This window comes from Heterodontus francisci, chromosome 14, assembly GCF_036365525.1.
Source record: "Heterodontus francisci isolate sHetFra1 chromosome 14, sHetFra1.hap1, whole genome shotgun sequence".
Lineage (NCBI taxonomy): Eukaryota > Metazoa > Chordata > Chondrichthyes > Heterodontiformes > Heterodontidae > Heterodontus > Heterodontus francisci.
In genome coordinates this window covers 46122497-46183444 of record NC_090384.1, presented here as the reverse complement: position 1 = coordinate 46183444, position 60948 = coordinate 46122497, and the positions used below count along the sequence as shown (strand labels likewise).

General features: G+C 42.7%; 2 protein-coding genes across 2 annotated transcripts in view; both read right to left on the bottom strand.

Moving 5' to 3' along the window:
* Positions 1–6392: 6392 nt before the first annotated feature.
* On the bottom strand, positions 6393–36390 carry LOC137377292 (fascin-like). The gene is made up of 6 exons (XM_068046850.1): positions 35865–36390; positions 31165–31446; positions 21422–21540; positions 12384–12544; positions 9459–9628; positions 6393–6606 (listed from the first exon to the last, which is right to left on the bottom strand). Exons 1-6 carry the CDS (start codon positions 36388–36390, stop codon positions 6401–6403), a joined length of 1464 nt encoding a protein of 487 aa, XP_067902951.1. The 3' UTR covers positions 6393–6400.
* Positions 36391–48823: 12433 nt separating this feature from the next.
* The window catches only part of LOC137377014 (cleavage and polyadenylation specificity factor subunit 6-like), a 129049-nt gene continuing 116924 nt past the window's right edge, over positions 48824–60948 (bottom strand). The window contains exons 6-9 of the mRNA XM_068046137.1: positions 58606–58721; positions 56120–56273; positions 53157–53347; positions 48824–51439 (exon numbers count right to left, since the gene is read on the bottom strand). Of these exons, the coding sequence (XP_067902238.1) occupies positions 53158–53347; positions 56120–56273; positions 58606–58721 (460 nt within the window). The 3' untranslated portion in view covers positions 48824–51439; position 53157. The remainder of the gene's footprint in view (positions 51440–53156; positions 53348–56119; positions 56274–58605; positions 58722–60948) is intronic.

Here is a 60948-nt window from a genome sequence, read left to right as displayed (position 1 = left end):
CCAACTCCAGCTCCTCGAGAATCGCGTTAGGGAACTGGAGCTGGAGCTGGATGGATGAACTTCGGATCATTCGGGAGGCGGAGGGGGTTATTGAGAGGAGTTATGGGGAGGTAGTCACACCTCAGGTAAAAGAGGTAGGTAGATGGGTTACCGTCAGGGGAAGGAGAGGGAACCAGCAGGCAGTGCAGGGATCCCCTGTGGCCATTTCCCTCAACAACAGGTATACCGTTTTGGATACGGTTGCGGGGGACGACTTACCAGGGGTAAGCAATGGGGTACAGGTCTCTGGCACAGAGTCTGTCCCTGTTGCTCAGAAGGGAAGGGGGAAGAGGAGCAGAACATTAGTCATTGGGGACTCCATAGTTAGGGGAACAGATAGGAGGTTCTGTGGGAACGAGAGAGACTCACGGTTGGTGTGTTGCCTCCCAGGTGCCAGGGTTCGTGATGTCTCGGATCGTGTTTTTGGGATCCTTAAGGGGGAGGGGGGAGCAGCCCCAAGTCGTGGTCCACATAGGCACCAACGCGGTCAGAAGAGAGATGGGGATTTAAGGCAGAAATTCAGGGAGCTAGGATGGAAGCTTAGAGCGAGAACAAACAGAGTTGTTATCTCTGGGTTGTTGCCCGTGCCACGTGATAGCGAAGCGAGGAATAGGGAGAGAGAGGAGTTGAACACGTGGCTGCAGGGATGGTGTAGGAGGGAGGGTTTTGGTTTCCTGGATAATTGGGGCTCTTTCTGGGGTAGGTGGGACCTCTACAAACAGGATGGTCTTCACCTGAACCAGAGGGGTACCAATATCCTGGGGGGGAGATTTGCTAGTGCTCTTTGGGGGGGTTTAAACTAATTCAGCAGGGGAATGGGAACCTAAATTGTAGTTCCAGTGTACAGGATGTTGAGAGTAGTGAGGTCAGGGATAAGGTTACAAGGACGCAAGAGGGCACTGGCAAGCAAGAACTTGGTTTAAAGTGTGTCTACTTCAACGCCAGGAGCATCCGGAATAAGGTGGGTGAGCTTGCAGCATGGGTTGGTACCTGGGATCTCGATGTAGTGGCCATTTCGGAGACATGGGTAGAGCAGGGGCAGGAATGGATGTTGCAGGTTCCAGGATTTAGATGTTTCAGTAAGAACAGAGAAGATGGTAAAAGGAGGGGGGGGGGGGTGGCATTGTTAATCAAGGAGAGTATTACGGCGGCAGAAAGGACGTTTGAGGACTCGTCTACTGAGGTAGTATGGGCCGAGGTTAGAAACAGGAGAGGAGAGGTCACCCTGTTGGGAGTTTTCTATAGACCTCCGAATAGTTCCAGAGATGTAGAGGAAAGGATAGCGAAGATGATTCTCGACAGGGGCGAGAGTAACAGGGTAGTTGTTATGGGGGACTTTAACTTTCCAAATATTGACTGGAAATACTATAGTTCGAGTACTTTAGATGGGTCAGTTTTTGTCCAGTGTGTGCAGGAGGGTTTTCTGACACAGTATGTAGACAGGCCAACCAGGGGCGATGCCATATTGGATTTGGTACTGGGAAATGAACCCGGCCAGGTGTTAGATTTAGATGTAGGTGAGCACTTTGGTGATAGTGATCACAATTCAGTTAGGTTTATCTTAGCGATGGGCAGGGGCAGGTATATACCGCAGGGCAAGAATTATAGCTGGGGGAAAGGAAATTATGATGCGATTAGGCAAGATTTAGGATGCGTAGGATGGGGAAGGAAACTGCAGGGGATGGGCACAATCAAAATGTGGAGCTTATTCAAGGAGCAGCTACTGCGTGTCCTTGATAAGTATGTACCTGTCAGGCAGGGAGGAAGTTGTCGAGCCGTGGTTTACTAAAGAAGTTGAAGCTCTTGTCAAGAGGAAGAAGAAGGCTTATGTTAGGATGAGACGTGAAGGCTCAGTTAGGGCGCTTGAGAGTTACAAGCTAGCCAGGAAGGATCTAAAGGGAGAGCTAAGAAGAGCAAGGAGAGGACACGAGAAGTCATTGGCGGATAGGATCAGGGAAAACCCTAAGGCTTTCTATAGGTATATCAGGAATAAAAGAATGACTAGAGTTAGATTAGGGCCAATCAAGGATAGTAGTGGGAAGTTGTGTGTGGAATCAGAGGAGATAGGGGAAGCGTTAAATGAATATTTTTCGTCAGTATTACAGTAGAGAAAGAAAATGTTGTTGAGGAGAAACTGAGATTCAGACTACTAGGCTAGATGGGATTGAGGTTCACAAGGAGGAGGTGTTAGCAATTTTGGAAAGTGTGAAAATAGATAAGTCCCCTGGGCCAGATGGGATTTATCCTAGGATTCTCTGGGAAGCCAGGGAGGAGATTGCAGAGCCTTTGTCCTTGATCTTTATGTCGTCATTGTCGACAGGAATAGTGCCGGAAGACTGGAGGATAGCAAATGTTGTCCCCTTGTTCAAGAAGGGGAGTAGAGACAGCCCTGGTAATTATAGACCTGTGAGCCTTACTTCGGTTGTGGGTAAAATGTTGGAAAAGGTTATAAGAGACAGGATTTATAATCATCTTGAAAAGAATAAGTTCATTAGCGATAGTCAGCACGGTTTTGTGAAGGGTAGGTCGTGCCTCACAAACCTTATTGAGTTTTTTGAGAAGGTGACCAAACAGGTGGATGAGGGTAAAGCAGTGGATGTGGTGTATATGGATTTCAGTAAGGCGTTTGATAAGGTTCCCCACGGTAGGCTATTGCAGAAAATACGTAAGTATGGGGTTGAAGGTGATTTACAGCTTTGGATCAGAAATTGGCTAGCTGAAAGAAGACAGAGGGTGGTGGTTGATGGCAAATGTTCATCCTGGAGTTTAGTTACTAGTGGTGTACCGCAAGGATCTGTTTTGGGGACACTGCTGTTTGTCATTTTTATAAATGACCTGGAAGAGGGTGTAGAAGGGTGGGTTAGTAAATTTGCGGATGACACAAAGGTCGGTGGAGTTGTGGATAGTGCCGAAGGATGTTGTAGGGTACAGAGGGACATAGATAGGCTGCAGAGCTGGGCTGAGAGATGGCAAATGGAGTTTAATGCGGAAAAGTGTGAGGTGATTCACTTTGGAAGGAGTAACAGGAATGCAGAGTACTGGGCTAATGGGAAGATTCTTGGTAGTGTAGATGAACAGAGAGATCTTGGTGTCCAGGTACATAAATCCCTGAAAGTTGCTACCCAGGTTAATAGGACTGTTAAGAAGGCATATGGTGTGTTAGCTTTTATTAGTAGGGGGATCGAGTTTCGGAGCCACGAGGTCATGCTGCAGCTGTACAAAACTCTGGTGAGACCGCACCTGGAGTATTGCGTGCAGTTCTGGTCACCGCATTATAGGAAGGATGTGGAAGCTTTGGAAAGGGTGCAGAGGAGATTTACTAGGATGTTGCCTGGTATGGAGGGAAGGTCTTGCGAGGAAAGGCTGAGGGACTTGAGGTTGTTTTCGTTGGAGAGAAGGAGGAGGAGAGGTGACTTAATAAAGACATATAAGATAATCAGAGGGTTAGATAGGGTGGATAGTGAGAGTCTTTTTCCTCGGATGGTGATGGCAAACACGAGGGGACATAGCTTTAAGTTGAGGGGTGATAGATATAGGACAGATGTCAGAGGTAGTTTCTTTACTCAGAGAGTAGTAGGGGCGTGGAACGCCCTGCCTGCAACAGTAGTAGACTTGCCAACTTTAAGGGCATTTAAGTGGTCATTGGATAAACATATGGATGAAAATGGAATAGTGTAGGTCAGATGGTTTCACAGGTCGGCGCAACATCGAGGGCCGAAGGGCCTGTACTGCGCTGTAATGTTCTAATCTAATCTAATCTAAACTTGTGTGGCACAAATGTTACTTGCCACTTATCAGCCCAAGCCTGGATATTGTCCAGGTTTTGCTCCATTTCTACACGGACTGCTTCAGTATCTGAGGAGTCGCGAATGGTGCTGAACATTGTGCAATCATCAGTGAACATCCCCACTTCTGACCTTATGAGTGGAGGAAGGTCATTGATGAAGCAGCTGAAGATGGTTGGGTCGAGGAGACGACCCTGAGGAACTCATGCAGTGATGTCCAGGAGCTCAGATGACTGGCCTCCAACAACCACAACCATCTTCCTTTGAGCTAGGTATGACTCCAACCAGCGGGGAATTTTCCCCCTGATTCCCATTGACTCCAGTTTTCCTAGAGCTCCTTGGCGCCATACTCATTCAAATGCTGCCTTGATGTCAAGGGCAGTCACTCGCACCTCACCTCTTGAGGTCAGCTCTTTTGTCCATGTTTGAACCAAGGCTGTAATGAGGTCAGGAGCTGAGTGGCCCTGGCGGAACACAAACTGATGGCTGATAGGGCGGTAATTGACCGGGTTGGATTTTTCCTGCTTTTTGGTGTACAGGACATAGTTGGGCAATTTTCCACATTGCCAGGTAGATGCCAGTGTTGTAGCTGTACTGGAACAGCTTAGCTATGGGTGTGGCAAATTCTGGAGCACAGGTCTTCAGTATTATTTCCATATCTTACAAACTTGATTGAATTTTTTGAGGAAGTAACAAGGAGAATCATTGAGGGTAGTGCAGTGGATGTGGTCTACATGGATTTTAGTAAGGCATTTGACAAGGTCCCACATAGCAGACTGGTCAGAAAAATGAAAACCCAAGGGATACAGGGAAATGTGGCAAGTTGGATCCAAGATTGGCTCAGTGACAGGAAACAAAGGATAGTAATCGACTGATGTTTTTGCAAATGGAAAGCAGTTTCCAGTGGCATTCCACAGGGCTCAGTGTTGGGTCCCTTACTGTTTGTGGTATATATTAATGATTTTGAGCTAAATGTGGGAGACATGATTGGGAAATTTGCAGATGGCACAAAAAGCGGCCATGTAGTTGATAGTGAAGCGGATAGCTGTAGACTCCAGAATGATATCAATGGTTTAGTTGAGTGGGCGGGAAAGTGTCAAATGGAATTCAATCTGGAGAAGTGTGAGGTAATTTATTTGGGGAAGGCAAACAAAGCAAGGGAATACACAATAAAAGGGGTATTGAGCGGGGTTGAAGATGTGAGAGGTCTTGGAGTGCACGTCCATAGGTCCCTGAAGCTGGCAGGACAGGTCGATAGAGTGGTTAAGAAGGCATATGGAATGCTTTCCTTTATTGGCCGAGGTATAGAATACAAAAGCAGGGATGTAATGCTGGAACTGTATAAAGCGCTGGTTAGGCCACAGCTGGAGTATTGCGTACAATTCTGGTCACCACGTTACATGAAGGACATAATTGCTCTGGAGAGAGTACTGAGAAGATTTACAAGAGTGTTGCCAGGGCTTGACAGTTGCAGCTATGAAGAAAGATTGGATAGGCTGGGGTTGTTTTCCTTGGAACAGAGGAAGCTGAGGGGTGACTTAATTGAGGTGTACAAAATTATGAGGGGCCTATAAAAAGTAGACAGGAAGGACCTGTTTCCCCCAGCGGAGAGGTCAATTACCAGGGGGCACAGATTTAAGGTGATTGGTAGAAGGATTAGAGGGGACATGAGGAAAAATGTTTTCACCCAGAGGGTGGTGTGTGTCTGGAATTCACTGCCAGGAACAGTGGTGGAGGCAGAAACTCTCAACTCTTTTAAAAGGTACCTGGACATGCACCTGAAGTGCTGTAACCTGCAAGGCCACGGACCAGGTGCTGGAAAGTGGAATTAGATTGGGCGGCTAGTTTTTGTAGCCGGCGCAGACATGATGGGCTGAATGGCCTCCTTCTGTGCTGTAACATTTCTATGATTCTATGATTTATGGCTCAACTGCTCACTGGATAAGCTGTTTTGGGGAAGCCCTCTCTGTGCTCCTCTAAACAAGAACTGGGACTTCCCAAACCCATGTTCATGGTTATCTAACTCTCTCTCTAATTGGGTTGTCAGTACTACAGCTCAAGCTTTGTCCTTTCACTCTTTCTGTTGACTCTCTTCTTGCTCCAGAGCAATAACTTTCTGCACTGCCACAACCCTAATTACTGTTTTGACAATCATCGTGACTATGTTAAAATCAAGAACTTTACACTAGCTCCTATTCTAATCATGCATAGGATCTCAAAACTAAAATTCCTTACCTTCCACCATCTTTTCCTTTTACATTCTGCAAAATTTCAAACACAACCTTTGTTCATCTAATGATTATTTCATCTGCTTGCTTACTATTTCGAGCATTAGTGCATTTTGAAGAGTAGATCTTGATCTTACAGTTGGTCTCTCAATTTAAAAGTTGTGTTACTAAGCAAATGTAAATCAATTGCTTACCCATCAAAATGGCTATCACAAACCAAATGTTGACCAATAAAGAAAGGAAGACATTTAAAGCATAATATATATAATTTATTCTAGCTATTCATATAGACTTATTCAAGGTTTTAATGTGTTTGTTTTGATTCAAGTTCAGATCTTCCAAAGTTGATCAGTAAAGGAACATTGTGGCAGACTTAGCATCTTCCCCTATTGCTTTGAAGTCTCCGCTCTGTTGTGCTATCATGTATTTGCCATTGGGTGCCTTGAGGATCAGAACATTGGAACCGACCAGCTGGATAATGAAGTTGTTTGGCTGCTCTCCAGTACCGTTGATAAAGCCGTCTTTATCCATTTCCCAGTACTTGTCTGTGGACACTGAACCGGAACATACAGACAGAGATTAACCAAAGATTTACCAGAATTCAGATAAAAGAGTCATTCAAGAGGAGTTTTAATTGAGTGTTTGGAAAGAAAAGTCCATGGGACTGGTGTGACACAGGAGCGTAAAATTAAAAGGGCAAAGGTAATCTGTTGGAATTCTCAAATAACCCTCAATGTTATAAAGGGAGAACTCTGTGCATTTATTGTTGTCCATTAATCACCTCTTGTTTGAGAGTTTCATGTGGCAGTTTCACCTGCCTGAGGATTGCGGTGTTCTGCATGATTTCTGTCTGCTACCATTCCCAGTTTTAATAGGGGTGAGGGTGTTTCACCACATCTATAAATACTGCGATAGCCCAGCCTTCATTGCTGTCTCATGCCTTGTTTCACTTTCCAGCAACAGAAAACAAGACAGAACACTTGCAAATCCCAGAGAGGATGATAAATATAGAACAAGGCACACAGAAAGAGAGAAACAGAAGAGAGAGAAACAGGGATAAGAAAGAGGAGAGAAAAATACTGTGATGAAAATTAAATAATTTGATCATGGTAAATATTCTTATTTTCTTTACAGTATTTCTGTAATGAAGATAATTTCTCTTTGAAATAACTCAGTTTAGGAACAGAACATTTCATTAAACAGTAGATTCACCGCTGGAGCCAAACCAGCTCTGCTGAACAGCGTGCTGTGAGTATATTAATGGACTCATTGGTTCCTTGTTTGTACTGTTTTTAAAATAGTCAACTAAGATAATTGCTCAATAAATGAGAAAAAAATCTCAGTCTAAGTATTTCATTAGTTCCACTGGAAGGAACAAAGTCATATAATTTAAATCTGTTAGAACACAGGAAGAGTGGGCTATGGACCCCAGACAACCAATATTTTAAATTGTATGGATCTTTTGCATCTTTACACAATTGTGAAAGATATATGAAAGCAAAATACTGCAGATGCTGGAAATCTGGGATAAAAACAGCAAATGCTGGAAATACTCAGCAGGTCTGGCAGCATCTGTGGAGAGAGAAACAGATGTGAAAGATATATATTTGGTTTACTTTGTTCTTGGTTGAACTTCAGAGATGATGGAAAATATACTTTGAAAAGATTAACTGGAGTTATTCTTGTATTACTGTATTGCAGCCTTGTGGATGTGCCATGAAGATACTCCATGATGGTTACATGAAATCCCATGTATAGTTTAATGTTAAAGATGCTGGTGCAGATTTAGTATCAAGCGATTTAGCAAAGTGTTACCTGTTTTGTTATTTTATATCTGAGTAAGTGATATATTTCTTCTACAATTAAGTGAAATCTCACACTATGACCTTAAGTTACTCTTTACACTTTTCTTTTAATAAACCTGATTCATAGTTTGTAGTCTAAATCACACTGTCTGATAGTTTTTTTTATATTCGTTTCATGGCTAGGCCAGCATTTACTGCCCTTAGGAAGGTGGTGGTCTAAGAGAACACAAGAGGGCTCATTCCAAATCCAGAAAGTTAATAAAGGGGTTTCAGTTGAATTCCAGGAATGTGATATTAGCAGATATTGGGGTAATTTTCGATTTCACTGCCAGATGGCAAAACCTAGGGAATGGATCGCTTACCTATCATGGAACCCACCCAGTTTGAATCCCTTTGATTTCAATAGGATGAAAATCAGGCAGGATCTACAAGGAGTGGTCAATCCTCTCCAGTTGGTTATCACCCATAGATGAATTTGAAAATCACTTCCATTGTGTGCAAAGGTCATAGTCTGGTTGGTAACAGGTAAGAGCTCATTCGTGGGAGTGGTCTTTGTCTTGTGCATGAGAGAAATATCTGGTAGAAGCCTAAAATTTTGACCAAGTACATTAATGCCATTTTGCTAACCCCTGAAACCTACCTGAAAGATACAGTTTGGCTGTTTTAACCACATTTATGTTTTAGGAATTGAAAGGTACACAGCTTGTAAGTGAAAAATCGCGAGCGTGGGATTTGTCCAACATTAACAGTTCTACTTGCTGCCCTCCTTTACCGCAGCTGCTTTGAGGTAAGAAGGGGCAAAGTTTTTAGCTAAAATGCTTGCTCATGTGACCTCATGAATGGAGAATGTTGTCTTACAGTTCACTGTTCCCTTCTTATGATCACTGAAGCAGAACTTGAGGATTGAACAGGTGGGAGGACTGGAAGACAAAATGTCTGTTAAGCCAGAAGTTCTAAAGCCTCAAACAGTGAATCTATGGGTGACTAAATAACACCATTGGCATCTGCCTTTATGACGTATAAGAAAATGGGGCAATTCAGTAGATTGTGTCATTTAAAAGGAGTAATTTCGCTATCAAGCCCCTTTTCAAAAAGTTTCACTAGAGATTTGATAACAGGAACACTTTGAAAGGGAGAATCTAGCAATCAGGACTCTTTTTAAAATCACATGTGCAACTAATCAACCTTTTCTTTGATGCTGAATCTCCTTTAAAGCATTCTTGTATTTTCTCATCATCTTTGGTTCATTGGATTCCTCATCTCATTAGGGGAGGTGGGCATCCTGCTGTTGCACTGGGTGAGCACAGGATTGGGCTTGGTTGTGGTACCCCACACAGTTGAATTGACTGCTGACATTAATAACTAGGCCAGCACATGAAGAAAGGCTACTTGGGTGAAGTTCTGGAGGTTGGCTCACAGCCACAAAACTGTATCTCTGCAAGAATCACTTCAGGAGTAAAGAAGAGAAAACCTGAAAAAACCCGAATTGTCTCTGGTTTACAAAATAGCTCTAATTAAATCCAAGCTAAAATTATTTATCTTTGAGAGACAATTAGGGTTCTTTCAAAAGGGTTATTGCACTATATTGATGATAAACTTACCAAGTTTGAATTGGTAGTAGCCATTTTCATCCGAAGTCACCCTACTTGCTTCACACATGGGTCTATTGCCATCTAATCTTTGTGTCCCAGAACCAAACGCAACAAAGCCAAAATCACTTTGCAGAATTAGGAGAGGTCGGTTGGTGAGTTTTAGAATGAATTCTTGAGAACTATCTGTGAACCAACAGACCATGATATAACTACTGAAACTCACCGTTTAAGTCCTCCTCAAGAGGTTTCCTTTATTCAACTATTATCAGTTGAATAATTTTTAGTAGGAAGGCACAGAACCTAGGCAGACTACCATATATTTATTGAAGTATTTGGATATTTCTCCTTTTATTGCTTATACTTCTATCCCTTTTTCTTTTGTTCAGTGATCAGTAGAGTTAACATGTTCCCTGATCACAGACCACCGGCCACAGTAGCAGGTTTCCAGAATGTGCCAGGGACTAACAGATTCCTGCTTCTCTTCTGTCTAATGTTAATTTCACTTCCTTCCCCTTCTGCCCTTCCCCACACCCAAAGCTGGAAGATACTACAGCCACTGCTTGGCCCTGCCTGCTTGCTATAATAAAGATCAGGCATTGATTGGAGTGGAACTCTATAGAGATTGTCACTTCTTCACCATGACCTTTTGCTACACAATTGATAATGTTGTGCTTAATTGTCAGCTGGACATCAAGTCATGGATAAGCAAGAACTTTCTCAAGATTAATACTGGCAAGATGAAAGCCATCTTGTTCAGTAATAGGGGATTTGATGAAGGTTGATGTTGCCTACATTATTGCATTTGATAAAGTACCATAGTAGACTTATTAGCAAAATTGAAGCAAAATCACATGAGCTACATCGATACAAAATTGGCTTAGGGACAGAAAGCCTAGATTTATGGTGAATGGTTGTTTTTCAGACTGGAGGGAAGTATACAGTGGCATTCCCCAGGGATTGGTAATGGTACCAGAGATAGTTTTGACACATATTAATGACAGGGCATAATTTTAAAGTCTGCAGATGACATAAAACTTGAAAATGTAGTAAACAATGAGGAGGATAATTAAAGACTTCAGAAGAGCATAGACAGAAGGGAGAAATTGGCAGATGTGAAGTGATTAATTTTGGTAGGCAGAATGAGAAGAGGCAATATAAACTAAATGGTACAATTTTAAAGGACGTGCAGAAACAGAGACCTGGGGAGGTAAGTGCACAAGGCTTTAAAGGTGGTAGGACAATTTGAAAAGGCTGTTAAAAAAGCATATGGAATCGTTCACATAGAGTAAAATTGCAAGGGGCTTATGCTAAACCTTTATAAAACGGGGGTTAGGCCCCAGTTGAAGTATTGTGTACAATTCTGGGCACCACACTTTAGGAAGGATGTCAAGGTATTAGAGAGGGTGCAAAGGAGATGTACTAGGTATACCAGGTATGAAAGACTTGTTACATGGAGAGACTAGAGAAATTGTTTTTCTTAGAGCAGGGGTGGTTAAGGTGAGATTTGATAGAGGTGTTGAAAATCATGAGGGATTTTGCTGGAGTAAGGAAGGAAAAATTGTTTCCACTGGCAAAAATGTCAGTAACCAGAGGACACAGATTTAAAGTAATTGGCAAAAAAAAAGAGGCAACATGAGGAATACGTTTTTTATGCGGCCAGTTATTACAATCTGGAAAGGATCAGATTGAATAACTTTCAAAGGGGAATTGACCCTACTTGGAAAGGAAACATATATATATCCACCTACATACATCCCCCATTTATCCCCTTGCCATTCAAAACCTTCATCTATGTCTGTCAACTGAAGACTTGATTTCTCCCAATGCCCTTCTCACTGGCTTCCTAAATTCCAATTTACATAAACTGAAACTTATTCAGAATTCTGCTGTCTGATCCTGTCCCACATGCTTGTCTTTGTTCATTTCTGGCTCTCCCACCTTCACTGCACTGACTATGAAATTCTTGTAATAAAAACAGAAAATACTCAGCAGGTCAGGCAGCATCTGTGGAGAGAGAAACAGAGTTAACATTTCAGGCCAATGACCTTTCATCAGAACAGTCATCAACTTGAAACATTAACTCTGTTTCTCTCTCCACAGATGCTGCCTGACCTGCTGAGTATTACCGGCATTTTCTGATTTTATTTCAAATTTTCAGCATCTGCCATATTTTGCTTTCGTATGAAATTCTTGTTCTTGATTTCAGATTGCTCCATGGTCTCAGTCTGCAACCTTCTCCAGCCTTAGCACGCACCCTGTGCTTACAACTTTTATCCACGTATCGTTCCCCCCATCCCCACTGCACTATCAATGGTGTGCCCTGCTGTTGCTAAACTCTTCACCCTTTACACCTTGCCCCTCTCTCCCAACCAAAATCTACCTGTGCAATCACAGCGTGCATAGCTTCTCTCACCTCCAGCTAAATGTCTTCCAATCTCCTGTAAAACGTCCCACAAAAGGCACCATATAAGAGTACAGTGTTGTCAAATTGGAATTTGAATCCATCCTTGCTCTGTTTTACTGAGTGTTATGTGATCAATCTCCAGCCTTCCCCACAGGACACAAAAATCCTTAGAATGTACTGGGTTTCACAAAGTTAATGTTGTAGGTTTTTTTTTAAACAGGTACTTAGGGATTCTTGAAACTGGTGCTGCCAGTTTCCCAAGACTAAGACAGTGGCTGCGTCTTAATTCATATAATGGTCATCATACGTGCCCAACTGCTACCACCCAGCTGAGATCTGCCAGCACAGCGTATTGCAAACTAGGAATCAGACCAGCTACCTGCTGTGTTTATGGCTTTATATTACTTGGGCCAGTGTCTTTGCCCGCTCGGCCATCAGAGCAGCAACCTTACAGCAGCTATTAACCCAGAAGTACATGCATTTACACAGGTGAGGGTGTATGAGTGACTGAATGAAGAGTAAATTGTAACTCACCATCTGTCAAGTATCCCACCACAAGCTGACCAGTGCATTTTGTGGTGAGGAATTTTCCATCTCCTGTCTTCATAGTCACCTTAGGCCCATTGTACACAATATTAAACCAACAATCATCAGTCAGGATTGAGCTGGCCACAATGACATTTTGAGGGCCCTTGAAGGTAAAAGAGTAGAAATAGAAATTAGATGAAGGGTCCAACTGAATGCTTTCACTCCATTTTTACAAACATTTTCACATCTCCTCTCTTGAAGGTACTGACTCGCACTGGGGTATGATTTCACAGGCACTGAAAACCTTTCAGTATTTCCTTCAAGTGCCCATTCTTTGTGCGAACCTCACTAGAGTATTGGCAGATTCCTTGACATCATGAAATGACAGTGGACATCATAGCCAAGCTTAAATCTGTCCTTAACCGATATCTGCATATGGAAATCACTGGATAGCCCAGGGGTGCTGACGCAATCACAGAACTCCAACTGCCCAGGCACCCAACCTTACTGATAGCATCTCTACCAGGTCTTAGTGAGAATTCTTAACTGGCACCCCAATGAACCATCATGCACTTCCCATAATTAGCTATTCTTTTTGAGATTTTGGTGTGCAACCAATTCGTCACTGAATGCACACAGATATCTGCTGCTTCTGCATTAATGCATAGAGCCTTTAAAGAAGAGTATACAAAAAAAAGCGAAGTTATTATAGAACCGTGCCAAGGAAATACACCCAGGTTTGTCAATTCAGTAGCTAAGGTGCAAATCATAGCATGATATAGCACAGAACTAGGCCATTAAGTGCATCATGCCAGTGCCGACGCTTTGAAAGAGCCATCCAATTAGTTCCATTCTCCTGCCCTTTTCCCAAAACCCTGCATATTTTTCCCATTCAAGGACTTAGCCAATTCCCTTTTGAAACATAGTGTTGAATCTACTTCCACCAAAACTTTCAGGCATCGCATTGCAGATCATCAAAATTCACTGCATAAAAACATTTCCTCTCCTCTTGCCTCTGGTTCCTTTGCCAATTATCTTAGACCTGTTACCAAACTGTCTCACTTGAAACAATTTCTCCTTATTTACACTATCAAAACTATTCATGATTTTGAACACCTTTATCTAATCTCCCATAAACCTTCTCTGCTCTAAGGAGAAAAACTCCAGCTTCAGTAATCTCTCCACATAACTGAAGTTCCACATCCCTGGTACCATTCCAGTAAATCTCCTCTGCACCCAATCTAAAGCCTTGACAGCCTATTATTTGCCCAGAATTATACACAATACTCCATCTGAGGCCTAACCAGTATTGTATAAAAGTTTAGTATAACTTCCTTGTTTTTGTATTCTATGCCTCTGTTTAGAAAGCCAACAATCCCATACACGTTAACAGCCTTTCAGCATTTTCAAATTGTCCCAGCACCTTCAAAGACTTGTGTACTTACCACTCCTGGTATCTTTGTTTCTGTACCCCCTTTAAAATTGTACCGTTAAGTTTATATTGCCTCTTCATTCTTCTTACCAAAATGCATCACTTCCTACTCCTCTGCATTAAATTTCACCTGCTATGTACCTGCCCATTTCAACAATCTCTTAGCCGATTTCGTATCTACGCAGCCACTGCCCCTATAATCCCATGAACTTCAATTTTGCAACAAGTCAATTGTGTGGTACTTTATCAAATGCCTTTTGAAAGTCCATATACACAACATCAACTGCAATACCTTCCTCAATCCTTTCCATTACTTCATCAAAGAACTCGAGCAATTTAGTGGAACATGATTTGCCTTTAACAAATCAGTGCTGACTTTTATTTGTTAACCCATATTTTTCCAAGTGACAATCAGTTTTGTCTTAGATTATTATCTCTAAAAGTTTCCCAACCTTAGACATTGGGTTAATGAGCCTGTAGTTTCCAGGTTTATCCCTCTCACCTTTTTTGTTAAAACAGGAATGTTAACATTTGCAATCCTCCATTCCTCTGATATTGCTCCCATATCTAAAGAGAATTAGAAGATTGTGGCCAGGACCTCTGCTACCTCACCTTGACTTCCCTCAGCAACCTTGGATGCATCACATCCAGATTGCATGACCTATCTACTTTTGAGTGCTGCCAACCTTTTAATTACCTCCTTTTTATCCAATTTAATCCTATACAATTTCTCTATTATCTCCTCCTTAACGTTAACATTGGCAGCATCCACTTATTTCGTAAATACAGATGCAAAGTACTCATTTATAGTTTATAAAAGACTTTGGGGTTCCCTTTTATATTATCCACTATCCCATACAGATACATGGAGTAGGGAAAGGAAGGTATCTGCTTGGCACTGCAGGGCACTAGCCCACCTGAGAGTCATAGAGTCATAATGGTACAGAAGGAGGCCATTTGGCCTATCGAGTCCATGCCAACTCTCTGCAGAGCAATCCAATGAGTACCATTCCTCAGCTCTATCCCTCAAGTGCCCATCCAATTTCCTTTTGAAATCATTCATCATCTCCACTTCCACCATCCTCGTAGGCAGTCACTGCATTAAAAAAATTCTTCCTCACATTTCCCCTGCATCTCTTGCTCAATCTGTATCCCCTAGAGCTGTACCATCAGCTGATGGGAACAGCATTTTTTGTCTACCCTATCCAAACTTGTCAGAATCTTGTACATCTCTATCAAATCTCTCCTCAATAACCTTTGCTCCAAGGAGAACAACTACTCCAACCTAACCTTGTAACTAAAATCCCTCATCCCTGTAACCATTGTGGTAAATCTCCTCTGCACCCTCTCAAGGACCCTCACATCCTTCCTGGACACAATACTCTAGCTGTGGCCTAACCAGAGCTTTATGAAGGTTCAGCATAACTTCCCTGCTTTTGTACTCGATACCTCTATTTATGAAGCCCAAGATCCCATATGCTTTCCTAACTACTCTGTTAATAAGTCCTGCCACCTTCAAAGATCTATGCACTTGAACCCCCAGGTCCCTCTGTCCCTGTACACTCTTCACAGCTATACTATTCAGTCTATATTGCCTCTCCTTATCCCTTTTATGAAAATTCATCACCTCACATTTCTCAGTATTGAATTCCATCTGCCAACCGTTTGCCCATTTGGCTAGTCTGCCTGTGCCCTGTTGCAGTTTATTGGTATCCTCCTCACTGTCTGCTACACCTCCAAGTTTGGTATCATTGGCAAATTTTGAAATTTTATTCTGTATTCCAATATCCAAGTCATTTATGTACATCAAAAGAAACGGTGGTCTTAGTGCTGAACCTTGGGGAACACCACTGTCTACCATCCTCCAGTCTGAAAAACAACCATTTACCATGCCTCACTGTTTTCTGTCCATAAGTCAATTTTTTATCCAATTGGACACTAACCTATTCCATGGTCCTCAATTTTGATAACTAGCCTTTTATGCAGTACTTTGTCAAAAGCTTTCCTAAAATTCATATAGACCAAATCCATTGCTTTCCCTTCAACAACTTCAGTAATTTCATTAAAAAATCAATTAGATTAGTCAAGCATGATCTGCTTTTTATAAATCCCTGCTGATTTAACACAAGCCCCTCCAAGTGTCTGATGCTTTATTTTCTCTGATCATTGTTTCTAAAACCTTATCCACCACAGATTTTAAACTGACTGGCTATAGTTACTAGGAATGTCCTTAGACCCTTTCTTGAACATGTGCCATGCTCCAATCCTCTGGCACCTCCCCCATATCTACACAAGATTGGAAGATAATGGCAAACCCTTCTGCTATCTCCATTCCCACTTCCTTTAGCAACCAGGGATGCAAGCCATTTGGACCAGGCTACTTATCCGTTCTAAGTGTAGCCAGCCTTTCCAGTACATACTGCCTATCAATTTTCACCTCATCCATTACCTTTACCATCCCTGCTTCTACCGGTATTTTGTCAGTATCCTCTTCCTTAGTAAACACTGATACTAAGTACTCATTAAATATTCTAGCCTTACCCTGTGCCTCTAAGCATATATCACCCTCATTGTCCCTAATAGGCCCACCGCACCTCTTACTACCTGCTTACTATTTACATGCCAGTAGAAGATTTTTGTGTTCCTTTTTATGTTAACTGCCATTCTGTTCTCATATCCACTCTTTGCCAGTCGTATTTTCCTCTTCACTCCCCCTCTCAACTTATTGTATTTGGACTGGTTCTTGCTTGAAGAATTCACCTGACATGCATCATACACCATTTTTTTTTTGTTTCATCATAATCTCTATCTCCCTCGTCATCCAAGGAGCCCTGACTTTGCTTCCCTTACCTTTCGCCATTGTTCGAATGTACCTAGCCTGTACCTGAAACATCTCCTCCTTAAAGATCACCCATTGCTCCGTTACAGTTTTTCCTGTCAATCTTTGATTCCATTTTATCCTGGCTGGATCCCCTCTCATCCCATTGAAGTTAGCTCTCTTCCAATTTAGATTGTTCCTTACACTTCTCCATTGCTAATCTAAATCTTAGATACAATGATCACTCTTACCCAAGTGTTCCCCCACAGACACTTGGGTACATTTGGCCTACCCCATTTCCCAGTACCATATCCAGCAATTTCTTCTTCCTAGTTGAACTGAGAACATACTGGTCAAGGAGGTTCTCCTGAACACATTTCAGGAACTCCTGCTCCTCCTTCCTCTCGAGTGCTTGTGCAGAAGGTGGAACAGTGCAGAAATAGAAACAATATGCTGTGTGTCATAAGCAAATGAGTGATTGCAGCAAAAGTAACAGGAGAAGGATGTTACCAGTCTTGAGCTTGGGAATGCATATGGCTTTATCCTCCCCATTCAAATCTAAAGATGTAGGCCAAAATTTTACCTTGTGCCAGAGGCCCGCCCACTGGCAAAAAGTCCAGGGCAAGCCTGCCACCACTGGGCCTGGAAGCCATGCAGTGATTTTGTGTGGCCCAGGCCCTTATTTGGTAGAGGTCGGTCTTCAGACCCTGTGAGGCAGTAGGTCCCGCCTCCAAGAGCTGCTGGCCAATCAGCGGGCCGGCAGCTCCTCAGTCCCAGCAGCTCCACTGGGAGCAGGACTGGCAAGATGGAAGAGGCACTGGAATAGAGGTAAGCATGTGGGACCTCACCAGGGACAATCAGCTCGGCCCCAGCAAGGGGGGTAGCGGTCGCTAGAGAGGCTAGGGGGAGGTGTTGCCACAGTGGTGGCTTGTGCCACGGGGGGAGTGCTCTGGGGGGCACAGGGTGCCCAATGAGGAGGCCCCCCCCTCCCCAGCTCGCAAGAAAGCCACCACGTTTAACTAAGCAATCTCCCCAGGTGGCGAAGTGGCCGTCCGCCACTGCTAATATACTAACGGCAGCTAGAGGAAACCCTTAAGTAACAATTAATTGGCCACTTATAGGCCTTAATTGGCCAGGGGCGAGCGAGCTGTTTGCTACCTCCCCCACCACTGGTAAAATTGCAGCAGGGCCAGGTAGGCAATCGGAACAGCAGCCCCTGCTTCCCACTCAATTTTATGCCCTCCCCTCCACCTCCAGCCTGCTCCCGGGGTGGTGGGGGGATGTAAAATTCTGGCCATAGAGTCTGGCCTCTTTGGGCTTTAATTTGAGGAATGCTCCTCCCATGAGGGTATCCCCCTCCTATTTTGTGCCTTGTTCTGCAAGCAAAGTAGTAGTCTTGAAATGTTGGAAGTGTTGGGATCACATTCAATGGTGCCCAAGTGTTCATCCTATATTTCATAATTTATGTGAATTAATAAACATGGACATTCACTAGGTTTTAAAAGTAGAATTTTTTGCATGCCCATCTTTAAAAGTGTGACACGAGTGCTCGTGCAAAGTCTGCCCTGCTGTAGTATGGCCTTACATATCTATTAAGAAGCTGTAAGGTTGTCTGAGTGTTTTGCGTGGGGCAGCAGTCAATGTGTAACAGGTTATGAAGAAACACTTTATGGTATCACTATTATTTAAAGGCAAATTTTGTCTGACTAATTTGACCAAATTATTTTATGAAGGAACAAAGGGGGTTGATAAAGATAGTGCAGCGGATGCATATATATACTTTCAAAAGCATTTGATAAAATACCACATAACATATTGATTTGGAAGATAGAAACTCATGGTATTAAAGAGATGGTGGGGTTTGGAGGCAGAGAGTAATGGTGAATGGATGTTTTTCTGATTGGAGAGAAGTATGCAATGGGGTTCCACCTAGGGATTACTATTAAAACCATTGCTTGTCTTGTTATATACAAACAACCTAGACTTAGATATAGGGAGTACAAATTTGAAGTTTGCAAATGATACAAAACTTAGCAAAGTATTTAATAGTGAGCAGGATAGCAGCAGACTTCTTGAGGATGTAGGCAGCCTGGTGAAATGGGCAGAAACATGGCAGATGCCATTTAATGCAGATAGGTATCAAGCAATGCACTTTGGAAGAAACAACATGGAGAGGCAGTATAATCTAAATGGTACTATTTTGGGTTGCAAGAGCAGTGGGACCTGGGGGGTGGGTGCATATTCACATATCTTTGAAGTGGTAGAGCAAATTAATAAGGTGATTAAGAAACTATATGGGATACTTGGCTTTGTAAATAGGGACATTGAATACAAAAACAAGGAAATTATGCTGAACTTTTACAAATTACTGGTTAGGCCTCAGTTGGAACATTGTGTATAATTCTGGACAACATACTTTCGGAAGGATGTCATGGAGAAGGTGCAGAGGAGGTTTATCAGGATGATATCAAGGATGAGGGACTTCAGTTACTTGGAGAGATTGGAGAGCTGGAATTGTTTTCCTTAGAGCAGAGAAGGTTAAGGAGAGATTTGATAAAGATACTCGTAATCATTAAGGGTTTTGAAGAGAAATAGGAGAAACTATTTCCGCTGGAAAATGGGTCTGTAACCAGAGCTGAAAGATTTAAAACAATTGGTTTAAAAGACCTAGAGGGGAAACAGGGAGAGTTTTTTTCACAGTGTTGTTAAGATCTGGAACTCACTACCTGAAAGGGTGGTGGAAGCAGATTCCATAGGAACTTTCAGAAGGGAATTAGACGTGTACTTGAAGACGTACTTTGTCCTTTAGCCTTAGCTTGGCAAATTTTCTCAGGTTGACGATTGCAGATGAGAACTCCTTTCAGTGTTGGAAAGAGCATTCACTCTTTCCACCACTTCCTCTCAAGCACATCACACTGTTCTCCTGTGGGGAGGCTGCACTGGAGTGCCAAATAGGGCACCCCCCCCCACCACGCTCCCTTTCAACCACTTTCTGCAGCAGCACCTTTACTTCTGCATCTGTGAAGCAGCTTGTTCTTTGTAGGTGCTGTTTGATAAATTCACCAGAAATGATTGTTTGTCTGTCCATTACTTTGTGTTTCCAAAAGGACACTTGTTTTAAATTATTGCTGCAACCCTTTAAATAGCTGTAACAGTTCAAGAAAACCTGCCCCTACTGTGCAAGCTTCTGGTAGTGGATGGATCGAAATCCTATTGGACTCATACGTTATGACAGTGATGACACTTCAAAAGTACTTCATTGGCTGTAAACAACTTTGCGTGTCCTGAGGTTCTTGAAGGTGCTATACAAGTACAAGTCTCTTTTCCTAACTAATGATGTTGACTGCAAGCTTTGCTTATCGTATATGATGCATAGGCAAGCACATTGCCGAATGTGCACTGTTCCTGTGGCTGGCATTCTGCTAATGGAAAATCCTTTCTTATAACTCTAACAATATTAATCTAGTTCCCTTGCACTGTTGGCGCAGTAACTCTTCACTACCAGCATTCTGCATGACTGACTATCTCAACAACAACTTACATTGATAAAGCATTTTTAACCTAGTAAAATGTCCCAATGTGTTTCACATGTGTGATTATCAAACAAAATTTAAAACTCAGCCACATAAGCAGTTATTAGGGCAGGTGACCAAAAACTTGGTCAAAGAGTTTTTAAGGACTGTCATAAAGGAGGAGAGAGGGAGGTAGAGCGGTGGAGAGGTTTAGAGAGGGAATTCCAGACCTTAGGGCCTAGGTAACTGAAGGCACAGCCACTAATGGTGAGAGCAAAGACAATCATGGATGCACAAGAGGCCAGAGTTGAAGGAGCGCAGAGATCTCAAAGGGCTGTAAGGCTGGAGGAGGTTACAGAGATAGGAATGAGCGAGTCACCAAGCTGAAACGTTAACTCTGCTTCTCTTTCCACAGATGCTGCCATACCTGCTGAGTATTTCCGGCACTTTCTATTTTTATTTCAGTATCCCAGGGTGTTGGCTAGCTCCTGGACAATACATGGGAACTGAACTAACATCCAAAATCTTGCTTCCCATGTCCTAACTTGCACCAAGTCCCATTCATCCATCACCCCTGTGCTCACTGACCTACCTTTGGTCGCAGTTCAGCAATGCCATGATTTTAAAATTATTCTCAAATCTCCCAGTTTAGGCAGGTATTTCATGTTTGTGCTTTTGGCTAGGGCTGCTCATTATTCAGTCATTAACACTCTCTCTGCACTAATGCTTTGTCTTTCACTACACCATTAGCACACTCTCTTTTCCATTGCCCCATGACCAGTCAGTTAATCTCTCCAGCCCTCTGTCCTATCACACAGCTTCCCTTTGTTCTTTTTCCCCCCACCCCCGCTTTACTTGCTTAAAACCTATTACATTTCTAATCTTTGCCAGTTCTGATGAAAGGTCACTAACCTGAAACATTAACTCTGCTTCTCTGTCCATAGATGCTGCAAGACTTGCTGAGTATTTTCAACACTTCCTGTTTTTATTTCAGATTTCCAGCATCTGCAGTATTTTGCTTTTATTTTACCCAGGGATACTGATTGTCTCTGCCCTGATATCAGTTCAGCTCTCTTAAACTGTTGGGACAACCCATTGATATCTTTACCAGCTCTGTACCCATTGATATCTTTACCAGCTCTGTGAAGTTCCACAATGTATCAGATCAGATAAGTAACACTGACATCAAATTCCCCCACTTATACTCAGTATATGTGCAGAGTACTCCACTCCATTACATCAAGATTCATGAGTCAGACAGTTGAAAAGATTACTTACCACTGCAAGATAGTCCTTTGAAATACCACGGAAGCAAGCTTTCCTAGTCGTGTTATTGATGATAATCTGAAAGATCTCAGAGACTGTCACTTGCGAGTGATGTGCACAGACATCTGCACCTAACAAAGAAATACAGCAATACTCTACTTTAAATTAACAGGCTGTGATGCGTATCCGATTTTAAAATTCTGAAATTTCTTTATTTTCTCACCGGTTTTCTGTTTCCCTCCTCAGGATGTTGACTCATTCCTGGAGTATGCTTCCATGCAGTTTATCATTGAAGTGTGAGCCTTGACAATAAGTATCAACAAGCTATTTGACTGGGGCCATCACAGCCAAACCCCATTTAAAGCTTGCACGTGCACACACACACATACACTTCTTGCAGGGGTTCCTGGATCATGATCAGCAGTGTGAACTCTAGTGAATTTTCCTACCCAAGCACAAGAGTGTTGAGTCCAACTGCAGAACTGCCACTGCTGCTCTGATTGAGATCAGTTTATTTAGTGTAGACCAGGGATTAAACCAAGGATTTTTTGGTATTAGGGCTCAGCTATTCACTGTATAAATTCGGTTAGTGCTTGGACACAGATCAGAAAGGCTTTATTGTCACTGGGTCAAAATCCTGGAATTTCCGATCTAACAACATTGTAGAAGCACCACCAGTGTAAGTAGTTTAAGAATAAAGTCCACTTTCTCAGCTGGTTAAAGTTATGAAAGATTTGGGCAAATTGAATCTAAGTAATATTTTCAGCCATGTACAGAACTTAAGCACAAGGGGTCATATTTACAAATTAAAAACAGTGAAAGAAAATAAGAAATACAGAAGAAACCTTTTTACAAAAAGGGTGGTAAGCTTGTGAAACAGATTACTGGTACAGGTCGTGGAACAAGAAACCTTAGTGGGTTTCAAGAAGTAAGTAGACAGGTTCTTGTGAACAAATGGGATTCAGGATATTAGGAATGCACTAAGGGAATGCTTTAGATAGGTGGGCTAGATGGGCCAAAAGTCTTCTCATCCCTGAACACTGTTACTATGGGCTGGAATTTTACCTGGAGGTGGGGAGGAAGTGGGAGTGCTGGATTGAGGTCAGGGAACCCGGAAGAACAGGTTTCCCTCAGGCCTGCCGAACTTAACAGAGATCAAAGGCTGATGGAGAGTGGGCACAGTGGCTGGGGTTTGTGGGAGATCAGAGGCCTGAGGGATCAGAGGCTGGGAGAAGGGAGGGGTCAGAGGTCAGATGTCGAGTGTGGACGGGTGGTATTGGAGCCTGGGTGGGTGGTGGTTGGAGATCAGAGGCCTAGGAGATTGGAAGTTGGTTGGGGCAGATGTGGAAGATCGGTGGTGAAGATATGGAAGATCAGAAGCCTGGAAATTGGAGTGTGGGGCGAGTGGGGGAGGAGAATTCGGAGGCCAGGGGAAGTGATGAGAGATCAGAGGTCAGGAGTAGGGGGAGAGAGGTGGGAGGGAGTACGAGCCTGGCAGGATCAAAGGCCGGGGCCAGGGGTGTGTGGGTGGGTGCATGGGAGATCAGAGGTCTCATGGAGGAGGTCGGAATATTGGAAGTGTCGGGAAGGAGGTGCAAGGTGGTGGAGGAGGGCAGTGAGGTGGATACACACTAGATGCAGCAGGTAAAGTGGAAAGGCACTTACCTCCTGAATCAAGCAGTCCTCAGCTTCCTTTTTTTCCCAGTTTCCCAAGACCTGGGAAACCTGGCCAGCCAGAGTTCAGTTTGAAATTGTGCATCAATATGAGGCTGCCAGACTCATTATAATATTTAAATTACCAACCGATCTCTTGGGAACAGGTTGGTTGCCCGCTCCCCTCCCACCTCCGTTAAAACTGGGAGTGGGTGGATTGAAGTTAGGATTCAGATTTTCACACTTCAAGCTTCCACCTGACCCAAACATGCCCATTTTTTGGGGTTAAAATTTCCCCATGTCTCTAATGGGTTATTCAGCCAGGGAAGGACTCTAGAGTTAGGTACCCCAACAGGGAGTACACTCTACAAATGCATTTGCAGCAATAATAAGTGAGGACCCAGCTGCTCTGTCATTAACCATTGCTGGTTTGGACATAATTTTGACTACCTGGAAGCATGTAACTATAATGATGGTCATAAGGGCAGTCTTGCCAGTATCAGCCACATCCTATGAATAAATATATTGCAAAAAATACCTTGGCATAGAGTTTTGTTAAATATTTTTCTTTTGTTCTCATTAGACTCTTGCACCTCCTCCCACCACCTCAAATGATTATATGACATTAGCATTTGGTTCAAAGCAGCTGATTGATTACATAGCAGGTTGGTCAATTGGATCAGTGTAAAAACTGTTGCTTGTTAAACAGCAGGCTTTTCTTGAGAGAGAAAAGGAAAAATGAAGGGAGAGAATGAAAAGAAACCCCAGAGACAGAGAAGAAGGAAAACTGGGAGAAAGGGATAGAAATGAGGAGGAGGAAGAGAAGAGAAGTAAGAAATAATAAAGAAACAGAGCAGTAAATGGAAAAGGCCAGTGTGTGTCATGTTTTGGATCTTTTTTCATTTTTCTATGAATGCATTTGAAAAACAAAGTTATTTTAAACATTACTTTAAAGCATATTTAACTTGTGCAAGTTAAAATAGGGTTTGAGGCAATAGATTGTTAAGATGCTAATAAGCTGGTTTTGATATGTTCTCAGACTGTAAATAAGCAATTTATTAACCTGTCTTCACAATATGAAAATGCCATCCTATCCATTGTAACTGAAAGTTCCTGATCCCTTTTTGTGACAGTGAACAATGGGATAGAAACAAGAACATGGGAAAACAATGGCGTTTTTGGAATCAGAAAAGCTGCAAAGGCAGTCAAGTTTGTTAAAGGGAAAACTTATCAGAGTTTTTTGAGGATGTAATTAGTCGGGTAGATAAAGGGGAACCAGTAGATATAGTATACTTGGATTTTCAAAAGGCATTCCATAAGGTGCCACATAAAAGATTAATAGCCAAGATAAGGGCTCATGGTGTTGGGGGTATTATATTAACATGGATAGAGGATTGGTTAACGGACAGGAAGCAGAGAGTGGGCATAAATGGGGCATTTTCAAGTTGGCAGTCAGTGAATAGTGGGGTGGCGCAAGGATCAGTGCTGGGGCCTCAGCTACTAACACTATATTAATAACTTGGATGAAGAGACAGAGAGTAATGTATCTAAATTTGCTGATCATACAAAGCTCGGTGGAAAGGTAAACTACGGGGAGTATGTAGAGAGGCTGCAAAGAGATATAGACAGGTTAAGTGAGTGGGCAATAAGATGGCAAATGGAGTATAATGTAGGGAAGTGTGAAGTTGTTCACTTTGGTCATAAAAATAGAAAAGCAGAATTTTAAAAAAAGTTGTGTAACTGGTAAGTGTTGATGTTCAGAGAGATTTGGGGGTACTCGTACAAGGAACACACAAAGTTAACATGTAGGTGCAGCAGGCCATAGGAAGGCAAATGGCATGTTGGCCTTTATTGCAAGGGGAATGGAGCACAGGAATAAAGAAGTCTTACTAAACTTGTACACAGCTTTGGTGAGACTGCACCTGGAATACTGTGTGCTGTTTTGGTCTTCACATTTAAGAAAGGATATACCTGCACTGGAGGCAGTGCAGCGAAGATTTACTAAATTGGTCCTGGGATGAGGGGTTTGTCCTATGATGAGAGGCTGAGTAAATTGGGCCTATATTCTCTGGAGTTTAGAAGAATGAGTGGCGATCTAATTGAGACATACAAGATTTTGAAAGGGCTTGATAGGGTAGAAGCTGAGAGATTGTTCCCACTGGTCAGGGAATCTAGAACATGGGGACACAGTCTCAGGATAAGGGGCCAATCATTCAGGACTGAGATGAGGAGAAATTACTTCACTCAAAGGGTTGTGAATCTTTGGAATTCTCTACCCCAGAGGGTTGTGGATGCTCCATCATTGAATACATTTAAGGCTGGGATAGACAGATTTTTGATCTCGTAGGGAATCAAGGGATATGGGAGTGCGCAGGAAAGTGGAATTGAAGCTCAAGGTCAGCCATGATATTGAATGGTGGAGCAAGACCGATGGGCCATATGAGCTACTTCTACTCCTATTTCTTGTGTTCTTGTGAAAGCTGTGAGGTCTTTTATTAAGGCATAGAGATCAGAAATGCTGATGGATAGTAGTATGGAGTTTTCTTTATTTTGAATCATTACACAAGGTTAAATTGTTTGGTTTGAATTTAGTGAGTCTGAACAGGACAATTGTTTGGAATGCTCATCTTACAATGAAGTAAAGCAGGTTAATGATTTGAGTCTGGCCTTGTCTCACCAAGTGTTTGCTAGGTTAGCCTTCAGATAGTCATAGAGTCATAGAGTCGTACAGCATAGAAACAGGCCCTTTGGCCCACTGCGTCCATGCCAACCATAATGCCTATCTATACTAATCCCACCTGCCTGCATTAATTCCATATCCCTCTATGCCTTGCTCATTTAAGTACCTGTCCAGATGCCTCTTAAATGTCGCTACTGTTCCTGCCTCCACCATCTCCTCAGGCAGCTCATTCCAGATACCCACTATTCTTTGTGTGAAAAGTTTACCCCTTTGATCCCTTTAAACCTCCTCCCTCTCACCTTAAATCTATGCCCTCTAGTTTTAGTCACCCCTACCATGGGAAACAGACTCTGGCTATCTACCCTATCTATGCCTCTCATAATTTATATATACCTCTATCATGTCCCCTCTCAGCCTCCTTCGCTCCAGGGAAAACAGACCCAGCCTATCCAATCTCTCTTTATAACTCAAGCCCTCTAAACCAGGCAACATCCTTGTGAATCTTTTCTGCACCCTCTCTAGCTTAATCACATCTTTCCTATGGTGCGGCGACCAGAACTGCACACACTACTCCAAATGCGGCCTAACCAACATTATGTACAACTGTAACATGACGTCCCAACTCCTGTACTCAATGCCTCAGCCGATGAAGGCAAGCATGCCATATGCCTTCTTCACCACCCTGTCTACCTGTGTTGCCACTTTCAGGGAACTATGTACTTGCACCCCAAGGTCTCTCTGCTGAAGATCACTCCCCAGGGCTCTGCTATTCACTGTATATGTCCTGCCCTGGTTTAACTTCCCAAAATGCATCACTTCACACTTGTCTGTGTTAAATTCCATTTGCCACTCCCTTGCCCACTTTCCCAGTTGATCTGTATCCTGTTGTAACCTTAGACAACCTTCTTCACTGTCCACTATACCACCAATTTTGGTGTCATCCGCAAACTTACTAATCATGCCCTTTACATTCACATCCAAGTCATTAATATATATGACAAACAACGGAGGGCCCAGCACCGATCCCTGCAGCACACCACTGGTCACCGGCCTCCAATCTGAAAAACAACCCTCCACTACCACCCTCTGCCTCCTATCACCAAGCCAATTTTGTATCCAATTGGCTAGCTCACCCTGGATCCCATGTGATCGAACCTTCTGGACCAGCCTACCATGCGGGACCTTGTCAAAGGCCTTGCTAAAGTCCATGTAGACAACGTCCATCGCCCTGCCCTCGTCAATCCTCTTGGCCACCTCCTCGAAAAACTCAATCAAATTCGTGAGACATGATTTCCCACGCACAAAGCCATGCTGACTATCCCTAATCGGACCATACTTTTCCAGATGCATATAAATCCTGTCTCTCAGAATCCCTTCCAATAACTTTCCCACCACTGATGTAAGGCTCACCAGCCTGTAGTTCCCTGGCTTATCCCTGCTGCCCTTCTTAAATAAAGGCACAACATTAGCTATCCTCCAGTCTTCTGGTACCTCACCCGTGGCTAACGATGATACAAAAATCTCTGCCAGGGCCCCAGCAATCTCCTCCCTTGCTTCCCATAGCATCCTAGGATACACCTGGTCAGGCCCTGGGGATTTATCCACCTTAATGCGAGATTGAAGTAAATGTATGAAAGAAGTGAATATCCTGTTCAGGTCACAAAGATGTATCATTATAACATCCCTGGATTATGATTTCGTATGAGTAGATGGGGATCAAGGGTTAGGAAGGCCCAGGATGGAGAAGGGAGTTGAGATGCTTCTCATTTACAAAATGTATCTCAAATATCTTCTAATCAAATTCCTGCGGGGCTAAAGCGTGGCGAGTCGAAGAGACTTAGCAGTTGGCAGGAAAAAAGACAGAAGCACAAGGAGAGAGCCAACTGTGTAACAGCCCCAACAACCAGTTTTATCTGCAACGCCTGTGAAAGAGTCTGTCACTCTAGAAATGGCCTTTATAGCCACTCCAGGCGCTGCTTCACAAACCACTGACCACCTCCAGGCGCTTACTCATTGTCTCTCAAGACAAGGAGGCCAAAGATGAGATGAAGATGCTTTCGTACAGCCTGCTTTCATATGCCGATCCCTATTTAGAACTCTGGGCAGAGGTGTGAAGGTGAGTGTCTGGCACCTAGAAAACCATATAGCTCCAGGCAGGTCTACCTTGGTTGGCAGCCCACCTAGGAAAAGGAAAACTCTGACTTTAAATCCCCAGCTATGGGCTAAATAGTAAAATTGTCATCGGCTGACAGTGTATAAGAACATAGATAGTGCCAACGGACTGGATGGTGATGTAGAAAGGGCAGGTGAGGCTCTTCTGCTTGCTTAGCAGCTCATCCAGGAGAACAATTCCAAAATTAAAACGTGCATCCTTTTAGCTGCTGCACTTGTGGCACATGTTGTACCAGAGCAGTATGAGCTACCTTGGACAAGAGAGTGGGAGAAGTTCTGCACAAACCTCATCCATTTAAATATAATCATTGTGCAGGTGCGTTCAGCAACAAGTAACTAACAGGCCCTGTGGTGATGGGGAAGTGGTGATAGGGACAGGTAGAGAATGCTACTGGCATCTTCAGTCATAATCCTGGCATGCAGGCAGCCTCAGGGTGATGGTCAATCTCCACAGATTGGGCAGATGTGGAGTTCATATCCTCCTAAGGTGACAGAGCAGACCTTTTTCGGTACAGCGCTGCTCTCCCCAATCCAGGAAAGGAGAAGAAAAGGAATCCTAAACACATCCTACCCTCCCTGCACCTGCCAGGTGACTGCTCCTGGCTGGTCACCAATCACTATGGTAGAAACATAAAGAAAACTCAAATTCAAAGGAGATCTATCGGATGAAACTCAGTTCATGGAATGTCAGAACTCTTTTAGACAATAATACAAGACCTGAGTGTAGAACAGCCCTCATAGCCTCAACACTGGGCAAGTACAATATCGATAAAGTAAGTGAAAAGTAAGTAAATGACAGAAAGTTAGTAGAGGAGTCTCAACTTGAGGAAGTAGGCTACACATTCTATTGGATTGGCAAGTCCAAGAACCAGCATCGACAGGTGTGGGCTTTGCCATTCAATCTGAATTGACATGTATGGTCAACTCTCTTCTCAAGGGTCTCAACAACCGACTCGTGGTACTTCAAATAAGTCTCGCCAGAAACCAGTATACAACACTCATCAGTGCCAATGACACACACAGACGAGGTCCAAGAAGCATTCTATGATGATCTCAGTAGGATCATCAGAGTACCACACCATGACAAACTCATCCTCCTTGGTGATTTCAATTCCCGTGTTGGTACAGACTGAAATACATGGAGGGGAACACTGGGACAACATGGCAATGGTAGAGTAAACTCCAACGGCCAGCTTCTTCTTGTTAAGTGCAGCAAGTTTGACCTCACCATCATAAACACAATCTTCCAACAAGGTGATAAATTAAAAACAACATGAATGCAAGGATCGGTGCTAGGACCCCAGCTATTCACAATATTCATTAATGATTTAGATGAGGGAACTAAATGTAATATCTCCACATTTGCAGATGACACAAAACTGCGTGGGAGGGTGAGTTGTGAGGAGGATATAGAGAGGCTTCAGGGTGATTTGGACAAGTTGCCTTTCCTGTCACTAATGGCACCAGACAAGGCTGCGTAATAGCTCCAGTTCTGTTTTCCATCTACTTTTTGGCCATGCTCTTGTATGCACTCAGCGATCTTGACATAGAAGCACACATTCAACTCAGGACAGACGGCAACCTCTTCAATCTGCTAAAGCTCAAGGCTCGCACAAAGATCAAAGAACAGATATTAAGTGAACTCTTGTTTGCCGATGACTGTGATCACATATCACACACTCCAGAGGACATCCAGCTGCTTGTTGGCTGCTTTGCCCAAGCCTTGGAACGCTTCGGCCTTACAATAAGTCTGAAAAAGACTTATCTTGTACCATCCTGCCCCTGGCCACAAATTCCAAGACCCCATAGTCACAATCAACAGTACACCCATCAATTCAGTTCAGAAGTTCTGCTATCTTGGGAATATCCTCTCCATCAACACCATGTTGAATGATTAAATCACCCATCGCCTGGCAAAAGCAAGCTCAGCATTCAGCAGGCTCAGCCACAGACTTTGGAGAGAGCATGGAGTCTGTCTCAAAGATCAAAGTCTACCAGGCTGTGGTTCTCACATCACTTCTCTATGGCTGTGAGACCTGGACAATCTACTGGCATCATATAAGCAACTAGATGCAATCCACCTTCACTGCTTGAGATCTATCTGCAACATCAAATGGCAGGACAAAATGCCTAACATCAAAGTTCTTGCAAGGTGTCATAAACCTGGTATTGAGAGCATGCTCATCAGAGCTCGGCTTCGCTTGGTCGGCCATGTGATTCACATGGAGAACTCCCCCGTACCAAAGATAGTATTCTACAGCCATCTGAGCATGGGAACCAGCACCAAAGGACGTTCCAAACTTAGATATAAAGACATTCTGAAAGTCAGTCTCAGAGTTTGTACTTTGGCACCCACCACATGGAAATAATCAACCATGGACAGATCCAAATGGAGAAGTCGCCGTCATCAAGCAATCTCAACATTTAAGGAGAACAGAGTCATCTTCCTAAAGGACAAGTGAGCACACCACAAAGCCAATGCCTTCACCTACCCCTCCAACAGTGACTTCATAGGTAATATTTGCAGTTGGATCTGCACATCAAGATTTGATTTAACATCACATTTGAGATGACACCAACCTAGGCAGGGAACTACCAGCCTTCTTAGTGAACGTTCATCCATTGAAGTGATGGGAGTATCCATAAATAAACATAAGTAGATTTAGAACAGTGTGAGCCAATTCCCACAGCTCAGACAGCTTATGGGAATGAAGGGTGCCATTGAATCTGACCAGATGCCGAGGACAGACATGAATTTGTAACAGTGAGTGAGATTATTGAAAAGTTCAGATCAGGCAGGGAGGGACTCCAGACTTAGAGAATATATTTTAAATCCCTTAGAGAGGAAGCACTCTCTACAGATACAATGGCAATGATAGTAAGTGAGAATCTAGCTGCTCTGCCATTTATAGTTGCTGATTTAGGACATAATTTGCTCCAAGGAGGCTTGTCTGTTCACAGGAATATCAGAAATACTTTGACCCCTAGAAAGAATGGTCATGTTTGGTGCAACAATTTCCGCACCTGTAACATGAACTTGCACGAATGCTAACTAATCTGCTGAATGTTTCCAACATTTTCTGTTTTTATTTCAGATTTCCAACATTTGCAGTTTTGTTTTGTTGGGCTAATAGGAGACAGGACATTAAACTTATACTTGGTGGTAAATTCAAAATGGTTAACATTCCCGTACCTAAGCTTTTAAAGCTGTTTCCACTACTGGTGTCACTTGATGCTTTTTGCTTCTTACCTGGTCTAAGACTGACATATTTGCTATTTAATGTTGATTGAATGGTGACTTGCCCAGGGCTCGAGTCAGGAGAGAAGAGTTCATCCAGGCTGGGACTGTTAGTTTTGAAGGTTCTAATATAGTTGTCCCTTCCAGTCAGAAATCTTCCTTCATTGTCCTTTAAGCAAATCATTCCACACCTTATCTCTGGGATGTACAAGGATCTTGATGACTGATATGCCTCAAGTTTCCCATTCCAGGCAATAAGATCTCCACTACTTGTCCTTATGCTGTATTTCTTCTCTTTAAGAACAAAATAAGAGGCATTGAACTTTTTATATCACATCAAAATTTCAATGTCATAAAAGATTAACAACTCTTTGTAAGATGGAAAACTAAGAGGTTTGCTGGATCTGCTGTAGCCATTATCACAAATTTGTGTTATTGCTGTCATTACAACCCTCCTGAAAAAACCTATCCTTGACCCCTCTGCCCTTGCAAACTACTGCCCCTTCTCCAACCTCCCTTCCCTTCCAAAGTCCTTGAGCGTGACATTGTCTCCCAAATCTGTCTCATTCTTTCCCGTAGCTCCATGTTTGAACTCCTGCAATCAGGCTTCCAGCCCCACCACAGCACTAAAATAACCATTACCAAAGTCACAAATTTGATCCTATGTAGCAACAAGCATAGTGCACTATCCCTTCTCATCCCTGCTGATCTGTCTGCAGTCTTTGACACTGGTGACTACAATGTTATCTGAACACCTCTCTTCCATTGTCTGGCTGAGTGGGATTGCTCTTGCTGGTTCCCAGTCAGAGCCAGAAAATCATCTTCTCTTCCCAATTCTGCACCGTTACCTCTGGAATCCCCCAAGGATCTATTCTTGTCCCCCTCCTATTTCTATCTGCATTCTATCCATCTGATGCTGAAACTCCCATTCATACTTTTGTTATCTCCTGACTCAACTATTCCAGTGGTCTCCTGGTTGGCCTCCCATCTTTCAGTCTCCATAAATCTGACCTAAAACTCTGCTGCCTGTATCCTAACTCACACCAAGCCCTATTCATCCATCACCCCTGTTCTCGTTGGCCTACATTGGCTCCAGTGAGCTATGTATTCAAATCGCTCCATGGCCTTGCTCTTCCCTATCTCTCTCTAACCTCCTCTAACCCTCCAACTCTTTGGCCTTGTTTCCTCCGATTTCCTTTGGCCCATCATTGGCAACTGTGTCTTCAGCTGTCTAGATCCTAAGCTCTGGAATTCTCTTCTCCTCTGCACTTGCCTTCTTTTAAAACAATACTTAAAACCTACCTTTTTGACCAAGCTTTTGGTCACCTGTCCAATATATCTCATATGGCATGGTATCAAATTTTGTAACATAATGCTCCTGAGAGGTGCCTTAGAATGTTTTACTGTGTTAAAGGTGCTATATAAATGCAAGTTGTTCTTGTTCATCTCAACCATGGCAGCAGTTGGAGTGCTATAAATTACTTCACTTCCTCTGGCCTAGGATTCAAGCTTCAGTATCTCCTGGTGAAAAGCCCTTAGGTGTCAATGTCAGGCTGAGCACCCCGCATCATTGAATGGCCTTCTAACACTCATGGAGAATTGTAGAGTCATTTATGGCACAGAAGGAGGCCATTTGGATAATCAAGCCCATACCGACTCCCTGCAGAGCATTTCAGCCACTCCCACTCCCCTGCTCAATTCCCCGTCGCCCTGCAAGTTCATTTCCTTCAAGTGGCCATCCAATTTCCTTTTGAAATCATTGATTGTCTCTGCTTCAACCACCCTTGTGGGCAGCAAGTTCCAGGTCATTACCACCCACTGCATAAAAAAGTTCTTCCTCGCATTCCCCTGCATCTTTTCTTCAATCTGTGTCCCCTATCCTTGTACCATTAGCTAATGGGAACAGTTTTCCTTGTCTAACTTATTTAAGCCTCATAATCTTGTTTGTACACCTCTATCAAATCTCCCCTCAACCTCCTTTGCTCCAAAGAGAACAACCCCAACTTTTCCAACCTAACTTTGTAACTAAAATCCCTCATGCCTAGATCCATTCTGGTAAATCTCCTCTGCACCCTCTCAAGGACTCTCACACCAGAACTAGATGCAATACACCAGTTGGGGCCTAACCAGAGCTTTATAAAGGTTCAGCATAACTTCCCTGCTTTTGTACTCAATTTATTTATAAAGCTCAAGATCCCATATGCTTTGCTAATCATTCTCTCAATATGCCCTGCCATCTTCAAAGATCGATGCACATGCAGGCTCCAGGGCCCCTCCCCTCCCCCACCAGGTCCCTCTGTTCCTGCACATTCTTTGGAACTGTGCTATTAAGTATATATTGCCTCTCCCTATCCCTTCTGCCAAAATATATTACCTCACACTTGTCAGTATTAAATTCCATCTGCCATCAATCTGCCCATTCTGCTGGCCTATCTATGTCCTGTTGCAGGCGGCTCATATCATTTTTGCTGTTTGCCACACCGACAAGTTTGATGTCATTGGCAAATTTTGAAATTCTAACCTGTATTCCAAGATCCAGGTCAGTTACATATAGCAGAAAAAGCAGTGATCCTACCACTGTCTACCATCCTCCAGACTGAAAAACAACCATTTACCTCGACTTGCTGTTTTCTGTCCTTAAGCCAATTTTTTTTATCCAATTGGACACTGACCCTCCTATTCCATGAGCCTCAGTTTTGTTAGCCAGCCTTTTATATTGTACTTTATCAAATGCTTTTTTAAAATCCATATAGACAACATCCACTGCGTTCCCTTCATCAACTTTCTCTGTTACTTCATCAAAACATTCAATTAGATTCATCAAGCATGATCTCCCTTTTACAAATCTGTTCTGGCTTCCTTAATTAATTCAAACCTGTCCAAGTGTCTGCTGATTTTTTCCCCTGATTATTGTTTCATAAATCTTGCCCACCACTGATGTTAAACTAACTGGCCTGTAGTTGCTCGGACTGTCCTTACACCCTTTCTTGAATAAGGGTGTCACATTTGTCACTTTTCAATCTTCTGGCACCTCCCCCATATCCAGGGAAGACTGGAAGATTATGGTAAGCCCTTGCACTATCGCCACCCCCACTTCCTTGAGCAACCTGGGATGCAAGCCATCCGGACCAGGTGACTTATGTACCTGAAGCATACTCAGCCTTTCTAGGAGCTCCCCACTCTCAATTTTTACCCCATCCATTGCCTCTGCTCTCTCCGCTTCTACTGATATTTTGTCAGATTCCTCTTCCTTAGCATACACTGATACAAAGTACTTATTAAGTATTCTAACCTTGCCCTGCGCCTCTAGCATATATTACCCTCTTTGTCCGTAAAAGGCCCTACTCCATTCTTACTATCCGTTTATATTACATGCTGGTGGAAGATCTTTGGGTTCCCTTTTATATTGACTGCCATTCTGTTCTCATGTTCTCTCTTTGCCAGTCTTATTTTCCTGTTCATCTCTCCTCTCAATTTATTGTATATGGCCTGTTTCTCACTTGAAATATTCACCTAACATGCATCATACACCCTCTTTTTTTGTTTCGTCATAATGTCTATCTCCCTCATCATCCAAGGAGCCCTGTTTTTGGTTCCCCTACCTTTCGCCCTTGTTGGAATGTACCTAGCCTTTCTTCCTTAAAGATAACCCATTGTTCCATTACAGCTTTTCCTGTCAGTCTTTGGTTCCAATTTACCTTGGCTAGATCCCTTCGGATTGCGTTGAAATTAGCCCTCTTCCAATCTAGACCTTCAACCTTATTTCACTCATTGCTTTTCTGCATAACTAGTCTAAACCTTATGATACAATAATAATTCTTAACCAAGTGCTCCCAGACAGACACTTTGTCCACTTGACCCACCTCACTTCCTGGGAACAGATCCAGCAATGCCTCCTTTCGAGTTGGGCTGAGAACATACAGATCAAGGAAGTTCTCCTGAACACGTTTCAGAAATTCCTCCCCCTCCTTACCCTTTACTCTAACATTATCCCAATTGATATTTGGATAATTAAAGTCCCCAAATATCACCACTTTATAGTTCTTGCACATCTCTGTGATTTCCCTGCAGATTTGCTCCTCTATCTCTTTCACTATTTGGAGGTCTATAGAATACCCCCAGTAGCATGATGATACCATTTTTGCTTCTCAACTCTAATCAAATGGATTCTGTTTTTGCCCCCTCAAGAACATCCTCCCTTTCCAACACTACAATGTCTTCAGTACTGCCACCCCATCTCACCTCCCTTTTTTCCTTCTCTATCTTTTCTGAACACTTTATATCCTTGTATATTAAGCACCCAGTCCTCGCCATTTTTAAGCTCTGCTATCAACTTGCAGATTAAGAATGGCACTGGAGTGAGGTAATAGAAGACTGTTGGTGCCTGTGTAATTGTGGCCCTGCAAAAAAATTAGCAGCCATAGGAGATGAAAGGAGAAAATTAGAAGGAAAATATTTATGCTTAAACACTATTGCCTGAAATTCAACCTTCTCGCCTTCCTCAAGCAAGGTACATTGTTGGGCATATCACTGGGGATGTACAGAGGGGATGACAGAAAGAACTATCAACAGGTGATTTAACCTCTGCTTTTCTTATACACCTCCCATCAATCAGAGTTGCGGTGCAGAAGCCTGGAGGAAATTGGGGAAAATACAGAATACAGGCAGGGTACTAAGAAGTGTGTAAATTCACTTTTAAAGGTTGATTGTACCTTTGATGTTAAAGATGAGTGTCATAACACAGTCTCGACCCCAGGGTAATTCGCTGTCACATTGTACTATGTTCTCATTGGCATCATAGCGTAGGTATTTCTTCTTGCCTTGGTTGAACATGTTGATGTTGGGATGGATGGCTAGATGCAGCACCCATTTCTCACTTTCTGTGATTGCCTGGGCAAAGCAAGTGATATTGTCCTCTGCTCCTCCCAAGTACCGTTTAGTCTCCTCAGACTGAAAGGAGACTTTGCCGTCTGGATGTGTAATCATTATAAACTTATGATAAGGATTGGGCACCTCCCGATCACAGGTGATCTTTCCATTATTATCTCCAGCTAAGTACCTCCTCAGAGAGCTCCTGATGTGGACCATAGGGGAATTTTCCTTCAAAAACTCTATCGTCCAGATCTGTTTGATCTTCAAGATGGTACTGGTAGCATTCACCCTGAAATTGAAGTTCTCTGCTGTCAGGTATTTCTGGGCTGAGTTGATCAGACCAACTGGAAGCACTCTGAAAACCATCTTCCCTTGTTCACACTTTAAGCTGCAAGTGTTACCAGCAGAGTGTTACTTTTGTACCTCTGTGACATCATCAGTATACTGGAGCAGGGTAACTACAGTGACATAACATATCTTTATGACATCAGGGAAAATCACTGTGGACATAGTGAATGAAATAACGATAAAGGATGTGGCTTGGGCAGTAGTATATGACAAACTCACTGTTACTGAGCAAATATTTCCAATTTCCTTTTCCCAATTCCAAAGATAAGGATTCTGCAAATAAGAAAAGTGATTTTACGTATCCTAACTGGTTGACGTTTACCGCACACTTGGAGCAGTTTCTCCAGTAAGTTGAAATTAGTCTGCTGCTCCACAAAGATAGAAAAAAAGCACAAACTTTGCCAAAGAAAATCATATTCGGCCCCAGCGTCCAACAGAATCGTGCATTACATAAGGAAAAAAAACACATATGGCTGTCAGAAATGGGCACATGAAACAACAAAATAGCTAACAGGAGATGTCCTGCTGTACTCCAGAAGAATGAGATAATTTGATTCTAATGGAAAATTAATTTCTCAGTTATATTTCCCCATTTTCCTACCCACAAAAAGAAAGCGAATTGCCAGCTGTTCTCATACTTCAGCCACACTCTTCTGAAACTGGCTACCTACCAGAAGACACACAAGGATTGTCCAAGCTCTTCCTCTCTCCGATTCTCATTCTCAGCTTGTAGGAAATTACTGACCTCAAAGTGGTATGACAGAGATGAGAGTGTGCACACTGGGGGTCCTAGTATTGTGGCACAGCCCCTCAAGGCTTTGATGACCTGTATTCAATTCATCTAAAAATATCTCCTATTTTTAAAACTTTTGTTTGTGAATTCTGTGCTCATCATATTGAAGAATATTGGTATGAAGAGTGGAACACTTTACATTTTGAGCAGTTAATGTGAAGCAGGTCTAGTGTAACATGATTAGCACCATAGGATGGAATTTTACAGGCCCCCACACAAGCAGGCTGGCTGTGGGGGTAGGGGGGGCGGGGGGGTGGCCGTAAAATTGAGTGGGAGGTGCCATTCCCAATGGCTTCCCACCCCCGCTGCAATTTTACAAGAGGGAGGTGGCGGCAGTGAGAAACGGCCCACCTGCCCCAGGCCAATCAAGACCCTTAAGTGGCCAATTAACCACCACTTAAAGGCCTCCTCCCCCCAGAACACTGCCAGGCCTTGTTTCAGGCTGGGGGGCCCCTGCTGATCGGGCACCCTGTACCTCACCGAGGGCACCCCATGGCCCAACAGCCGCCACTGCACAGCACTATCAACCCCCCTTGCCACACTGGGGCCTGGCCGATTGTCCCTGGAGAGGCCCCAAAAACCTACCTTGATTCCGGGGTCATCGTCCCTTTAGCTTCTATTGTCTGGGGTGTAGTCCCAGCGGTGGCCGCTGCTCCTGGTGGCGCTGCTGGGACTGAGAGCTTCCGGTCCACTGATTGGCCGGCAGTTCTATTAGGCAGGACCTCCTGTCTCAGAGAGGTGGAAGTCCCGCCCAAAGCCAATTAAGGGCCTGGGGAGTGTAAAATCCCAGCATGGCTCCCCAAGCTCGGTGGAGGCGGGCTTGCTCCTGACTATTTGGCCAGTGGACGGGGCCTCCTGCCCAATGTAAAATTCCGGCCATTGTGTGGTTCTCTGCATTCTATCCTCAGCTCCAATCACAAAGGCTACTTCTTTCCACCTGTATTTCCAGACCTCACACACAGACACACCTTTCTGAGTGAGATCCTAAATTAGAGGCAGTTTTTTTTTTGCTGCGGTCCAAGATCCATTAGGGACTGGATTGAAACTGTCCAAACTTATTTCACTGCTAGCTGTAAATGTCCTAAAACTGATACTGTCATTCTATTAGTCTGGGTTGGAAAGCCTGGAAACCCACTGTACCACTGGGACTACTTTTAAAAGCTTAAGAAGAATCAGTGCATAACCCACCTGTACTTTTATAAATGACAAGAAAATGGTAAAACTGTTAGCTGTGAGATGCACCTGTGTGTAATGATACATCCATTTAAGGTCACACGATCTTATCTGCTGTATAGGCACAGCCTGAGGTCAGTTAGTGTCTAATTGCTCTCGGGTATCTCCAGAGATCAGTTTGAGGGTAACTCTGTCTACATACATTATAAAGTATTTACAGCACAGAAATAGACCATTCCAGCCATCAGATCCATGCTGATGTTTATGTTCCACACAAGCTTCCTCCCACCATCCTTCATCTAATCCCATCAATGTATCCTTCTTCCTCATGTACTTATCTAGCTCCTGCTTAAATGCATCTATACTATTCACCTGAACTAGTCCTTGTGGTAGCAAATTCCATATTCTAACCACTCACTGGGTAAAGAATTGCTCCTGAATTTTCTATCAAATTTATGAGTGGCCATCTTAAATTTATGGGAGTTCCGAAGAAGGGTCACTGACCCGAAACGTTAACTCTGCTTCTCTTTCCACAGATGCTGCCAGACCTGCTGAGTGGTTCCAGTATTTCTTGTTTTTATTTCAGATTTCCAGCATCCGCAGTATTTTGCTTTTATTAAATTTATGGCCCCTAGTTCTGGTCTTGTCTGAATGAAAACATCTTCTCTACATCTACCCTGTCAAACCCTTTCATAGTCTTAAAGTGTAAACTCATCAGATCACCCTCAGCTTTTTTTCTCGAGAAAAAAGCCTCAGCCTGTTCAACCTTTTCTGATAGGAATAACCTCTCAGTTTTGGTATAATTCTAGTAAATCTCATTTGCACCTTCTCCAGTGCCCGAGCTCATCTTGCCCATGAGACCCACTTCCTGCTCCCTCGATCCTATTTCCACTAAACCGCTGACCCAACTTTTCCTCCTGGTCACCATGTTAGCTAATATTGTAATCAGTTCTCTCTCTTTAGCTGTTGTCTCCCTCTCCTTTGAATCTGCCGTCATCACCCCCTCCTCAAAATAAAACCCTTGACCACACCAACTTACAAACTACTGTCCCATCTCCAACCCCCGTTTGCTCTCCAAAGTCCTTAAAATTGTTTTGTAGCCTCCCAAATCCATGTTTGAACTTCATGTTTCCACCCCTGCCACAGTACCGGAGAGATCTTATCAAAGCCACAAATACATCCTATGTGACTGTGACAAAGGTAAACTTTCCCTCCTCATCCTTCTCGACCCATTTGCAGCCTTTGACATGGTTGACCACATTATCCTCCTTCAATGCCTCTCCACTGTCGTCCAGCTGGGTGGGGCTGCTCTCACCTGGTTCCATTCTTATCTGTCTAATCGTGACCAGAGAATCACTTTACAATGGCTTCTCTTCCTACTCCTGCACCATTACCTCTGGTGTCCCCCAAGGATCTATCCTTGGCCCCCTCCTATTTCTCATCTACATGCTACCCCTTGGCAACATCATCCAAAAGCACAGTGTTAGTTTTCACTTGTACACTGATGACGCCCAGCTCCACCTCCCCATCACCTCTCTTGATTCCTCAACTGTTGCTAAATTATCAGATTGCTTATCTAACATCCAGTACTGGATGAGCAAAAATTTCCTCTAATTAAATCTTGGCAAGACTGAAGCCATTATTTTTGGTCCCTGCTTCAAATTTTGCTCCCGAGCGACCGACTCCATTCCTCTCCCTGGCAACAGTCTGAGATTAAACCAGTCTGTTCGCAACCTTGGTGTCACATTTGCCCGAGATAAGCTTCTGACCTCATATTCATGCCATCACTAAGATTGCCGATTTCCATCTCTGTAACATCATCTAACTTCGCCCGTCCCAGCTCATCTACTGCTGAAACCCTCATTCAGTCTTTGTTACCTCTAGACTTGACAATTCTAATGGTTTTTCACATCCTACATTTCTTAAAAATGAGGTCATCCAAAACTCTGCTGCCCACATCTTAACTCACACCAAATCCCATTCTCCCTTGTGCTTGCTGACCTACATTGGCTTCCTGTCAAGCAACATCTTGCTTTTAAAATTCTCATCCTTATTTTCAAATCCCTGCACGTCCTCGCCCCTCCCTATCTCTGTAATCTTCTCCAGCCCCACAACCCTCTGAGCTATCTGCGCTCTTCTAATTCTGGCCTCTTATGCATTTCCAATTTTAATCATTCCCCCATTGATGGCCACACCTTCAGTTGTCTAGGCCCTAAGCTCTGGAATACCTTCCAGACACCCCTCTGCCTCTCCACCTCACTTTCCTCCATAAAACCTACCTCTTTGACCAAGCTTTTGGTCATCTGACCTAATATCTCCTTATGTGGCTTGGTTTCATATTTAGATTTATAATGCTCCTGTGAAACGCCTTGGGACATTTTATTATGCTAAGGGTGCTATATAAATACATGTTGTGGTGATGGTCCTTGTTGTGGTGATTGTTGTCATTGTCGTCGCCAACTCTATATCCTTTTTATAATATGGGACCAGAACTGTCCACAGTACAGGTGTGATCTGATCAAGGTTCCATACAAGTTTAACACAACATCTCTGCTTTTCAATTTTATCCCTCTAGAAATGAACCCCAGTGCTTTTTTATGGTCTTATTAACCTGTACTGCTACTTTTATTTTCGTCTCTGTACCCTCCAGGCCCCTTTGTTCTTCTACCCCATTTAGACACACTTATTTTCCAAGGGGTATGTGACCTCTTTATTCTTCCTACCAAAATGTACTACCTCACACCTATCTATTTTAGAGCTAATTTGCCAAATACATACTATCCTGCAAGTTTATTAATGTCTTCTTGTATTTTGTCACAGTCCTCCTTTGTATTAACTGTACCCCCCATTTGGTGTCATCCACAAATTTTGAAATTGTGCTTGATTCCCAAGTCCAAATTGGTTTTGTAAGTGCTGAACAACAATGGTCCCAGGAGTGATCGTTGTGGGATACAACTTGCCACCTTTTGCCAATCTGCATAACTACCTTTAGCCAGTTTGCTATCCATTCTGCTACCTGCCCCCCCCCCCCCCCCCCCCGACTCTACATATTCTGATTTTAGTTATGTAGTTATACTACTACAATAAGTACCTTACTGAAGGAATTTTGGAAATCCACATATATTATGTACATTGTAAATCCCTAGTTACACCCCAAGATTAGAAGAAACCAGCAAAAAGTGACATGCTTTCTTTTTCCTTGTAATTCGTTTTTTAAAAGTGTGCAGAAACTTTCATGTGTGACACTTGAAGTATAACTGTGCCATCTCAAAATTATTTGGAACTACAAAAGTGTCTATATAAAAAGCAAATAAATGACTGTGTATTTAACATAATTATTCAGTTGTAGGCTTCTTCAAATGTCCGTACACTATCCGCATGTTTTGGTCTCTGTTGAAATCAAAACTCACTGAACCAGGTTTTATTCTAAATCATTCTTTGTCAGGACCTCAAAACTGCAGAACTCATCAGCTTCAGCTCCTCTAACTCCCACTGTCTGCAGGTTTTTAAAATCCAAGCTGTTAACCTTCTTGATTTGATTTACCTTCTCTCCTCCTGTTTTTATCCTTTGTGTACCATGAACCTTTGTCATACACCAGCAAGGCAGATACATTGCTGTCTAATACAGTGTCAGACATGAAGTATTTTGTACTTAACAGATCCCTATATATTCAACAGTTAACATAATTGTAAAACATTTCCACTTTTAACTTCAAATGGTGAGACTAAAATGAGAATGGCCAAAGGTCACAGAAATATGTAGTCAACTATCAGAAGTTCAATGTTTTGCCAGCTTTTATTTACCTGAACGTTAATAATCTGTTGAGAAACTAAATGCCAATTCCATGTTTTTTTTTATATGACTTTTATTTCTTCTCTTCCAAAGGTATTTATTCCATGCCAGTCACTCTCCTGTGCTTCATCACAAGTTGCCTCTTTCATAAAAAGCTTCAATAGTGAATGGCAGCATGCTATTCCTTCATTGTGGGCATCACAGTCAGGCTCAATCTTATTCTCATTCGATGTCCACACATATGCATAGGTTACTGGATAGTGAGAACATTGGAAACCCTGTTTGATTTTTTTTTTCATTGAGCCAATTATAGTGCTGCCCTTGAGATCTTTCCTCCTTACAGGAACATGAAGCAACATTGTCACAGCAACAAAGTGTACAGTTAGGAATTCTACTTGTTTGATGGTGATTGCAGAACAATTCCATTTTTAACTCCATCTAAATGTGAGACCAAATTAATTTGAGAATTAATTAACTCAGAGATGTGAGCAAGTCTAGAATCAGGAAATTAATTTACAAGATGTAAGCTTTTTCAGGCACACCTTTACTGATTATTGAAATTTTAATTTGAACTATTTTTTCTTACACATTGGCCTCAATTTTCAAAGGGTGGGGTGGTGGGGGGTGTGGGGAGGGTGAGGTGGGAAGGGTGTAGGGAAGCCTGGTGGCAGGTGATGACTTGGGAGGCCCCGACATTCTTAAAGAAAGAGCCTCATTTAAATAAAACAAGAGTCTCGCCCAACAAATGGCCAGATTGACAATCTGGTTGGTAGGTGAATGTGGGTATCCGGCAGCAGGAGTCTGGGATTGGTGAGAATTGTTCCCAAAAGTGAGTGCGGTGGGGAAACAGAAGGTTGTTGCAGTGATCAGGTGGGATGAGAAGCCTCTGTCCACAATTAGGGTGGGGGCAGCCTCTGTCCAGGATCAGAGGAGGGGAAGGGGTGAATCCTTTGGCCAGCAGCAGAAGGGGGACAGATCTGTCAGAGATCAGGGTGGGCGAGTAGCACGGGATAGCCTAGGTTGCCCTGTGAGGCCTTGCAGAACCTTGCTGCTCCACAAGGAAGTTAAAATAAAACTTTCAAACTTACTTTCTGGCCCAGGATTCAGCTCCCAATAGGTTTGCCTAACAGGGAGCTGGCACTGCCCCACCATTCAGACTTCAGTTTGAAGTGGCAGATCTGGTCCTGATGACATCTTTGGACATGATGTCCATATTTAAAGTAGAACCCCGCTTCTTTCCTGTGGGTGTCCTGCCCACCTCCTCAAAAGAGAAGGTTAATACTGGCACATGGTGGGAAGGCAGCAGAATCCGAGGGGATAAGTGACTCACGCTATTTTTATTGCCCCCCTGCTTCGTATCCACTGAATGGGGGCAGTTAAAATAAAGGCTACTGCTTTATCACAGATGTGTATGTCATGAGTCTGAACCTCATGTTGCTCAGCGTTAATGTAGATGCCTTAGAGATAAGACACCTATAAATAAACTCCTGTTGCTTGACCCAAAGTCTACTATCCTCATTTAATATTAATGGCATACTGACAGTATAGTACATGGTGGCAGTGGTAAAAACAACTTTTGTAGGGTAAAGACAGAAGATATTGAAAACATTAAAGAGAAGCATGGAAAGGTTGATACCCTTACCGGAGAGCTTCAAGCAAGCGTCAGGGCCCAACCAGGCCAAGGCATGGCTGAGATGGATTCAGACATTCGACAGGTACCATTCTGCGTTGGGTCTAGTAGCATGACTGGACAAGAAACAGATCAGTGTTTTACTTTGCACCATGGGAGACAGTGCAGACAACATTTTAACTACCCTGGGGATTAATGAAAAGAAAACCCTGTATGGCAAAGTAATAAAAGCCTTGGAGGGACACTTTAAGATCAGAAAGAATGTTATCGTGGCAGGGACAAAATTCAACAAATGTACTCAAAAAGATGAAGAAAGTATCAATTCATTCATTAATGATCTATATAAAATAGCTGAGGATTACGACTACGGGTGCTTGCAAGAAGGACTGATTCAAGATAGAATAGTAGTCAGGGTCATAGATGAAGTGCTGTCAGACCAGCTTCAGTCAAAAGAGGGTTTGACTTTGCAAAAAGCCATTCTGTTGAGCAGGCAGGCAGAGGTCCAAAAGTTTAATCGACTACTAGTTTGGGGGGGTTCGGGGGAGTCCAATCAGTTGAGTCTGTGGAGAAGACAGAGAATAATGGTGCCAGAAAACGCGAGAGGCAGGAAAGATATCTACAGGCAGCAACATTGAATTGCAGGAGGTGTGGCCAGGAGTGGCACTGGCAGGAAATTTGCTCAGCCCGGGAAGCTGCATGTTTCTGGTGCAAGAAAAGGGGGCACTTTCAGCAGGTCTGTCATAGCAGGAAACAAACAGTGCAGACATGCAAAAAATAGAGGAAATAAAAGAGAAACAAATGATCAATACTCCCTTCCTTAGGGAAGTGCAAGAGAAAAATGAAGATTGTTGGGAAGCAAAAATCTTAGTGGGGAAACATAAAACCAACTTCAAGTTAGATACAGGAGCAAAAGTTTCTGTCCTATCCAATAAAACACCATGGCTGAGGAAAACCCAACAAGAAATTATACGGGCTGGGAGGGATTCAATTAAAGGTTGTGGGAGACTACAAACTACCTTAACACACAGAAATAACACCATTCCAGAAACCCTATATGTTATAAAGCCTGTTCACTACTCAGTAAAAAAAAACTTGTTTAACCTTCCAACTGTTATACAGGGTGGAAGAGAGCAAGAGGCAAGAGAATCAGCTCAGCAATTTTAGAGCTGAATTCCCCAAATTATTTGAAGGTTTAGGGAAACTAAAAACAGAGCATCACATTACTCTCAACCAAGAGGCAGAACTGGTATGTTTGTTCACACTGTGAAAAGTCCCACACCCACTCCTGGAAAAGGTAAAGAAGGAGATCAATGCCATGCTAAACTAAGGAGTTATTTCCACAGTAACTATATCCACTAGGTGGTGCTCTGGGATGGTTCCAGTAAAGAAACCAAACGGGTCTATTAGGATTTGTGTGGACCTTACCCAACTCAATAAAGCTGTAGAGAGATTCACCCTATGGCATCAGTCGACAACAGCCTTGCCAAATTAGGAAAAACTCCATATTCACCAAATCAGATGCAAGTAGTGGGTTCTGGCAGTTGCCTTTAGCTGAGGTGTCTAAATTGTTAACTACCTTTATCAGACCCTTTGGTAGATTCTGTTTCAACAGATTGCCATTCAGTATTGTGTCGGCACCACAGACATTCCAGCCGATGATGGCAACAATCCTAGAAGGCTTAGCGGGTATTATTTGCCATATGGATGATGTTCTGATTCATGGAGCAAACCAAGAAGAACACAACACAAGGGTAAGAGCTGTATTGCACAGATTAACAGGCCAGTCTCACACTATATGAGAAGTGTGTATTCTCACAGTTGACAGTAAGGTTCCTTGACCACATAATTGATGGATCTGGCATGAGATAGATCTACAGAAGACAAAGGCAATAAAACATTTCCCAGAGCCAAAGAACATAACAGATTTACAGTGATTCATGGGTATGGTTAACCAGGTAGGGAAATTCCTACCAAATCTAGCCACTGTTAACGAGCCTTTACAACAACCGCTAAAGAGCAGCAATGCCTGGTACTGGGGAGACTGCCAGAAAAATTCTTGAGAAGATCAAGGAAATGTTAACTTCATCAGAAGTGTTGGTGCATTATGATCTGGAGCTAGTGACCATTATTGCAGCAAATGCATCGTCAACAGGATTAGGTGCAGTCCTGTTCCAGATTCAGAAAGATGAACGATGCAGGCCTGTATACTTTGCCTCTCGTTCGTTGACAAAGACAGAAAGAAGGTAGGTAGTGATCGAAAAGGAAGCATTAGCAGCAACAGGGGCATATGAAAAATTTTCAGACTAGGTACTGGGCCTCAAGGTCAAGATCAAAACTGACCACAAACCACTAGTGATGTTGCACAGTTCAAGAGTTATCTAAATGACCTCCAGGGGTACAGAGATTTCAGGTGCGACTAATGAGATATGACACAACAACTGAGTATGGTCCAGGGAAATATCAGGTGACAGCTGATGTGTTATCAAAAACATCAAGTGGGAGATGTCTCATTCCTGGAGGAAGTGGAAGCTTTTGCTTTGGCTATAACCAATGACTTGCTGGCAACTGCTCAAAGATTACGCCAAATTAGAAACCTACAGAAAGAGGACGAAGTCTGTGAAAAAGTGATATAGTTTTGCCAAGACGGTTGGCCAGAGTATATGTCTAATAACCCAGTTTTAAAAAGTATCATGAGCAACAAAGCCATCTTACTATGGTGGACGACTTACGACCAAAGGCTAGTAATTCCATGGGCTTTAAGGTTAGATATCCTAGAGAAACTACACCAAGGGCACTTAGGAATAGCGAGGAACACAATATGGTGGCTGGGGATTTCCAAGGAGATCGAAGACATGATTTCCAGGTGTATCACATGTGTTACTACCAGACAAGACTCTAGAGAGCCACTGATGTTGTCTTCGTTTCCGTCCAGGCCATGGGAACGCCTGGGAATGAACCTGTTTGAACATAAAGGGAAGATTTTCCTTAATGTTGTTTTGACTTCAACCCATCTGGAGTAATTTCAATACATGGCCAGAGTTTTGAAGCTGTAAGCAAATCGCAAAGAGATTTTCGCCACACATGCATTCCAGACCTAGTCATCTCTGATAATGTTCCACAATTTGCGAATAAAGCCTTCATAGATTTCACAGAAACGTATGGGATTGTCAATGTTACAAGTTCAGCAAGGTATTCCCAGGGCAATGGAGAGAGGTGTTCAAATCATGAAAATGCTACTGAAAAAGCATGAAGATTTTCAGCTGGCACTATTAAACTATTGATCAATGCCACTCCGGAATGGGTTGTCCCCATGTGAGTTGCTAATGGGTAGGAGATTGAGGACACAACTACCCACACTCCCAAGCACCCTTCAGCTACGAATCGGTGCAGAAGGCCAGGAAAGGGTGAGGGTGAGAGAAGACAAAGAGAGGTCAATTCAAACAGAGAATCGTGATAGATGCTACAGAGCAAAAACTCAAACAAACTATGCCCTGGAGATTTGATTTGGAATAAAGATCAGGGTCAATATAGGGATGTGATGGAGAAATCTCCATATCATCGATCCTATATTGTCCAGACAGAACAGGGATGGATAAGGAGAAATAGAAGATCTTTAGTACTAACATTTCAGAAAAAACAAATGGGGAAAAAAATCAAGAAAATCAGCTACCAGAGAGCGCTGATAAACCAGTGATACAACTAACAATAGATCATCCAGATGACAGTGAAAACAGAGAACCTGAGTCATCCAGTAGATCCACTCACCTACAGGAAAGTGAGGAGGAAGAACTGAAAGATCCAATACCCCAAACGAGTGAAAGAAGAACACGCGATGGCAGAGTCTTGAGAATCTCACAGTATTACAGACCTGATGAATGAAGTCAGAGACTTGGGGGGGAAATGTAGTATAATATGCATAAGCTGATGCTGGGTAGATTATGTATATAGACCTTAAGGATCATCAAAGGATGTGATGTTATGAGTTGCTCAGTGTTAATGTAGATGCCTTAGAGATAAGACCCCTGTCAATGAACACTTGTTACTTTGACCCAAATTCTACTATCCTCATTTAATATTAATTGATCAGTATAGTACACTGGATACAGAATATAAACCACTTTGTGCCTTGTCACAAGTCGAGAACTATGCAACATAAGGCTCCAATTACATGAACACTGCTTATCAATCAATTCCTTACATATCACCTGGAAAGCTTTATGCTCGATGCAGTTATCAAATAAGTGCCAATTGTTATACTTCCAGGGCAATAGCAGAGAACTTTGCCTCCCGCAATCTAAAGTTTGACAAACAAATGAATATAGGCTGATGTACATTTTTGCTTGGACAATCCAAATTTTACTAGTAATCCATTTCCTGTAATTGTATCCAAAGCCTAATCTATTTTTACATGGATTTCCAAAGCCCAACAACTCCCCATGCTTCCTCACTCAGCTCTCACATTAATTATCTCTTCCTATCACCCCTTTTTAAATTGTAATGTCTTGGTTGAACAAATCTTAAATCTGGTTAGTCCATGTCATATCTCCATTACCTCCTGATTTGCAACCATTTCTATCTGTTCTTCTCCAGGCCAGGTTGAGAGATTTAAAAAGTGTTTACAATCCACTGGGCTATTGAGGTGCCTAGCTTTAGTAAGGATTAGGTTTATGAACACACTGTGCAGTAAAACAGAGCACATAGCTCAAAAATGCAAGGCAATGTGCCAGTCTTGGACTCCCCAAGACTTCAATCCAATGCATTACTTCATGTTCTACAAATAAGAACATAAGAAATCGGAGCAGGAGTAGGCCATTTGGCCCCTCGAGCCTACTTCATGATTCAATAAGATCATGGCTGATCTGATTGTGGCCTTAACTCCACTTTCCTCTCTTGTAGATTAAAAAACTGTCTAGCTCAGCCTTGAATATATTCAATGACCCAGCCTCCATTGCTCTCTGGGGCAGAGAATTCCAAAGATTAATGACCCTCTGGGAGAAGAAATGTTTCTCAACTGTAAGCCATTCCTCTATATATGGGGTTCTTAAAAAAAGACAGCAAGGCATCAGGAATCTACATTTTAATGCATTGGAGCGTATTTTGTGTCACTAAAATATACATAGTAACAAGCTACAAAAAACACAACAGTTTTTTTTATTTCACAGTAAACGCACAAGCACAATACAAAGTCACCGACAAATCTTCCTTTTCCCCCATAAATTGGTACAACTAAAAAAAAATACTTTTTTCCATTTTAAAAAAACAGAAAACTGCCACAAGTGAAGAAAGATTCAAATTCTGCATGGAATGCTAAAGCTCATCCATCATTTTTCCTGTTTCCGCCCCCCCATCCCCTACTTCGCCCAGAGGTGTTGGCACCAACTGTAGTAGCACCAAGCCAGCAGGTGCCAACCCAGCTGTAAGTCCTACAAGTTACGGTATTCCCTTTTCTAACTCTTCAAAATGAAAAGCACTAAAAGATTTAAATCAAAAACTTGAAAGAGAGGTCTAGCCTGCTTCAGGGACTGAAAGAAAATCGAGCTGCAGAGCTCGCTGCCAAACTTCAGAGATTCTCACCATTGATCCCACATGTGTAACACAACGTCATCAAGGTGGGGTTTGAAGTGAATGCCTTGATTAGCCGGTAACTTTTACGCAGAACTCAGTTAGTCTCAATTGCTCTTTACAAATCCTTCATGGTCTGCACTGTATGCGTTCCCATGTAGCAACGTCCATTCAAGTACCTAAATAAAACTCAGATTCTAGTCAAAATGACCATCACTAACCTCCTCGATTGTGTCACCATTAAAGCCATTATTGCGCAATATGCTCTTTAGTCTTTTAGCCCACTTGTACTTACAGCTGCTGAAAAGCACGTCACTCTGAAGCTGGGCATGTGCAGGCAACACCTGCACACAATTCAAAACAACCAGTAGTCTTGGGATTAGAAGAGCCAGGAGCAAACAAATGTTGAAGGCTGCAGTACTCATTTCCCATCACCAGATGTCACTAACATTCACTATTTCTATGGTATATTGGATTCAGAGTGCACTAGGGACATCTAGTGACAAGTACCAGATTTGCTGTACAAACAAAAGGATTTTGGTGGCTTAATGTTAATCCTTTAACATTTCTCATCACCCAACAGTGGCAAAACTGCAGCCAGTGTTGTTGCAATACGGTTAATAATGTGGAGGTTCTGGAGACTAAACAAAGTCTCAATTTATTTTGATACTTTTTTTCAGGGACGCGGGATTTGGCTTGTCTACTGAATTATCTACTCCCCAACATTGTTGTCAACAGGTTCCCAGTAATTCTTAATTTATTCCCACACTCCAAACCAGTTAAGCTAATCATTGTAAACATGGCTCTTTGCTAATATTTATTTAAAAATGGTACATCCAGTGAGTTTTTCTTTAATGTAGCAGTGATGTGGAGCAGCACTGGGCTCAGCTAAGTGAGTTTGCAGTGTATTCTGAGAACCAAGGAAGTCACACATTGGGGAAAACTGTCCAGCGGGGAGGGATGTAAAGCACATTTCTGTTACTCTAACAAATCTAAGATAGTACTTCAATTTTTTTTTAAAAAGCTCAACAAATGAGAGATTTTGCAGCTGGCACAAGTAGTTGTAGGGGTCTCTCTCTTGCACTGTTTTGACTACAAAACGTGTATTATCTCGTAAAAGATATTAAAAAAACTTCATTTTTCTATTTTAAATTTACAACTAAAATACTTTTGCAATTCTAGCATCACAACGAAAAATGCATTCTGCTGCTTGGATGTGATCCAAGCTGACATTACGATGCACACAGAGGGATCTGGACAACACCGCAACTGCTCTACACACGTAGAAAAAAAGAAAGTCTTCATCAGGCTGCACCTAACCATTTGCAGGTCGTGGCACATAGATGCAAAAATTTATTTTTCCTGCACCCTGCTTTCACCCAAATACAAAAGAATTAAAAAAGCATTTACGCCATGACAGTGTGATAATGGTCACTATCCACTTGTACATTTGCAACATGGAAAGTGTTAAAACATGTAGTGGGAAGATTTCCCTTGATTGCTATTTCCAGTGAAATCATAAATTTCTTCACTTAGAACTTAGCTCGGAACAGTGAGTGGCCAGAGGAAATGTTCCAATGTTATCCATAGAAAACAAAACAGGTATTGTTAGTTACAGGATCTTATTCAAGATGATGCACCCTACTGATGACATTTTACCCCTTAAAGGTTTTACATGTTAGGGCTCAGGCTGAGTGCCCTCAGTGGGCAATGAAAAGACTGGCATGGATAATTACTGCAACCAGGCAAACATGTGGCCTCCTACTGAAGACTCCCTCCCAGTCATCTGCACCTCATAGTAAAAAGATCTTCCCAGCCAGCAACTTTTAAAGAAACTGAGAAAGTAAAAAAAAAATGTTTAATATATAATTGTTGAACAAAACAAGTTGTTCGACATAATAGCAGGTTTGTGTTCCAGAACGCCACTCCCAACTGGAGAAATTCTTCAAGTTGCAGCTCTGTGTGTACTAACGCTTCACTTTCTACAGCCCATGGTGTGCACACACCTCTCCCAAGAATGCAGCTCCTTTCTTCACTCATTTCAAAATGTCTTCCTGATTTATCTTTTTAAATTTTTCTCCTGATCCAGGATCTGTACAAAGGTGAAAACTGTTCTCTGCAGATTAAGGGGGGGGTGGGGGGGGGGGGGGGGGGGGGAGAGAGAGAGGAAGAGAAAGAATAAGAGACATTAATTTAACCAGCTAGGAGCTTTAGGCATAAGGGCTCAAGCAGTGATATCTACCATATTTATATCCACTCTCGCCCTACACAGTCAGAATGATATTTTATTCCCCTCCCCTCCAAACTTCTCCTCTTCTGAAGGCACTGACTCTTGTTGGAATATAGTTTCACAGGCATTGGTACCACTGGTATCTTGCCCAATTGATCATTCTATAAGTGTAAGCCCAGGCAGTTAATGTCAGGCGCTTTTTAATTGGGGGAGGTAGGGGCATCACAATCTGACCTCACTAGATGTCCAAGCATTTGCACTTTCCAGCAGGGGTCATTGAATTGTGACAAGGAACAGGAAAACAGGTTGATTTTTCTGCTCCCCAATGTGTAGGTCAGAGAGGTCAACTGCGGTGTTCATGTTGCTGCAAACAGCAAAATACAAACTGTCATTTAATTTTCAAATGTTCTGAGAGTCATTTTTATGACGATTCATTCTACTAACTTCTCCCAGTTACTGTTATTTCAAGCTCGCAGTTTCATAGTCCTACACTTACCCTGTGCAAACATAGGCACTTCCTTTACAATCGTCGCTTTACACCCGTACTTCCTAGTACAGGGTCTAACTGGCCTAAATTTTAAATAATTTCTTGTAGAAAATTAATGTAGTGAACAGCAGTAATTGAATCTAACAATGGAAGGACACCTCATCTTTATCCAAAGGGTTTGAGTTTATAATCCAGGATCGTATTCCATGTAGAATGGAGGCAGCATTGCAATTTCAAAGGTACATTCTTCAGAATTGGCATCAGACCAAATTTCCATCCACCCGTTGGAGCAGACGTTCAAGATTCCATGTAGCTCTTTGAAGACAGGAATTGGCCAAAATTTCACACTCAAGCAACACCATCTTCATTGCCGTTTATGGGATACTGCTGGATAGAGTAGTTGCTTTATTTGCCCAAGTAACAAGGCAGGATTTTCCCTGCGGGCTTCAGGACCTTGCCGTTAGGCTCAAATGGGGGTCAGAGCCCGCACTGTGTGGGTAACAGTCACGCACCTGTGATTTTCCCCAAATTGGCCAACTAATGGGCAATAGGAGGGCCTTCAGCTTGAAAGTAGCAGCAGGATGCCATGGCAGTTAAGTGGAGGTGCGCTCTCTCCAAAGTTTGGGGGGGTGGGGGGGAGGAAAGAGAAACTCTACAGGGAAGCCTGTGGCTGCAGATGCCCCCAAAGCAGGCAGAGACTGCCTCTAAACCTGCCTGGAGCTTTGGACCCTTCGGTGTGCTGCCAGGAGGCCACCTCAGGCAGCTGCACTGTCCCCCAACGCCTCTGGGGACCTGGAGGCCAACTGGAAAACTGCAATTGGTTTCTGACCTTTAACAAGGTGAATTGGTTACCTGTCGTTTGCGGGTGGGTAACCCTGCTGCCCCCACCCCAATCCCATCCTGCCTCCGGGAAAATGGCCGGGAACATGATGGTGCTAGGGAACCAGTACGCTGGTTGGCGGCACTATTTTTAGTGCCCGCCCACCCTGGCAGGGCCCATTCAGCTCCAAGAGTCCCTACATTTCATGTAGAATTCATTGTGGGAAGTATTTTAAGACAGTGAAATGTAATACGGCAATAATTCTGTTTTTTAACAAGCAAGTTTTCCAAGCATACCTTAGCGATGCCTATACTCTCTCTCCCGATCTCTTTCTTTGTCGCGGTCCCGGTCTCTATGCCGGTCCCGTTCTCTGCTTCTCTCACGATAATAATCTTCATGTCGATCCTCACTATGAGAGCGCTCCCTGTGTCTACGGCTCCTGTCGTGGGAGCGGCTGTACTCTCGGTCTCGCGATCGATCTCTCTTTCTGTAAATAGAAATACAATCAAGCCAATCATTTCAGCAGCTTCCATTCAGGATGCACGTTTGGATGTACTTTTAGTAATAGTGTGCTAATCACTTAAAGGACAAATATTAAATAATTATTTTGCCTCAGTATTTACCAGGGAGACCAACATGGTGAGCAAGACATTAGAAAAACATAAAAACATAAGAAATAAGAGCTGGAGTAGACCATCTGGCCCTTCGAGCCTGCTCCGCCATTTATTATGATCATGCCTGGATCATTAACCTCAACTTCACTCACCTGCCTGATGCCTTGATTCCCTTAGAGTCCAAAAATCTATTGATCTCAGCTTCGAATATACTCAATGATTGTGCATCCACAGCCCTTTGGGATAGAGAATTCCAAAGATACCTAACCCTTTAAGTGAAGAAATTTCTCGTCATCTCTGTTCAAAATGGCCATCTCTTTATCCCAAGACTATGGCCCCTAGTTCTACAGCCTCCAACCAGGGGAAACAACTTCTTAGCATCCATCCTGTCAAACCCTCTCAGAATCTTATATGTCTCACGTCTCCTTCTTCTAAACTCCAAACAGCTTAAGCCCATTCTACTCAATCTCTCCTCATAGGACAACCCTTTCATCCGAGGAATCAATCCAGTGAACCTTCAGTGCACCCTGTCTAAGGCAAGTATATCAAACTGTGTACTCCAGGTGTGATCTCACCAAAGCCCTGTACAATTGCAGCAAGACTTCCTTACTCCTGCAATTGCACTTTCCAGCATGATCAAAAAATATATAAAGACATTTAAGATGGAAAGGGGGGGGGGGAGGGGGAAGGGGGTGGTGGGGGGGGGGGGGGGTGAGGGGAGATAATTGATAAAGTAATCAAATTTAGAGAGGATAAATCTCCTGATCCAGATGGATTACATCCGTTCACATTAAAACAAGTTAGGGAAGAGATAGCAGAGGAACTGTCACATATCTTTAAAAAAATTATTAGAAAACAGAATGCCAGAGGACCGACAGACAGATATTATAATTCCTATATTTAAAAAGGAAGATAGAGCAATTCCAGGGAACATAGACCAATTAACTCAATGTCAGTGGTAGCAAAGATAATAAAATCCTTACTGAAAGATGTAACAGAAAAATATCTAGAAACTGAAAATATAAAGAATAATCAGCACAGATTTCAAAGGGAAAGTCATGCTTGACCAATATTATTGAATTCTTTTGAGCTGGCAACAGAAAGGATAGACAAAGGTAATGTAGGAGGTGTAATATATTTGGATTTCTAAAAGGCCTTTGATAAGGTACTGCACAGTAAGACTCACAACTAAGGTCACAACATGTGGATTCAGGGGACAAGTAGCAGAAAGGGATAGCAAGCTGGATATAAAACAGAAAAAAGAGAGGATAAGAGTTAAAGGTAGTTACTCAGACGGGCAAAAGTTGGAACATAGTGTTCCACAACAATAAATGCTGGGACCACTGTCATGCAACATTTACATAAATTATTCAGACTTAGGGTTGGATGTACAATTTTAACATTTGTGGACGACATCAAATTAGGGGGTGTATTTAGTACAGAAGAGGACTAGGACAAAATACAGGAAGACATTAATAAGCACGCAGAATGGGTGTGCAATCGGTAAATGAACTTCAATATAGATAAATGTAAAGTTGTACAATTTGGTAGGAAGAATAAGGAGAGCACATACTATTTTGAAAATAAGTGTCCAAATAGGGGAAAGAGACAGAGGGATCTGGGAGTACAGATATTAAAATTCACTAGAAGTAGCAGTGCAGGTTCATGAGGCCATTTAGAAAAAAAGCAAACAAACCAGTAGGACTCATTTCTAGAGGGATAGAATTGAAAAGCAGAGAAGTTATGTTAAACTTCTATAGAAGAAGATTGGTAAGACCACACTTCAGTATTGTGAACAAATTATAAATATGAAGTGTCCATATTTTAAAAAGGATATACAGGCACTGGAGTAAATGCAAAAAAGATTTACTAGAATGATACAGAACTGAGAGGTTATACATATCAGGTAAGATTCAACAGGCTGGAGTTCTTTTCTTTCGGAAAAAGACGACTGACAGGTGACGTAATTATGATTATCATTTAAGATTATGAGAGGGTTTGATAAAGTAGACATAGAGAAAGTGTTTCCACTTGCTGAGACCACAACTAGGGGCCATAAATATAAGACAGTCACTAATAAATCCAATAGGGAATTCAGGAGAAACTTTTTATCTAGAGAGCTATTAGAATGTGGAACTTGCTACCACAAGGAGTAGTTGAGGCGACTAGCACAGATTTAAGAAGCAGCTAGATAAACCTGTGAGGGAGGGAGAAATAGAAGGATATGTTGATACGGTTAAATGAAGAAGGGTGGGAGGAGACCCGTGGTACATAAACACCAGCATGGACCTGTTGGGCCAAATGGCCTGTTTCTTTGCTGTAAAAATACTATATTATACGAAGTGATGTATCCTTTTGTTGTAATGTGCTCCCCCCCTCACAGATAAAACATTTTTCATTTCCTCCTTTTTCCATTCCTTTCCAGAAGGCAGTGACTGTTGCTGTGATACAATATCATGGCACCCATGTCCCTCTAGTACCTCAACCAAGCAGTCCTTCATGTTTAAAAGTAAGCAATGAATGTTAGCAAGTTATTCAATTGTGAAATGTGTGGAGCCCGATGGTCTTGTCGCTTGACGTATGCTTTCCACAAGTTATAGCAGTTTAAACTAAGACAACAGAGGTGATGCTTATTATCTGCTTACCTGGATCCTGACCCATATGACTTGGACTCAATCCCGTGGAGGCAGTCCTGCAGGGAGCTGACCAGAACCTTGCAGCGGTCATCTGCAGCGACTTTCGACTGTCTAATCAGGGCAATGGCTGTAAGCAACGTCTCGATCGCATTCCCATAGTCACCTGTATAATACAAATATTGAAAATCTGATTCCACTTCAAAACTCTACACCAATGCACTAATTGCTGCATCAAAAGCATTATCCTGGTTGCAGTCTGTGGGCCAGATGTGGTATTAACAAGTGGATGTGGGCAGATCATTATTCTTGTGTGATGGCACCGATATGGGCACGAAGATTCCTACTATTCTTGTCCAGAAAAAAATCTAGAAGGTTAAGGGATAATCTGATCGAAGATTTCAAGATATTAAGGGGAACAGAAACTATTTCTGCTAGTTGGGGAATCTAGGACAAAGAGGCATAGTCAAAAAATTACAGTCGTCTTTCAGGAGTGATATTAGGAAATGCTTCTTCACACCAAGAGTGGTAGAAGTTTGGAACATTCTTCCACAAACGTCAATTGATGCTAGTTCAATTGTTAATTTTAAAACTGAGATTGATAGACTTTGTTAGTGAATAGTATTAAGGGATTATGAGCCCTGGAAGTACATTCATAAAGCCCAGATAGGTCAGTCCTATTTGTGCTTATATTTTATTTCCCTATTCATTCCATTTAAACGTTGTGGTTCTGCAAGTTTGAAAGGATTATTCTTAGTATTGTTGCCTCATTGGTGGTCAAATCATAAACCAGAAAGTCAAGGTCTGTAGTTAACTAGAGAAATATGCAAATTAATTAGAACACAGACCGTCCTCATTCAATGCCTCTCTACTGTCCAGCTCGGTGGGACTACCTTCACCTGGTTCCGCCCTACCTACCTATTAACAGGCACAGCAGCCTCTGCACCGTCACCCAGGGAGTTCCCCAATGACTAGTCCTTAGCCACCTCCTCTTCCTCATCTACATGCTGCCTCTCAGTTAAATTATCCATAGACATGGGGTCAACTTGCACCTATACACTGCTGGTACCTAGTTCTACCCCTCCACCACCTTCACAACCCCTCCTCTGCGCTGTTAGGCTACTTGTCCAACATTCAGCCTTGGATGAGCCATAATTTTGTTCAGCTAGACACTGGGAAAACTGAAACCATCGTTTTCAGCCCCCTGCTACAAATTCTGTAACCTCACCATCAACTGCAATCCCCTCCCTAGTCACCATCTCAGGCAGAACCAGACTGTTCACAGCCTTGCACACAGTTCAAAGCTGAGCTGAACCTTTTATCCCATATCCTCTCCAACACAAAGACCGTCTACTTCTACCTCTTAACTCATCCCATCTGCTACAACCCTCATTCATGCCTTTATCACCTCCTGATTCAACATTCTCCTAGCTGGCCTCCCTTATTCAACCTTATATAATCTTCAGCTGATCCAAAATTCTACTGTAAATATTCTACCACCATTACCCTGTCCCAACTTACTTACATTGGATCCTGGTCTCTCAGCACCTCTAATTCAAAATTCCCATCCTTGTTGTTAAATCCCTCCATGCCTCACCCTCCCTATCTCCTTAACATCCTCCAGCCCTACAATGTGCATCCACCCCAAAGTGTCCATTCCTTTGGCTCAGGGTCTTTTGCATCTTCCTTCACTGCGTCATTGGCCTTCAGCTGCTTAGACTCGCGAATACTCTGTCTAAACCCTTCTGCCTCTTCTCCTTAAGACCCAACTAAAAAAAACCAACTCTTTGATCAAGTTTTTGGTCATCTCTCCTAATTTCTCCTTCTTTGACTCTTTTAAGTTACGCCGCTGTGAAGTGCCCTGGGACATTTTCCTATCATAAAGTCACTATACAAATGTGCATTGTTGTGTCCTCAAAGCTCAATGGTACACGCCTACATGGTCCATAAAGTCAAAGGCTTGGACATCTCTATCTTAACCAACCCACTTTCTTTCAGAGGCTGAAACAAGTTTTTGGTGCTTTGTTGTTCCAACTGGGCTTATTCACAAACTGACAAAACATAACCATGTCCTCATTTACACTGCACATGGAACTTGCCTGCAGAATGCTACATATAGGACCTCATTAAGCGTGGGTATTTTGCTGGCACATATTGGGCAGCTTTCATCAGTGTTATTCCACCAAACCTTCCTTTCTTGTTCCTCCTAAGCTCCAGATACATCATCATACACACACTGCCTCCTCTTTACATCCTCACAGTGTTGAAATCAAGGCTCATCACAATGACCCCGAATGGAGTTTTACAATATACCCAAGGAACCACATCCCTGCATGGATCGCCACCTGTGGCAGGCAGGGTGAGAGCACAGGGAAATTGGGAGGTTTTATTGATACTTCTACTCTGAACTCCTCATAGATGAGTACAGTTTTGTAGCTATCAAGTTATTCTGTGCATAGGAATTGGGCAGAAAGACCTGCACCTGCTGAAACACTAACCTGTGCTGGCTCCAGCCACAGCTTTGGAGATGGCACTACTAGAGATTGCTCGGTTCTTGTTCATCATCTCTTCAAACTCTGCCTCACTCAGAGGAGGACTACTGGGGTCAGGATCTCTGCAAGGAAAGGACAAGACATCTCATTGTTGACATATAAATCAAAACAAAGCAGTTGGCAATCAGCTCAGACATCATGCTGCACAAATGTCACATCCACAACCTGATAACTCAGAACATTTGACTGTTATAGGGGCAGAAAATAAATTCTAAGTCATCGATGGGCTAGTGGCCCACTTCTTCAGTGTATAAGATAATCACTTGGCAGCCCTGATGCTCTATGAGTCTATGGGTCTCCATTCATAGCTTGTCTGGCTGGCTGTGGGGTGTTACCCAGCTGATATCAAAGCTGATCCCTCTCTTATGGGAATAGCAGGAAACACTTTTTTAAGTAGCGGGTGGTAATGACCTGGGACTTGCTGCCCACAAGGATGGTGGAAGCGAAGACGTTCAATAACTTCAAGAGGAAGTTGGATGGCCACCTGAGAGAAATAGACTTACAGGGCTATGGGGATCGAGCTGGGAAGTGGGACTGACTGCATAGCTCTGTGGAAAGCCGGCATAAACTCAATGGGCTGAATGGCCTCCTTCTGTGCCGTAAATGACTCTATTCTTGCTTTCCACCAAAAGAAAACAAAGAAATTCTATTAAGAGGGAAGATTATCCCAGCCTGCTTACAGCAAACAAAAGCATTGGATTAAAATATTTGATAGATTTATTGGTGCTGTTGTTTTATTCACTCCTTGCAGAACATTTACACTCCAAAGTGGTATGACTAAAATTAGGAGCTTACAGTGTGCAAGAATTGCAGGCTCAGGCCTGAGACTCATCACTCCATCCTGCAGCACAGAGCTTTCTGGGCGAAAGACCTACCGCACTGCAAAATTCCACAATTCGTTGTCCTGTTTGTCTGTCACACTTCAGACATCACACTTTGTATGAAGTACCAGAAATAACAACTGAACCAAAACCGTGGACACAAAGAGAAAGAATACCCATTATTTCATGCTGATTTTTCTGATCCTGAGAGAACCTTACCTCTCCCCAAACAGAGAAGCCAAACAACTGATAATCTAGAGAAATTTCCAATGTCATCATCAACTAGCCTCACACTAATTAACCATGAGATGCCTATTTAGACCATTTTTACATAGGGACGGGGCAGGTTAGTATCTAAACGATCACAAATATGCACCAAATCCCAGATTACATGTGAGCAATGCCACAGGAGATTAGTTAATATATCTTGAGACATGTCCCTTCCACTCTGAGCATCACATGAATATTACTGTATCACCCTTAACAAAAGTACAAAAGAGAAAGAAAGGCACTGATTTCTTGCTGGTTTCAGATAAACTCTAGTGACAAAAATGGTCTTTAACTGACTTCAAAATGTGTCCAAGAACAAATATGACCTCAGCATGTGTCGACTTCCAGCAATAAGACCATGTGACCTTAAAGGGACATGCCAAATTATCTATGGATTACCCTTAATAACAGAGCATTACATCGCACATAAAATGGTTTAATTTTCCTGTCAATATTAAACAGTGCATCCTGTGAATTACACAAGCAAATGAGAAATCTGCTAGATATTAGATAGATATTAAAAATATTAATGGCTTCATTCCTGTAGTTTTAAGCAATAAATTTATCAACTGATTTTTGCTATAATCATTCATTCCCAATCACCCACAATTTTTTGCACCTCACTGTAAGAGAATCTTGTAGTTACAGGTGGTAATCTTATTTTCAGTGTCCTGTATAGATATTTCATTCCATCAGAAATAAGAAATTTTATGTGTAAATGCTGGCAAACCAACTCTACTGTGTTCAGTTACCTATCTCTCAACCGGCAAACCTGAAATAAGGGGCACAGATTTGAAATAATCATAGAATGGTTACAGCACAGAAGGAGGCCATTCGGCTCGTCTCATCTAGGCCGGCTCTCTGCAAGATCAACTCAGCTAGGCCCACTCCCAAGCCCTTTCCCCATAGGCCTGCAAATTTTTTCCCTTCAGGTGCTTATCTGATTCCCTTTTGAAAGCCCTGATTCTATCTGCCTCCACCATACTCTCAGGCAGGGCATTCCAGATCCTAACCACTCGCTGCATAAAAAAAGTTTTTCCTCATGTCACCGTTAGTTCTTTTGGCAATCACTTTAGATCTATGTTCTCTGTTTCTTGACCCTTCCTCCATTGAGAACAGATTCTCTCTATCCACCCTGTCCAGACCCCTCAAGATTTTGAACACCTCTATCAAATTTCTTAGAGTCACAGTCATAGAG

Coding starts and splice junctions, on each gene's coding strand:
- LOC137377292 (XM_068046850.1), bottom strand. CDS start 36,390: ATGGTTTTCAGAGTGCTTCCAGTTGGTCTGATCAACTCAGCCCAGAAA. Junction 12,545..21,421: donor CAAAGGACTATCTTGCAGTG/GTAAGTAATCTT, acceptor TTTACCTTCAAG/GGCCCTCAAAATGTCATTGT. Junction 9,629..12,383: donor GGATACTTGACAGATGGTGA/GTTACAATTTAC, acceptor GTTCACAGATAG/TTCTCAAGAATTCATTCTAA.